We start from the raw sequence: 72,089 nt of genomic DNA, 5'->3' as shown, positions 1-72,089 counted from the left end.
GTAAAAATTGAATTAAATGTAGGTTAATAGACATTAACCTCTAAACACAAAGATAATTGATAGAAAAAATAAAGAGAACATGGTATATCTTTTGTTTCCAATGTTTATAATATTTATGCTCTAAAAATCTAGATTCAATCATCTTTTTTATGTAAATGTTTTTTTATTTATATATGACCAGGGTGCATTACAATTCTTATTACATATATACAGCACAGCTGGCTCCATTCCCTGGGGCTCCAGGTGAGGCAGAACTGTGTGGTAGAGGGAGCAGCTCACATGATAATCAGGAAGGAGAGAGAGAGAGAGATCGAGAGATCTGCTTACCAAATACAAATATATACTCTGAAGCAACACCCCCAAAGACCCAACTCTTCCAGCCACAATCCACCTGCCCCCAGTTAACACTCAGTTAATCCCATTAGGAGATTCACTAATTGGATTAAGGCTTTCACAAAATGCTTAAAAATTAACCAAACAAATAATAGCTACAATGATGGTTAAAGATGCACAGAGGCCAAATATAAAATCTCCTAGTTCTAATGCTGTAATAATTCAAACAACCCAATAAATAATTTAATGTTGGATTAAAACCAGAAATGTAGAATCTATATCCATGATACATACTGGCATGAATGAATGAATGAATGAACAAATGTAATTTAGGAAAATGGGCAAATTGTCCACACAAAAGAATTTCAAGTAATTTATGCAGATACTCTCTTTTAAAAAAGTGGAGCAAAGCCCCGCCCCCCTTAAAATGTGGATCGATTATAGAGGATTCCTTCTGAAGAGAACAATATGAAAAGCAAGATGAGAAGAGTAACTTTTAAGCACAGAAACCTGAAAAACTCTACTTCTGTCATGTAATCAAGTCAATATCAACAGTGGTAAATCATATTGATAGCATGTACCTATGACATCATGTATTGAGAATGGCATTTTATCTACATGATTAAAGCATTTTTCTTCCCCCAAAACTCCTAATTAAAATGTAAACATGAGAAAAGAGTGTATGTATTTGTGTGTGTGTGTGTGTGTGTGTGTGTGTGTGTATAAAATAATTGGGAATAGTTAAAAGATACCTCATCATTATTCATTATGATTATCAACTCAATCAAAAACAAGGAAAATCTGACACACTGTCACAGATTATAGGGGTAGAAAGGGATATGATGATTCAATGTGATGTGACATCCTAGAAGGAGTTATCCTAGGGAAGAAAAGAACACTGAGTAAAAAACAAGAAAGTCTGAAATAAGGTCTGGACTTGAGATATTAATTGACACATTTCTGTGTTAAAGAAGAAAACTTGGAAATTTTTAAATATTTTGAGAGATCTAAATGAAAGTTTAACTTAATAATATTTCTGAAATTCTGCAAAAACAGTGCTTAGAAAGTTAGGGAATTAAAAGCATAACTTAAAAATAAGAAAGAACTTAAGAAACTAAAAAAAAAGAGAGTGAGTTGAATTTAAAGTAAGCAGAAGGAAAGAAATAATAAAAATTAAAGCAGAAATCAATGATAATTAACAATAGAAAATTGATAGAGAAAATTAAAAAATCAAAGCTGGAATTTTAAAATAATGGTCAACAAAATCAATAACCTTCTAATCAGGTTAACTGAGAGAATAGGAGAGAGAACAAAATTACTAATGTGAGACATAGAAGAGAGGGTATCAGTATAGAGTTCAATAGACATAAAAGAATAACAAAAGAAAATTATTAATAACTATATGCTCACAAATTTGATAGCATTGATGAAAACAATCAAATTCCTTGAAGATATAACCCACTGGAATTCACACAGAAAAATAAATGCTCTACATAGGTCTACATGTTTAAAGAAATTAAATCAATAAAGAATAAGTTTCCATAACAGAAAACACGAAACCAAGATAGATTTACTAGTAAATTCTACCAAATGCATAAGAAAGAAATTATACCAACTCTCCACAATCTCTTTTCAGAAAACAGAAGCAGAACGAATACTTCCTAACTCATTCTATGAGACCAGCATTTTCCTAATGCCAAAATCAAATAGAGATATTTCATGGGGAAACAAACAAACAAACAAAAAAACCTAAAGATCATTATCTTTTATGATACAGATGCAAAAACATTTTTAAAAAACAGAAAATTGAACCCAATAATATATATAAAAGAATATTTCATGACAACCAAGTGGGTTTTATCCCAGTTATGCAAGTTCAACACTTAAAAATCAACTGATGTAACTTACATGATCATAGTTATATCAATAGAAAAAAGCACTTGAGAAAAACTGACTCATCCGAACTTTAAAAACCTAGGAATAGAACTTCCTGAAGCTGATAGAAAACTATTATAAAAAACTTTCTGCTAACATCATACTCAATGATCAGAAACTCAGAACTTTTCCATGAAGATCAGGAACAACGTGTTAAAACTATAGACAAATTAAATCTAGTAGAATTTACTCAAGCAAAGAATGATTCATGAATTGGACAACATCATCAGTAGAGATTCAGAGAGATCCACCCAGAAAAGTAGTCAGACAGAATTCATAGACGTGGGCAGGGGTTGTGATTCAGTGGTAGACTGTTTGCCTAGCACACATGAGGAAGTGGGCTCAATCCCCAGCACCACATGAAAATCTAAATAAACAAAATAAAGATATTGTGTTCATCTACAACTAAAAAAAAATTACAGAAACTATTTGATTGGTTGCAGCATATACAGTATTTGGGTAAAGACTGAAGGAATTTGCCTTCTAGGGACATAGTCTGGTCAATTTTCAAACTGTGATGGGCTGAAACTTGACTGCTATGATTGAGAGACTCAGCTATGTGTTACAGAAGATATTACTAATTAGATTGCAACTTGTTTACATCCTATGTTGGTGGCAGTTCACTATGTAAGAATTTGAAGTATGGAGATTTAGGCTGAATTTAAATTAATGTCTGGTACGGCTCAGATATGGAATGGCTCCTAAAAGCTAATGCATTGAGAGGCCTGATCCATAGTGGAGCAAGACTTAGAGTTGGAGCCTTAGACAGTGATTGGATCATGAGGGCTGTGACCTCCCTGGTGGATTAATTCATTAATAGATGAATGAACTAGTGGGAGGTGGGATCTAGTTGGAGAGTCAGTCACTGGGGGGCCTGCCCTGGAAGGACTGATCATGTGATCTGGCCCCTTCACCCGTCCTCTGTTTCTTGATTGGCACAAACTGAGCAGTCTTCCACCGCCACACCCTTCTGCCATGATGTTCTGCTCTTCTTTGTTTTCATGACTCCTTCCCTCCCTCCTTCCTTTCTCTCTCTCCCTTCCTTTCTTCCTTTCCATATCAGGAATTGAACCCAAGGGCACTTAACCACTGAGGCACATCCCCTCAGCCCTTTTCATTTTTTGAGATAAGGTCTCATTAAGTTGCTGAGGCTGGCTTCAAACCTGAAATCCTCCAGCCTCAGCCTCCTGAGCTGTTGGGATGACCGTCATGTGCCATCATGCCTGACTGCCACGATATTCTGCCTGGCCTCAGGTCCCATCAAATGCAGCCAGCTGACCATGAATGACACCTCTGAAACCATAAGACAAAATAAACTTTTCTCTCCTTTATGTTGTTCTTGTCAGTTATTTTAGTCCCATTGATGAAAGCTGATTAACACAACACCCAGGAAATATAAATACTTAGGTGCATATTCTAAAATTTATGTGAGAAAAACTACCAAAATGTGACAAAATAAATCCATGAAGAAATTTAAAAATGCAGATATATTCCATGTTCATAATAAGAAGACTCAATATTATTAAGATGCTGATTTTCCCCCACTTGATTCACTGATTTAATGAGATTTCAATAAAAATTATAAATTTAGGTTGTGGAAATCAATACAATGACTTTAAAGTTTTTAATGGGGAGGGAAAAGACCCAGAATGGACAACTCAATATTTTAAGGAGAACAAAATTGGTGGACTATCATTACCAACTTCAAGACTTTAATTATAAAGTTGTGGTAACCAACATGGTAGAGTGAAATGAGATGTCAAGCCATGAAAAGACATACAGGAAACTTAAATTCATATTACTAGGTGATAGTAATCAGTCTAAAAATGCTATGTATTATATGATTGCAACTATCTGATATTTGGGGGAAGACAAAGTTTATGGTAACATTAAAAATCATCAGTGATTGTGAGAGGTTCTAGGGGAAGGAAGGGTGAATGGATCAATTACAGGGGATTTTAAGATAGTGAAATTACTCTATATGGGACTATAAGCATGAATAGAAGTTATAATATGTTTGATCAAGCCTGTATAATGTGCAACACCAACAGTGAACCCCAATGTAAATTCATGACTTTGGGGTGAGAACAATGAGCTCATGTAGTATCACCAATTGTAAGAAATATGCCACCCTGGTAGGAGTTGTTGAAAATGAAGCTGTGAGTGTGTGAGGTAGGAGGTATGTGGAAAATTTCTGTACCTTCTACCCAATTTTGCTGTGTACCTTAAATTACTCTAAAAAATAAGATTTTTCAAAACTCCAGTGTTTCTATTGCCATCAGAAGCCAGTGGTTGCCAAATGTGCTCCGGCAACTCATTGACTCATTCTGAAGTTGCTTTAGTAAGAGCTTATTTAATTCATTTGACAGTCCATCCATTATATATCATGAAAATCTATGTGCTCTGTAAATAAGACCTTCTGCAATCAATAAAAAGGCACACGTAACACTAGACTCTTAGTAGAGCCTAATTTAAATTTAATGGAAAAAGTTCACAAATACATTGAAGAAAAATGAAAAATAACTTTTTCAAAAAAACTTTTGAAAAATAAAGTTCTTCTGCCTTTAAAGTAATACACAGTACAATAAAAATTAGCTTCACATGTACACACATGAATAGAAATCAATATTTCTGTTAAGTATAGCAGAAATCTTTATATTCTGACATTTTAACTGAAAAAGAATAGAGCACTCTTCTTGTAAAAGAACCTTAAAGAAGTGGAATGAAATGTAATTATAACTTACCAACAGCATTGAAATTTATTAAAATACATTTTTATAAGAAGGCAAGAAATGGTTTAAAATAGAAAAGATCTTAGATGCTTAAGCTTTACTATGAAATGAAGTATACAATTTGGGCATTTTTGAATAATTATGTGATAGATTTCTTTTGTATTGGACAATGACTTTAAAAGGTAAAAAAAAATTAAATAGTAATCCACAAAATACTTGTTCCAGGTATCATATTTGCCTTCAGTTAAATTATATAAACCAGAAACTCTGAAGCATAAAATTAAAATCAAGTAGAACATTTTGAAATTTCATGCAGTAGGCCTTCACATCATTTGCTACTACCATAGTCATCTTTTCATAATTTATCTGAAACTATGGACATTCAGTAGCAATAATAACTTCTTAATGGTTTAGGTAATAGCATTGCACAAAATATTGGGTGATATCAAGGAGTTTGTAAAAATTTAAAAATGGCTCCATTTCACAAATGGAAGCATCCCTGCAATTCATCAAATATGTTAAAGGATACATGTGTCTTAAACACAATCGCCTGACACACTACCAATTAGTATTGGTGGGAGCATGCCTGTTACATTCTGTTCCACCTACATTTTGTTCTAAGAACATTCAAAGATACAGATGAATTGAAAGAATACTGGGCTAGGATTGTGGCTCAGTGCTTGCCTAGCATGTGTGAGGCATTGCGGTTAATTCTCAACACTGCATATAAATAAATAAAATAAAGGTCCATTGACAAATAAAAAATATGTAAAAAAATACTTAATTAAGTATCTGGTTATTTTACCCAACTATTTATTATAAGAAAATTTAAAGATATAGATCAATTGAAAGAACTCATTAAATTTTAAAATTAACCACTCTAGTAATGGCATAGTGGTATCTCATTGAAGTTTTAGTTTGTATTCCTCAAATGATAAGTTAAGCAGAGCATTTTTCATGATATTATTATATTTGCATTCCTAGTTTTTCTTTTTTTAATATTTGTTTTTTAGTTCTCGGTGGACACAACATCTTTCTTTTATTTTTATGTGGTGCTGAGGATCCAACTCAGCGCCCCGCTACCACTTGAGCCACATCCCCAGCACCTCTAATTTTTCTTTGATGAAATTTTTCTTCAAGTATTTTGCCAATTTGCCAATTTAAAAATATTTTTTCATTGAAATTTTAGTGAAACAACTGTAGAATCACATGCAGTTATAAGAAACAATACAGGGAAATCTATGTCACAATTTTCCAGTTTACTTCTATGATAGTACCTCCTGGGACACTGACTTTGACAGAATCTACTCATCTTAATCAGATTTCAGATTTACCCACTCCTACTTGTACTCATTTGTGTGCATTTACCAGCAGAACCAAGACAATCGAAGACAGGTTCCTTACACCCAAGGACTCCTCAAGTTACCTTTTTAACAATACCCACCTTTCCTCAGCCTACAAATCCCAGCCCCCATCTCTGGTAACATCTATTCTTCTCTCCATTTCGAAAACGTTGTTATTGAAAATGGGATAGAGTTAAATAATACTTTAACCCATAAACTGGATGTTTCCTACATGTAATTTCCCAATAATTCATGCAATCTATTGCATATTTTAGTGATTTGTCTTGTTTTGTTTTTCATTATGGTATTAATGTGCCACAGTTTGTTTATACGTTTGGCTATTGAAAGAAATATGGGGTATTTATAGTTTAGAGTTGTTACACATAGCTAGTATGAAAATTCTTATCTAGACTTCATATAAAAGTTTTCTGTGCAATAGATACCAAGAGTGCAAATGCGTGGATGTAAAATAATTACATATGAGTCTTATATGAGACTGCCATCTATTTTCCAAGATGAATCTAACATTTCACAACAAATTTGGAAATTTTACATTTTATAGTTTGGCCACTGTATGATAGTGTGTGAGGTCTAATGTTTCCACAGTCTTGCAGGATTTGTTGTAACAGTATTTTTTAGACATTCTGTTGGCTGTGTGGTTTGAATTTGCATTTCCCTAATGGCAAGTGACGCTGAACATCTCTTCATGTGCTTACTTGCAGGCATATAACCTTTCAACGAAATGTCCTTCATGCTTTTGGCCTCTTTCCAGTTCTGTGTATTTTTAGTATTGAGCTTTGTTTTTAATACATTCTACAAACTGGTCATTAGATGGATGTGATTTGCGAATATTCTTTCCCAGTCTGTAGGTTGATTTCTCACCCTATAACACAGTCTTCCATGGGAAAAAAACAAATTGTTTGTTCTCATTTGGTGAAGCCCAACTTACTTACTGTGGTCCATGTTTTGATGTCAAATCTAAGAACTATTTGTTTAGTTTTGTATCTTGGAGATTTTCTTATATGCATAATAAAAATTTCCAGAGATTTTTCAGTTTTATATTAGACATTTTAATTGTCTACTAGAGAAAACATTAAAAAAAATATAGGAAAAGAAAAGATGTTGGCAAAATAATGAAATAGGTAATTTCAAATTCCTGTCATGGCACATACTATTTCAAAAACAAGAAGAAATTATCAGAAAAAAATTATCAGAACTCTAGAAAACAAAAGCTAACAATAACCAAGTACATGCTGTATAGAGAAATATTCGCAATTTTTGATTTTTTTTGTAATATCCACTTTTTTATTATTCATTATATAGTAGTACAACTTTTACATGCTATTGAAGACAAGTTATATTATTTCAAGCTAGATTGTTACAAATTTAGGATGTTAATTGTTATTCCCAGAAAACCACCAAGAAAATAACTAAAATATATATACAGAAAGAGGAGTCAAAATGCTAACCTAGAAAAAGTAAAGAAAAAAGAAAGCAGGTATGGAGAAACTGAGGATGAGACAAGACTTAAGTGAAAAATAAGTTCAGGTTGGGCATCAGTAATCCAAAAGTCCAAAGTTCAAAGTGGTCCAAAAACTAAAACTTTTTGAGTGCCAACATAATGCCCAAGTGGAAAATTCCACACCACAAAATTTTGTTTTACAAATGAAATTATTGAAATACCATATACAATACCTTCAGGCTATGTGAGGGGGAAAGTGTAGATGATATATAAATAATTTTATGTTTAGACTTAGGTTCCATTCCCAAGATGTCTCATGATGTATATGAAAATATCCCAAAATCCAAAAGAAAAAAATCGAAATTCAAACCACCTCGACTCCCAAACTTTTCAGATAAGGGACCTTTCCTCTTTTACAATAGGGCAAAGGTAAGCCCTCCTCATCCCTTATATGCAACACATAAATAGATTCAACTTAACTAAAATACAGAGATCAGCAGGGTGGACTTTTTGAAAGCATGATCCAATAAAACGCTATCTATAGCAGACACAATTGAGACCCAAAGTCATGAGTAATTTGAAAGACAAAGGATGGAAGAAGGGCTGAAGTTGTGGCTCACGGTAGAGCACTTGTCTCCCATGTGTGAGGCACTGGGTTGGATCCTCAGCACCACATAAATAAATAAAATAAAAAAATCGTGCCCATCTACAACTAAAAATGTCTTAAAACCACCACCACAACAAATAAACAAACAAAGGATGGAAGAAGTTGTTGTAACCATGCATGTGGAAATAAAGGAGAGATGGGGGGTGGGTACACTGTCACACAAAATAGACCTTAAGTCAAAAACTAGTATAAGGGTCAAAAGGACTTAAAATATTGTCAATTGCCAAGAAAATATAAAAGTTATTAGCATGTATCTGGGCACAGTGGTGCATGCCTGTCATCCCAGTGACTCCAGAGGCTGAGGCAGGAGGATCAGAAGTTCAAGGCCAGCCTCAGCAACTTAAGGAGGACCTAAGAAGCTTAGCAAGGCCCTGTCTCAAAATAAATAATAATAATAATAATAATAATAATAATAAAAAGTTCTAGAGATGTCCCTCAGTTGTTAAACACCCATGGCTTCAAATTCCACTACCAAGAAAAACAAAGACAGAAAACAGAAGGGTAACAAGCACATACATGCCAAAAAAACAGCATTTCAAATTATAAACAGAAAACATCAATGCAACAGAAGGGAGAAATAAAACAATGTAGACTTTAATAGCCCTTTATCAATAATGAGTATAATAGTAAGATTAATAAAGAGAACTTAAACACCAACATATACAAATTTGACCAAAAAGAGACTATGTAGAACTTCCACCCAACAACAGCAGAACACACGTTGTTCTCAAGAGCTAATATCTCTCTCTCTCTCTCTCTCTCTCTCTCTCTCTCTCTCTCTCCTATACCTTTGTTAATTTTCGTTTGATTGCTTGCTTCAGCTTTTAACATTCAAATAAATCTCTGACAAAACATTAGATGAAAATAATTTAAAATTACAGAAACATCCATAATGAATCATAGTATTGAAAAATAGGTTGGAAGAGAGAAAATCTAATTTCCAGGTTTGTCACATTCTAATCATCATCAACTGCCCAATTTTAAAAAAATTTTAATTTATATATGACAATGGAATGCATTACAATTCTTATTACACATATAGAACACAATTTTTCATATCTCTGGTTGTATACATAGTATATTCACACCAATTCCCGTCTTCATACCTGCACTTTGGATAATGATGTCCATCACATTCCACCATCATTTATAACCCCACGCCCCCTTCCTTCACCTCCCACCCCTCTGCCCTATATAGAGTTTGTCTATTCCTCCCATGCTCCTGCTCCCTACCCCACTAAGAGTCAGCTCCTTATATCAGAGAAAAAATTCAGCATTTGGTTGTTTGGGATTGGCTAAATTCACTTACGCATGATCTTCTCTAACTCCATCCATTTACCTGCAAATGCCATGATTTTATTCTCTTTTATTGCTGAGTCATATTCCATTGTGTATAGATGCCACATTTTTTATCCCTTCATCTATTGAAGGCCATCTAGGTTGGCTCCACAGTTTTGCTATTGTGAATTGTGCTGCTCTAAACATTGATGTGGCTGTGTCCCTATAGTGTGCTGTTTTTAAGTCTTTGGGGCTCAGACCGAGGAGAGGAACATCAGGGTCAAATGGTGGTTCCATTCCCAATTTCAACTACCATTATTTTTGACAAAAGGTCACATGCATACAACGAAACAGGAAATTGTGGTTTATTTGAAGAAAAAATACAAACTGACAAAAAAATGCCCTTGAAGAATTTGTGATATCTGCACTACTAGATAAGGGCTTTTAAAAGCTGTCTTAAATTTTCTCAGAGTTAAAGGAAAACATAGACAAAGAATGAAAGGAAACTGGAAAAATTATACTCAGGAAAAATGAAAATACCATCAGGTACAGAAATTATAAAAGGAACTAAACTAAAATATGAAGGTAAAAAGTATTATAATTAAAATAAAAAAATCACTAGAGAGGTTCAATAGCAGATTTAAATAGAAGAATCAATAAATTTGAAGATGAAAAATTAAATTACAAAGTCTGAAAAAATACATATAAAAATAATTAATAAAAGTAAACAGAGCTTAAGGAACCTGTCTGACACCATCAAGTGAACTAACATATGCACTGTGTAAATCCCAGAAGAGGAAGAGAGAGGCAAAGAACCAGAAAAATCATTGGAATAAATACTGCCCAAAACATCTCAAATTTGATGATTAAACAAAAATATACTCATTAAAGAGGCTCAATGGACACCGAATAGTTTAAACTCAGAGAGACCAACACCAAGACATACTATAAATAACTCTGTTGAAAACCAAAGACAAAATCTTGAAAGCAACAAGAAGCAACAGCTTATCAGGCACAAGGGAACTACATTTAGTTTATTTGTTGATTTCTCAGCTGAAAATGTGGAGACTAACAAGCATTTCAATGATATGTTTAAAGGGCTGAAAGAAAAAATGATCACTCTATATCCTGCAAATCATCTTGAGCAATGATAGAAAAATTAAAATATTTCTAGGTAAACCAAAGCCAAAGAAATCCACTACAAAGAGATGCCCGTGAACATCCTGAAGAAACAATACAGGCTAGAATTTAAAGATATAAAGATCTCTGTCAATAACAACCACATTGGTAAATAGGTACATTATTGTGATTTTGTTTTATAGCTCCCCTATTTGTGTTCTACCGTATTTAAAGGACAAATATATATATAAATAATTACAGATCTTTGTTATTGGGCACACAATGTGTAATCATTTAATTTGTGATATAGTAACATAAATGAGAAAGAAAAGCTCATTGGTACCAACTGAAGTTGTTACCAATCAAAATTAGATAATTAGGACTTACGGGTATTGTGTTATTCCCAAGATGATCACAAAGTGAATAACATCTATTAGTCTGCTCAGGAAGACATAGCATAGACTGGCTGGCTTAAATAACAGAGTTATATTTCTTTTCACAGTTCTGGATATTGAAATTCTAATGCCAAGGTGCCAGTAGTTTTGATTTCTGGTGAGTCTCTCTCTCTCTCTGTATTGCAGATGTTTGCTTTCTTACTTTGCTCTCCCATCTTTTTCTCTGTGTGTATGCAGAGGAACAGAGAGTTCTGGTTCCTCCTACTTTTCTTCATAAGAACAATGGACCTGACATAATAGGATCCCACTGTATGACTTTATTTAATTTTAATTACCACCATAAAAGTTCTGCTTCGAAGTACAGTTACATTGGTTGTTGGGGCTGCATCTAAAGATGGGCACAATTCAATCCATAACATTCCATTCTCTGCCCAAACCCAGACAAATGCAGGCCTTTCTCACATTCTCCCTAGTCCAATACTCCCAAAGACTTTATGCTTGCCAACCTTAATTTTAAATCCAAAGTCTTATTAGTAGTGATGTGATCAGGTGTGAGCAGGACTTGGAGTATAATGCATCTCAAAAATTCCTTTCCATTTGCAGAACTGTGAAAACAAACAACATCTGTATTTTAAAATACAATGGTAGGACAAACAGAGGGTAGGCATTTCCATTTCAAAAAGAAGAAATTGGAATGAGGAGAGGGTAACAGGTCCCAAGCAAATTCAAAATCTAGCAAGGCCAATTTCACTAGCTCTAAGGATTACAAATAATCCTCTTTGATTTGATGCTGAGCCCTTTAGGAGTGGCCACATTGGCTCCCATGGCCAGAGGTGCTTCACTGGAAGCACTTTTATTATATTTATTTACTTATTTATTTTTTGGGTACCAAGGATTGAACTCAGGAGCGCTTGACCACTGAGCCACATCCCCAACCCTATTTTGTATTTTTTTAGAGACAGGGTCTCACTGAGTTGCTTAGTGCCTCGATTTTGCTAAGGCTGGCTTTGAACTCATGATCCTCCTGCCTCAGCCTCCTGAGCCGCTGAGATTACAGGCATGTGCCGCTGTGCCTGGCTTAGAAGCACTTTTAATTTTCATATGTCTGTCAACATTTTATTATTTGATGACAGATGCATTCTTAAAACTAAAAGAATCCTTTTCTACTGCTTTTTTTTAAACAAAGTTCTTTCCAGAATTAGTTTTAATGTCCATCTTTCTACCAAAACTCACTGAGGCACTATATAATATTTGTAGATACATCTCTAAATTCTTCCCGAGTTTACCTATTTTATACTTCCAACACTATTTCACCATTTTCAGCTCACTGTTACAGCAGAAACTCACATGCTAGTCCAGAAGTCTGTATTATTCAGACTGTGCTACAATAAAAGAACCATAGACTAGATGACTTAGACAATAAACACCAATTTTCCTCAGTTCTGAAGGCTGGAAATCCAAGATCAGGGTGACAGAGGTTTGGTTCTGAGTGAGGCCTCTCTTCCTGGTTAGTATGCAGCTGCCTTTTCACTGCGCCCTCATAGGGTCTCTGTGTATATGGGGGTGGGAGAGTGGAGGGGAGGGGAGTTCTGGTGTCTCTTCCCCTAGCCCTACTAGAAATGGGTACCACCTGTGTGACCTCATTTAACCTTACCTGTTTCATCACTACCTCCACAATTACATTGCAAGTTAGATCTTTAACATCTGAATAGGGCGGGGGGGGGGGGGCAGTAGGAAACACTTTACCACAAAAAAGTCCACTAAAGAATACAGGGCAGTAATGGAGGAAATGAAGGGGGAAATGACAAGAATATAGAAAACACGGGTCCAAATGTCAGAAGCAAATCCTTTTCTATTAGTGATTACTTTAAAGGTAAATTGATTAAAGTATCCAAACAAAAAGGGCAGAGATTGCTAGATTAGATTAAAAACAATATTGCTCCTCTGAGTGGTGGTTGCTAAGGGCTGAGAGGAATGAGGGGGTAACGAGAGCTGCCTACTATGGAGGAGGTTCACTTCAGAGTATCTTGGACATAAATACAATTGGTTGCTACACCACACTGTAGATGCACTAAATACCACTGATTGCTCACTTTATAGTGGTTAATTTTATGTTATGTGATTTTTTACCCCATGAAGTTAGTTTTAGAGCAACAAAGCCATTATTCAAATATCAAAGAGTAGATAAATGAAATAAGTCTTTGGAAGAATATAACAGGATCTGACACCAAGCGTTCCCATTGTCCAAATGACTCCATAATGAACCAACAGAAAAGTGTGACCAATTCCCAATTGAGAATATAATAACAAGGAATTTGACACAGTTGGCACTATAGGTAGACAAGGATATTAAAGCATTAAATATTCTTGATTACGTGAGAAAAAAAAATGTCAGGCTGAATGAAAGAATAGAAAATTTAGCAGAGAGAACATTTTATAAGGAAAAGATACAAATTCCACAACCCATAAATACAAAATACAAAATTTGTATTGAATGGGGTAGTGGCAAAATAGTGATGACAGAAAAAAAGAGTGAATTTAAAGATAGATCAGTAAAAATTGTCCAGTCAAAAAACCATAAATATAAAAGATTGAAAACGAAAACATAAACTCAAAAATCATCAAGAACATGGAAAAAGGACTCAAGAAAATCGAAATTGAATTCTCAATGATATATTTCATTGTGATATAATGAGAATAGCATATATATTCTATTCTAAACACCAGAATAGCATATATATATATATATACATATATATGTATATACATATATATAATTTTAAAACCAAGAGCTGGAAGAAACATGTAAAAGTCATAACTTGTGTCCACAAAAAATACTTGTTCACAGAAGCTTTATGCATAATCATTTAAATCTGAAAAGAATTCAAGAGCCCATTAGTTGGAGCTAAAATAACCAATCATGGTATATTCACACAATGAAATATGACAGCAAAAAGGAACAATTATCTACCCACTTAACAACCTGGAAAATTCTCAAAATTATTATGCTAAGTGCAAATATGTACTGTATCATTCCATTTCATGGAGTTTGAGCACAAGCAAAATTAATAAAATAAAAATCCAAACACCATTTTTTTTCCTGAGGGAATAAAGGTGAGGATTGGCTCAGAATATAAGGAAAGTTCTGGGGCAAGAGTAATGCTTTATATTTTGGTCAGGATTTGAGTTACTCTGATGTTTGCATTTATCAATTCATGTAATATCTTCATCTTAAGATTCCTGATTTTTTAATATAAATTCTGATTTAACAGAAAAATACCATGCATATATAAGAACTTTAGCTAATTATATACTTGCTGAAGTATTTAAGGGGAATTGCATTTATGCCATTTACTCTGAAATGCATTGAGTAAATGATATTAATTAATAAATGGAATGAAATATGGGCAGATAGTTATGGGATTTAAAAAAAATGTGAAAGATTGAATCTAGGTAGTGTGTATACAGGTGTGAGCTTTGATACATTTCAACCTTGATATTTGTTTGAATATTTGCATAAAAAATGTTAGAAAAATGTCCAAAAGGAAAAATAATTTATACAATTATCAAGAACAATAGTAATGACACCACTACTGGAGAGAAATCATTGAACTTAAAATACATTATTTTTCACTGTTACAATTTGTAGATCTCAATGGGGGTATACAGCTGAACAGTTGCTATATAACTGCTTGTTTTAAAAGTTTGAAGATTTAGTCATCATATGCCATTCATCATAAAGATAGAAGGAAAAAAATAGTATATGCTGGGCAATTGCATTTAAATCAAAATGATTTGTATGCTAGTGAATAATTCTAATGTTATTGTCAGAACATGAGGTCTAGTATAGTACGTTAAGATCTGAGTAACAGATTCTTTTCCAAAACAACAACAAAACAGTTTTTCTCCATCTTCCTTACCAATTTTCTTTTCATTTACAACTTTGCTTTTTTTCCTTCAACTTTTTTATGATAATTATTGCAAAATTAATATAAAATATAAAGATTTTAAATAAAAACTATGTACAATTTAGGAATAGAGAAATAACAAACTGAGCGTAGGGCCAGGCAGAGTGGCGCACACCTGTAATCCCAGTAATTTGGGAGGCTGAGGCAGGAGGATTGCAAGTTGGAGGCCAGCCTCAGCAATTTAGTGAGGGCTGTTTTTTGCTGCTCTAACCAGAAAACCTGACAAGAACTTTAGAGGAAGAAAAGTTTATTTGGAGGCTCATGATTTCAGAGATCTTAGTTCCTAGATGGCTGGCTCCATTGTTCTAGGCCTAACGTGTGGCAATGTCTTGGCTGGGCACAAGAATCACGAGCCACCACACACCTTGTAGATTCAAACAGCAATTCTTTTTTTTTTTTTTTTTTTTTTTTTAGAGAGAGTGAGAGAGGAGAGAGAGAGAGAGAGAGAGAGAGAGAGAGAGAGAATTTTTAATATTTATTTTTTTTACTTCTTGGCAGACACAACATCGTTGTTTGTATGTGGTGCTGAGGATCGAACCCGGGTTGCACGCATGCCAGGCGGGCGCACTACCGCTTGAGCCACATCCCCAGCCCCAAACAGCAATTCTTTATTCCCGAACTCACACCGGCCTCTACACACGTTCTGGGGAAATCCCAGTTCTGCTGCCGCCCAATTCACCTACTCCACAAGGCTTTTTTCCAATATCCCATTTGAATCTCAGGAGAACTCAACGGGAACAAGCAGCAGGAACACCCTAATCCCCGCAGCAATAATCCTCAACCTCCAACTTCCCTAAAACCCCTATTGTCTTAAACCGGGAACGCCCTAAACCCAAGGACCGGGATACTTCCTCAAACCTGATCAGCTCTAAACCCGGATCCGCCTGGGTCCTTGAGCAAGGTCACCTGACATGCAATGTCAACAGCGAAATCCATTTAACATGGGGTACGCTAGCAAGGAAATTTTGATGCATCATTCCTACTTGGCAATGGCCCTCAGCAAACGTGAAGGTAGAACATCACAGTGGAAGAGCCTAGTGTAGGAAAGCAGGTCAGGACATCAGACTTGGGAAGCAGAGAGAGAGAACTCTCAGCATCCCAACAAAATAGAAACTCCAAATATACCCTGCCCCATGACCTACCCCCTTCATCTACATCCTACTACCTATACTCACCACCACTGGGATAGTCCCTAACAAGGGATTAACACATTGATTGGATTAAGGCTCTCACAACCCAGTCATTTTACCGCTAAAGTTTCTTGCATTGTTTCACACATGAGCTCGTGGAGAACAACACGTATCTAAACCATAACAACTTAGCAACTTAGATGCCCGTCTCAAAACAAAACAAAAATAAAGAGCTAGGGATGGAGTTCAGTGGTAAAACACCACTAGGTTCAAACTCTACTACCAAAAAAATAAAGAAAAGAAAAGAAAAAACAGTGCTGAAGCTTAGATTACACAATTTTTAAAAGTCATTTATTTGGGTTGCAAGAGATCTGTCACCAAAGGATTGTGTGACCTATAAAAATTAATGCAAATTAAACCCCCAATAACGTATATGTACATCACCACTAAAATGGCCACTTCTGCTTCTTCTGTTTTTTACCACAGCTTTTGATTGAATGATTTATCATATATTTACATATTTTAAAAAAAAAATTTAGTTGTAGGTGGACACGTAGTTTTATTTATTTATATGTGGTGCTGAGGATCGAATCCAGGCCTCACATGTGCTGGGTGAGCGTTCTACCACTGAGCTACAACCCAGCCCTATGTTTGCATTTTGAATCTCTCTCTTCTCTCCTTCTTTCTCTCTCTCTCTCTTTTCTCTTCCTCTCTCTTTTTCTCTCTCTCACCTTGGGGAAAATAAAGCAGTTTGATGTACTAAGTTTCTGATTAGTTATGTTCCAGGACTGGTGCTGAGTGTTGAGTACATAAGGATGAATGGAACATGGCTTTCCTGTTTTCAGAGTTCACAGGATAACAGAGAAACAGACAAGCAATCTACAGAAAATTGATACCTCACAGCAGCCCCAGAGAGGAACACATTACCCAGTCAGTGCATCAACCAGGATCTTTGAAGGTTCTCTCCAATACATATCTGTGAGGATTATAAAAACATGAAAAAAGGTTAACTTCACATGAGGTGGCACAGAAAAAAAAAAAAAAAAGGTGTTCCTCCAAGGGAACTGGGAACAGTTGGCAAGGACAGAGTGTCAAGCAGAGGCAGGAGGAGAGGCTGAGAAATAAGCAGCTCCGAGTCTCTTCCACATGAATCTCTATGCAATATCACTGCCACATCCATCTCCCAGCCCTACCTACAAGGGCACCCACTGAAGTTAGTTTGTGATTAGTTAAAATGACCTTAGTCTGTGATATGGTATACAGAATGTATAAACCCCCAAACACTCTGATGTTATTTTTAGCAAAGTGTTTCTTTGTGGGCAGGGACATTTGTCCAGCACACCAGCTGTGTAATAAGCTACCATCACAGGCTGGAACATCAGCAGCTTCAACAATGAATCCAAGCAACAATAAACAGAGGGAGGAGACAGGAGCAACAACTGCTAACCATGTACTACTGAGCACCACTAGGAAAACATCCATTGCATTTGGTGTTTTAAAATAATGTACAGATATTTCTTGACTTATAATGGGGTTATGTCCTAATAAATCCATTGTGAGTTGAAAACAACATATTAAAAATGTTAAGAGAGAGAAGATGGGAGGGGAGGGGAGGGAGATAGTAGAGGATAGGAAAGGTAGCAGAATACAATAGTTACTAATAGGGCATTATGTAAAAATGTGGATGTGTAACCAATGTGATTCTGCAATATTTGTAATGTTTTGAACAACCAATAAAAAAAATGTTAAGAATGCATTTAGTACACTGTGTGCTGAACATCATAGCTTAGCCTAAACTAACTTAAATGTCTCAAAACACAGCAGCCAACACTTGGGCAAAATCATCTAACATGAAGCCTATTTTATGATGATAAGTGTTGAGTATCTCATGCAATTTTTTGAGTACTATACAGAACAGAATAGAACACAGGTTGTTTACCCTCATGGTCAGGTGAACTGATCAAAGAGCTGTGTCTCCCTGGCACTGCCCAGGACCAAGAGAGGGTACTCTACCACTTTTCAAAGTGGATGAAATTACCACTTTCATACCCTTATAAAGTTTTACAAATCGTAAGTCAAAGCATTGTCAATCTGGGCCTACCTATATAAACTTCAGTGAATCCTCACATTGCTATGAGATCAACAATCACCTTGTACATTTTTTATTTCTACTTAGAAAATTACAGCTTAAAGAAGACAGAATATCGGGGCTGGGGTTGTAGCTCAGTGATAGAGCGCTTGCCTTGCACATGTAAGTTTTACTCGCACTGGGTTTGATCCTTAGCAACACATAAGAATAAATAAATGAATAAATAAAGATATTGTGTCCATCTACAATTAAAAAATTTAAAAACAAAAAAAAGACAGAATATTTGGGTGAAGATTCCATAACTAATCACTATGAGCTAAAATTACTCTGCTTTGACTTCAAAGTTCTTTCTACTCTGAAATGCAGTAGAATCCCCCCAAACCAGCTATCATCAGGGTCACTGGGAAATTTTGAAGGAAAAACATATTCCCAAATGTTTGCTTGAGATTAATCAGAATTCTGTTAAATTCTGTAGGGCCTCAAGATCTGCAATTTTGAAAGCATGGTATAATACCAATGATCTCCCCAGTTTGAAAAATGACCAATCAATTATAATTGAAGTAGAACATAACTGATTCAAAATTATAAAAGGTTCAAGTTAAAATTGTATGGGGAAACTTGGACACTATGAAGGGTAAATGACTTAAGGAAAAGTGGGTCCTCAAAACAGTATGTATTTTGATTTATATTGAAGTTATTTTCAAAATGTATACACTAAGTTATGACCTTCTTCAAGTTATGACCAATGTTTGGGAAGAAAATTGTTGCTGATGCTGCAACGGATTTGATGTGGTGTAGCAAGATCATAGACTTTAAGCTCACCAAGGACAGGAATCTTATGTGTATATATACCTAGTTCCTATTATGATTCTTGATACACAGTCAGTCCTCCCATATATTTGTTGAATATTTCCCACCTCCAGGAAGAATAGCTCAGTTTAATTAAGACCTGTTGTCTCTGCTTCCCCTAAAACAGCATTTATAATAGTATATTGGAACAAAGCTTTTGCTTGTTTCTTCTTTCTTTTCAAGGATGATAAGTTGCTAAGGGCAAAGGCTATATATCACCCTCTACATGTATTCTCAGTACTTAGATCAGTGCTTGGAACATAAAAGGCACTTAGGAAATGAGCGTGAATAAGTGATTTGTAAATGCAAAAACCTGCTATTTATCCCCTAAGACTGGAATTGATCTCCTACTGACTTCTATTTCCCTAACTACTATCATGATTACATATCCTCAGGAGAGTAGAAGAGAAAGAGGTGCATGTTCAAGACAAGAAAAATGGTGTCTGGGAGGGGACACCCTGGGACATAAATGCACATGCAGGATCATCTGTGTGTCAGACACAGGAGCTCACAGGACTGGGCAGATGAGGAAATGTCTCCCCAGAACTAGACTCAATACATCAGAAGTTGTCATTTTCAATTGGTGTTTTTCATCAGGAAGGACAGCGGCTCTGCAGGCCAGATTTTTTTTTGGCCATGTTCAAGGTCACTGTCCCCATTCAGATCTGGCACTGAGTCTAGAGTCTGGCATGCCCAGCTTCTCAAAGTGGATTAGGTCCCCCCTTCCCTCCCTTCCCTAGAGCGTGAGCACTGGCTGTACTCTGGATTCTCATACCTAAATGCCTGATGATGTTCTCTGAGGACAGGCACCTCTTCAGTCCCTCTTTGCACCTGAGTCATACTCCCTGACCTTAGCTCCATGCTCTACTTCAAGCTGTGCAGTCGCCCAAGCCTGTCCTGCTATAACCGTAAGCTTTGTATCATCACCATCTTTCAGTACATTCTGGAAGGAACAATATAAACAAACACATGGCCAAAGTCCAGAATCAGAAATTGATTATAACTGTTAAAAACAAAACAATGAATGAATAAATTAGTCTATTTTAAAATATGTGAGTAATTATATGATATTCCATCTCTGTCTTCCCTTTGTTAGATCTCTAAAATATCTTAAATTTTTTTGCCCATCCTGTATACAAATGGGATTATCTTGAAAGGCTAGGTCTTCCAGAAAAGCATTTAGCTAATCACAAAATCCAGTTGATATCACTGTCTACACAGGCCTTCTGCCCTGTTTTAAACTCGCTCAACTCAAAGAAGGCTGCTAGCTGCAGTGATCATTTACACAGAGAACAAAGGAAAAAGATAATTACATAAATTTGAAAGATCATTTCTAAATCCAGTGTAAAACCATGGAAGATTAGTCTGAAATTTAGCCTAGAGGGAGGTGGACAATAGCCAAGATGTATTCTTACTCATTCTATCAGTTATTTAATGTGCACATTTCACTCTTTAATAAACTGTCATAGTGGAATATGGAAAGAAGTGAGAAATTGGCCCCAGGGATTGTAACTTTGTGGCTTGTGGCTCTTTTATATTACTCTCTCTTCCATACCCTTTTTCCTTAAAAAATATATATAAAATATATACACACATGCATATATAAAATATATATATTTTACACACACATGTACACATATATAAAAATATATATATTTTACACACATATACACATATATAAGAATATATGTGTGTGTGTGTATATATATATATATACATACCTACCTACCTAGACATATAAATACATCTATAGATATGCATTTATATTGATGAATATGTAACTAATCTAGGTAAAAAACACAGAAGCAGGTATATAGAGAGATATATTGTAAAGTAATACAGTAAACAGGATGTTTTAGCAGGCAAGCACATAGCTGGCTCTGTAAGGAGAGATATCCTGTCCAGCTTGTGGGTAATTTCCTATTTATCAATAACTCCTAGAGTTTTTCATTGTAACTTATTTTTAAGAGAAGGGGTAGGAATGTTTAAAAAAAAAAAGGACCACTTCCCAAATCTTTCTGAAGTGTCTACTTGGGGACTCCATCAGAAGGAATGCTGTGGTCAGCCTCCACAGAGGCCCACCAGAAGCAGGGTTGTGTGTGTGTGTGTGTGTGTGTGTGTGTGTGTGTGTGTGATGTGGGGTAGGTGTAGGGCGCTGGGAGGGGTGGGCCTTCATCGAGAAGCCTCGGGGAACAGCTCCTGGCCACTGGGGGTCTGGGAAGCCCAGAATCTGAGCCTCCTCTGGGACCCTCTTTCCTGTCTCAGGGCTGAGCTTCAGGTCCCCTCTGGGGAAGTTCCATCAGGAAGGATCTTAGGGAGCCACACTCTCTTTTCTTGGGCAGTGGCAGTGACTTGCCTGGGAGGTAGGGAGACCACAGCCCACCCTGGTGGCCCGGAATCCAGCCTGGGTCCCCGCCCCGGTCCCCAGCACACGCCCAGCACCACTCTCCTCTGACGTCCGCCTCTGAGGTCTGAGCTCGCCCGCGCTGCCGCCCCGATCCAGGGGACTCTTCCCGAAACCCGAGTCGACCGCCACCTCGCCGCGCGACGCGCTCCGCGGCGCCCACACCTGTCGACTCTGCGCGCCCAGGTCCTGGAGACGGAGGGGAGGAACCGCCTGCACCGGCTGACCCCGGTCGCCTGGCCCTGCCCCGCAGCAGGCACCCTGACCGGCGCCCTCCCGTCCTCGCGCACCTCGCGCACCTCGCGCACGGCTGGGGGCGGCGGCTGGGGGCGGCGGCGGCGGAGCGCGTCCCGGCGCCGCGGGGACTCCAGGTAGGAGCGCGGCCAGCCTCCCTCCCGGAGCCTGGGGCTGCTCCCTCGGGGCTCGGCGAGCGCCGGCTCCCGCCGTGTTAGAGCCCAGGGAGGTGGCTCTTGGGTCTCTCGGTGGAGATGCCGGGCAGCTCCGCTCTCGGGCACTTGTGGCTCTCCAGGTGCGGGCTGCCGAGTCTGGGTGCCAGGTACCGGCCGAGGGGTCCAGAAAGGGGAGCGGGGGCCAGGGGAGCCCCAATCGGCCGCTGGAGGAAGAGCTTGCCCACTGGGTGGCTGACCACGGCGCAGCCCACCCGGTCCGCCGGGCTTCTTTGGCCTCCTTTGGATGGCCGGGGGTTACTAGTTTTGCCCCAGGTCTCGTCACCCACCTGCCGCTTGTGTGCCCAGATATCTGAGTTTCCACCAGAAACTTCTGTGTGCGCATCGGGGTGCAGGTAACAGCCCTGGCTATGAGACTAACAAAACACCAGAGAACAAGAATGCCAGACCGCTACGGATTTAGCACTTGACATCTGCCTTTTAAGAGTTTTGCGTTTTAATACCCTGGACCCTCTGCTCTGAGTTTAGGCAACACATTTTTAAATCATTTTCTTATAGATACCACTAATGGGGATGTGTGAAATGAAGGAAGAACAATGGAAGGTAAAGAGGCGGAACCCTTTAAACAACAAGTACATATTTAGTTGACACAATAAATTGACCCATAGGAACTTGTTGAAAAGGTGGAGTTGATGCATTTTTAAATAGATTTTCCTAAAGTTTGTCCCCCGCCCCTCCCCATGTCAGATTACTTTTGGAGGCATTTCCTGAAATCTTTTCAAAGAACTGGTAGAAGAATGAACGAATTTTTTAAAATTCTTGGTATATTGCTTGATGATACACTAATGTTACTAATAATTCTAGTACAGTAACTTAGTTTTAAAAGGCAAATGCAATCACAATTTTTGGAAATGATTTCTTGACAGAATTACTGAGTTAAGATTCAAGGTCAATGTTAAATTGAAAAAAAAAAATTATGAAACACGAAGTGTTTATGGTTCTATTTGTTAAGCAATATTTCCTTATTTATTTATTTATTTTTGTTTCTTGAAAAGTCAGGACATCATTAAACTGTTAAATAGAGATAGGATAATATAGTGGACACTTGTTGGCCATGGCCAATTTCACACGTGACTTCAGTGTACTCTTTCTTTAAATGGCACAGGTTGGCTCAGGAGCCAGCTGGCTTCTCCTGGCTGCCTGTGTAGGCACAGTGCTAGGCTGCTATTTCTTAATGCATTACTGTATTTTCTCCACAAGTCTTAATGAAGTAGCCAACTGCGGAAGAATCTGGACCCTCAGTTAAAAATGGCTTTCCACGTGGAAGGACTGATAGCTATCATCATATTCTACCTTCTCATTTTGCTGGTTGGAATATGGGCTGCATGGAGGACCAAAAACAGTGGCAGCGCAGAAGAACGCAGCGAAGCCATAATAGTTGGTGGGCGAGACATTGGCTTGTTAGTTGGTGGATTTACCATGACAGGTAGGTTCCAGTTCCAGTTCCTGCTTGCTTGGTGCAGTTCATCCTTGCTTGGCTTCTCTGAATATACATTATGTGGTCTCAGAGTGTCATTGCAAACATTGCTCTTTGTCCTTTGGGGATTCTTTAGGTTTGCTGGTTATATATTTTGAAAATAATGAATATCTGCTTGAAAACAAAATGGTTTCAACTCAGTAGTTCTTGCATAAAATGATTTTATAATAAATCAATGAATCTAATACCAACGAAAAAAAGTCTGGGCTTTCTGTTCTGTTTAGTGGGTGGAAAGAGTAAAGACAAAGAAGTGGAGGAATGAAAACATGCCCTAGTCTTACAAGTCATGCATTTGTAAATTAATACGATAGTGTTTCAGTGTGTCCAGTAATGCATGCAGGAAGTTGTGACTCTGAGTTATCTTAAATGACAAATGTCAGTGAATACTAACTAGTGATGGTTTTTAGCCTAAATAAATCCATTTGGAGGCAATACAATAGCAAACTGATTGATCCCCTGCTTGGAAACCTAATTTTCCTATTTAGTAATTAATTTCCTTACAGGAAGACAATATTATGACTCCACAACAATGAAAAAGGAATTTCCAGGAAACTTGATAAAAAGGGGAAAAGCCAGGGTGTGTCCTTTCTGGAATCCCCTAGCTACCATCTGTAGCCCTCTTCCTTTCAAGCCTTCTTTGTATTAGGAGGGGCTGGTATTCTGTCTGTCTTTGCTTTGCCCAGAGGTGGTTTTGTATGTGGGACAATTTCTTTCTTTTTATAGTCATCTTATTCATTGAAAATAATTCTGAAAAACAACAACTTAAAATTACACTTTCACTGATAACACATCTTATGTGAGTCTTAGTAAACATTTAAACATTAGCAATATAATCTATATTAACAGGGACTCTGAGTTCTCATTAGAAAAATAACCCATTGGAAATCATATCTGAATGATGTCCAGTTTCAATCCTGAAGTGCAATTTAAAAATGATTCACCCTGTATATCAAATAGTTTACCAAAGCACTGTAAAGACAGTTCTGAAAGTCTTGACTTTGTAATCTACAATGTTCTATATACACACTAGATTTTACCTTCCAAGCATTTACAGTCTCTTTGTTTAACTCTTCACCAACTATAGACGGATTCATTTGTTCTTTGTAATAGCCTTGTGAAAGGGCTGTGGGGTTAAGTGAAGATCCAGGTTACCTTGTTAACCAGGACCAGGGCCAGGCCCAAACCCAGGTCTTCTGATGGCCATGCCCCAGGCCCTTAGTACTATACCACATGAGCTCATGAACTGGCCTCACTCTATTTCTTTATAAAGCTACTTATTTTGCAAATGCCACTAAAGTAATACATGAACTGCTGTATATCAAAGTGTTTTACTCATTGCAAATTGTTATTTGCAATAATAATAATAATACTGTCCTATTACTCTAGTTTAATATTCTATTTAATATGGTCATAAAGAAATTTCAGGATTTGTTCCTTTACCATATTGAATGATTTTTTTTCACTGTAATACTTTATGAAACTATATAGAATATATTCAAATAACACTATTTCTTATGAAGTGTCATGGTCTAGCTTGGTTTGTGAAGTTCTCTCTCTCTCTCTCTCTCTCTCTCTCTCTCTCTGTCAGAAGATCCTTAATTAATATTACCATTCACTTAAAATCTGAACCATGTTATTTAAACCTTATCAGATTCACTTACTTATATATATTTCATTTACTTGTATATTTCAAAAACTGTTGATTCTTTAAAAATACAGACAGTTTTAAAATGTTCAAGTCCTCACTCATGAATTTAATATAAAATATACAGCCATGGACAATAAATTATAGCATAGAAAGGACAAGATTGATTAAAAAAATGAAGAGAATTAGCTTAATCATAGTAAGTAATGGAGTCTTCGCTTCTATATTATAATAGGGACAATTGTTCAACACCATTTTTTTTTTGGACAAAGGACAGGAGAGCTACACAATAAAAAATAACCATGAATTAGCTTTGTGCTTGTAAGATCATCTGATTATTAATTTTATGAAGCAAAATAGTGCTGGCCTGTTAGCAGCTCCAGGTACCTAGCAGGAAGACCAAGTCTCAGGTTCTGTGTCTGTGAGAATTCTTTCTTCTATCCCTTTTCCATTCTCAGTGTGTGTGTATCAAGTGGGGATTCTTTCTACAATTTCAGCAGGATTTAGATTGAGAAAAGCAAATGATGGTGTTTGTTACTTATTAACACCAGATGTAAAAGCTGCTATGAAGATGGGAGTGTTTGATAAATACAAATCTTGTCCACATCAAGATTTTGTATATAAACTTTCCATTAAATGTACTTAAAATTACTCTGCAGGAATGTCTTTTCATATTAATCTTTTAAAAATCAATTAAACCCCAAGACACAATCTCTTCTTTGCTTTGTGTTAGATTAAAAGCCAGATAAATTCTGGCATGAAAGCAACAGAAGCACTTATCTGTCAAGTACTTATGTATCAAATACACATCATTATTTTACATATACTCTATGAGAGTTTAGAAAATTCCTTAAAGTCAAATTTTATTCTCTATGTGATGATTCAGCCTAAAATTCAGTGTCATATCTGATAAGCTTTTTTTTAACAGCCTTTGACACTCAGAATTTTATATACATTTTACATAAATAGCATTTTGAATATTTTGACTGTATTTTTGAAGAATATAAGCTGCAGAAATGTAGTGTCCCTTTAACCTCAGTTTTTCAACAAGGATCAAATTCTTCATTATCTTTTTTAAAGAAAGCAGTAGCTTATAGATCATGATTGGCCCAAACTCATTTTAACAAAAACTTGCTTTCTTTGGTTCCTTGACCTCCTTCTTTCAGCTATTATTCTATAGAAATTTCATATATCTGAAGAAAACATATGTCACAGAATTCCTCAGTCTGGAGTAGCCATATTAAATGACCCCATGGGACTAGTGGCCTGGTGCTGAACAATCAGACCTAGAGTACGACATGTAAGACAATGTCATATGTCATGACCTCTCTTTTCATTCTATTTCAGCCACGTGGGTTGGAGGAGGGTATATCAATGGGACAGCTGAAGCAGTTTATGTACCAGATTATGGTTTAGCTTGGGCTCAGGCACCAATTGGATATTCACTTAGTCTGGTTTTAGGTAAGTGGAAGGTTAAATCTCCTTGACTCATTCAGTAAAGCCTAAAGAATAAAAGTCTAAATAACAAGTGGGTTAGCAAATCAAACAGTGGGAATAACTATTGTGGAAAAATGTCACCAGATAGTTCTAAGTAGGTGTTACAAGAAATTGATATGCAACAGAATAATAATGCTTAGGTAATCTCTTTATTATGGAACATGTAAATAACAAAAAAAACAACCTTTGATCTTATAACTTTTAAAACAGTGAATTTCTTAGCATAATCATATTTTATTCTTTCAAAAATATTATGGACATGTCATTAAAAATGAATCAACTTTATTGTACCTGACACTTTTTTGTAAATTAAACTTATAAAAGGCCAAGAATATTATATAAAATGATTCCTCTTTTCTTTCTTATTTTTTTCCCTTCAATTTGTTCTTTTGGACCTTGTGTTTTTTCTAAATGTACTGAGTGATACAAATGCACCAAGCCATCTCAGTGAACACTATCCTACTCCATATATTTAAATTTCATATGCCTCAATTATAACATCTTGTTGTCCATTGGATACATCTATTAAATGAACTAAGGAATTTATATTAGGTTGCTGAATGCTTCTTGGTAATGCACTCACAGTATATTTCAGACTAGTTCCTCAATATATACAGTGTTCTAAAACATTCATTTCCCTTAAGAAATCATAGCATAGTAAAAAGCTGGCAAAGACTATTATATTATGAATTTTTAATGTTCTCATAAACACTCATGCAATTTTTTTAGGTGGTCTGTTCTTTGCAAAACCCATGCGTTCCAAGGGATATGTGACCATGCTAGACCCATTTCAGCAGATCTATGGAAAGCGCATGGGTGGGCTCCTATTCATCCCTGCGCTAATGGGAGAAATGTTCTGGGCTGCAGCAATTTTCTCTGCACTAGGTAAGCACCAACGGATCATTGTTCTACCTTCATTTCTAGTTTCCTGAACATCAGACCAACAACTTACTTTCTTCAGTCTTGGTGTCTTAGAAATTATTAAAATCATATCCTAAGTCATATTTATACTTACAAAAACTTAACTGAAGTTCTACATTTACTTGCAGTATTGTTGTAGAGATTACGTCCCATCTCAAGTGCATTTGTTTTAAACTTGAATTACATAATTAGAGCAATCACTATGAGTTACTTTATAGGGATTCAGGGTTGCTTTTGTAAGTTGTATATGATTTTGAACAAAACATCATTTATTAAGCAAAACTAAGAGTGCTATTTAGGGTTGAGTGTGTAGCCCAGTGGTAGAGTGCTTGCACAGCATGTGTGAGGCCCTGAGTTCAAGCCCTAGCACCACCAGAAACAAAACAAATATTTACTGGGTGCAGTGGTGCCTGCCTATACTCTCAGTGGCTTGGGAGGATGAGGCAGGAGGAGTGCAAGTTAAAAGCCAGCTTCAGCAATTTATCAAGGCCCTATGTAAGTTAGTGAGATCCTGTCGCAAAATAAAAAGTTTTAAAATAAGGGCAGGGGGCACTAGGAATAGGTCTCAGTAGTTAAGTGGTACAAAAGAAAGAAAAAGAAAAAAAAAAAAAACTACTGTCCATGAGCCAGGTTTAGGGAGAATACCTTTGATGAATACATTTAAATCAGTGAGTTCCATTTTCATTTTTCTCTAGAAGTCTCATTTATGTGAACTGAGAACTTTTTAATCTTTCCTGTTTTTTTTCTTCTGATAACTGCCTTGTTAATTGATATAAAGCATAGGCAAGACTATCTAAATTCCTCAAGGAATAGTACCACATCATTTTTAAAGCATTAATATTTCTAGAGATATTGACTTTTTGCATAAAATATACCTAATCAAAAACAAATATATAACCAATGTGAGTCTCGACTGTAAATAATACTCCCAAAGAAGTATTTCCCGCCTTCTCATGATGACACGTCATGTAAGCGCAATCGCCTAACTGGAGATATTTCAATAAAATGATATTTGTAAAAAGCACAACGCTGTGGTTTATTAGTGGAAAAATTTAAGTGTGGTAGAATGTAGCTTGGACTTCCCTGCCAGGTTAAATGTCTTCTTAATGAATAATGAAAAGCTTCCCCACCCCTGACTTCCTCTTCACCTTCAAAGACCTACAGGGGAACTAACTGGGCCAACTGATCATGATTGAGAGACTGAGGCTGCTGAAGCAGCTAGGAGATGTAGTTCCCACACTAAGGTACACACACCTCACCTGCTGCAGACCTACCTTCATCCTGCTGGCTAGACATCTCAGCTCTAAGACTCATCCTTAATTGCTTGCACTCCTACCTGGTTCCTCCATCAACCACCCCCCACTCCACCCCTACCTCCATCCACCTTTGCCTCTTCCCTGCCATAAGCCAGGCCACTCCCAGCCTCCCTTACCTGTATTAATGCAGCCAACTCCACATTTGCAGGTCTGCCCTACGGTGGGCGCCACATGGCAGCCAGACTCATCCTTCTAAATTCTAACCTCATATTCTAATCTCATCATGTCCCCTTTCTTGCTTAAAACCAAACTTTTGAACAGGGCCCTTAACTATGGCCTGAGTCTTCTCTCCTCTGATTATCCCCTGCACCCCACTTGCCCTCTATCTTCTGTCTGAATTGTGGTTCTCTATTGCTTCTTACTGATACTGTGCAAGCACAGGTGTCCCTGCTTTGGATTCCTTTCTCCTCTTTTTTTTCTCTCTCACCATTTGCCTCCCTAATTACCAAGCACCCTGGCACTTACAGGGAGCAGTGCTCCAAACTTGCTAGGAGCCTTCCCTGTGGGCTTTCGTAGGCACCTGCAATTTTTCCTCATTGGGCTTATCGTCTCCCTTTGTATGATAATTTGCCTGTTCACTTCATGCCCAACTTTTTACTGTACACAATGGATAATCAATTTCTTTAGGGCAGGAATCGTGTCCCGTGAATAACTATAATCCTATCACAAAGAAATTAATAAATAGTTTTGAGCTATACTTTTTTTGACAAAAGAAGATGAATATTGCTTTTTTTCCCCCTCCCCAATGTAATTCCATTATGTCTTAAATTATTGGGTTGTGTACACATTTAGGGAGATAGATGCTGAGTTTAGACTCAGTAGAGTCTAACTTATGACCCAAGATCAACTAATGCTAAGAACTTGTACTTGGCCTTTGGATTTTCAGTTTCCTTGCGAGATTTAGAAAACAAAAAATTTCAGAGGAACCATGGGAGATCTTCAGGCTCATCTGATCAAGAGCGAATGTGTACCATCCCACGGAGTGCTGAGGTCCTTCTTGACCATCAGCAGAGTTGGAAGGTTGGAAGGTCCTCAGCTTTCTTCAATGGACTATGTCAGTGTTTGCCTTCTGGGCATGCATTCGTCTAGATGTAATTTCCCATGTTTTCTTACAAATGGAAATACTACCAAACTTTAAGGGGTTAGAACAAAAGTAAGATAAATTTCCTCCTATTTTGTATGTTCTAGAATATAAATCCATCTTCTAGTTTTTATTATTATGATTCCATATGGCCTTCTTTTTCTCCCTTTCTCCCAAACTCCCATTAACATTATTTTCTTGGTCTCTGTAGAAACAAAGTTACTTGATGTGGAAAGAAGAGAATTTGATGGTTATAATATACAGTAATAACTCATGGGAAAATGTCATACTGCCCTGGTGCAAGATAATAACACTCCCCAATCGTTGCTAAGCTTATACCCTAATGAAATCATGTGTAAAAATGCACCTCTCTTCCCACCTTGCTCTCATTAGCTGAGAAGCAATGGGAGTTTATTTGTCATTGGTTTCAATACTAGAAAATTTTGGTTTTAAGAACAAACTACCTGCTGGGTATTTAAAAAGGAGTGGGCTAAATATCTAACAGAATACAACATGTTCACTCTAACTGAATAAAGATCAACTTATATAACAGTCCTGAAAGAGGAAAAGAATTAATGAGCTAATATTTCCAAAGTATTTTAGAAATAGAAAGCATAGTGGCAAAACTCAGAACTTTATTACAATTAGTTTCTGTTGGATATATGTGTCTGTGTATGTATTTCAGTATATTCAGTAAAGCATGCTTCTTTTTCATGTTAACACATGCATATATGAAATAATATATATTATCGCTTTTGCTTGAAATCTGTGTTGTGGCAGAATGTGTACTTTTAAACTATCACCCATATTCTTCAAAAATAATAGCGTGAGTAAGGCAGAGCTAGTGTTTATAAGAAAAAACTTGGGATACTTAAGAATAGACAAGTGTAAGATTTATTATCACCTCACTGTGCATATGCATGGTTTACTGCGGAAATATAGGAGAATCTTTTTTTTTTAATGATTATAATGAACACTTATGTAAAGATAGGGTTCTGCAGACCAAATAACTTTTAAATTGTATGTTTCAAGTATAACCAATTTCATGAAAATACTTTGAAGACAACTACATTCACAGATGTCAGCTGTGTGATTCTATCTTTGCCCATTCTTCCCTCTCTCTCTTTTTCTTCTTCCCCCTGAATAACCTCTTTTGGATTTGGTTCAAGGTAGAATTTATCCTTCTTGTATTTTGTCCCTTGCTCCTGAGGCAAGATTCAAGATCTCATGGCCAAGTTCACTGCCCTCTTAACCTGAAACACCCTGTCATCATAAAGGTTCTCAGGAAGCCTTCTTGTGGCTTCCTAAGACATCTACATCCTGATATATCATCCCACATTGATAAATCCTGCAGTTTATTGAGTTGGCTTCATGAATCCTGCAGAAATCTCATGCCAGTTTTGATTACTATGCAGCTACTGGCCTAATACTGATAGAACAGGTATGCTTGCCGTCTTGACCTGAGAGCAAAGTTATACCAACTATATTTGGTATAAATGGGCAACACCTTATACCTTTTAAATGTATACTTCTACTGCAGATGGCTCAAATTAAGAGATTTTTTTTTCATAACTTTATTCACAGTATATTTATTTTCATATCTACATAAGTAGACTATATTTCTCAGTAGATCTATTAGAATAACTTTGTTTTATTCACTACCATTGATATAATTTTTCAGAAAATATTTTAGATAAAAAACTTAACCCAATCTTAACAGTAATAAACAGGAAGGTAACTTCTCTCAGATCACTAACTTACAACCAAATGATGACATCCACAGGATTGCAAATCTCAGTCCAGTGATTTTTATTCTATAATTGAACCTCTCATATTATGGGGTGATAACATACATGTTATTAAAGTGGAGAACCACGCCCAAAGAGGAATGGCAAAGAATGGCAACTATCAAGAATAGGATTTCAGGGGGAGATAACCTCTTAAATATCTATACAGTCATAACTCAGATAATTACCTAAAGTCACTTGTAAATAATTAACCGCTCTCCTCTGTCTTTTATCCTACAACTCCTTAGTAGATGTTTCTTTTAATTGATTTTTTATCCAGGAGGATAATGTTATATTATTATCATGGCCAAAATAAATACAAAAAATATTTTGTATTGATATCTTGGGTCAAAATACTTCGAATTATTCTTTAGGATGATGGATTTTCATCCATGTAGATTGTAAATATTGTTATGCCAATTAAGGAGGAGGAGGAGAAGAAGGAGATTGTGAGGCATCTGGCTACAATTGATGGTGTAAAAAAATCACAGATCTCTTTCATGTCTGCTAGCATACCTATAATTGCCATTTATAATAAGATAAAATATAAACTATATAGTTTTGAAAAAAATGGAAAAGCAATTAATGAGTTATGAAGCAGCAAGTGAGTTAAGAAAGCCATTAGTCCAAGAAATGGGCCAACCTTCCACACCATTAAATTGTCACTGGAAACACAGGCATCGAAAAACACGATAAACAGCTTGTAAAGTAAAAGAAACATAAACTTGAATTCTAAGAATATAAAATCTGATGATGGAAATGACCTAAAAATATGATATTCATCATTAGTGTTCTTCATTATATCAATATCTCAGGAGTAGAAGTTGTATGTCCCACCAGCAAAATAAAATAAAATGATCCTTCATGACCTTGAGGGAGAAAAAGTTGAAAGATAAGTTTTAATAATTATATAATTTTCTTCTACAAATTTGTCTTAATTGTTGGCACCTCGGAGGGTTCGCCAGCTATAACAGGAAAGCAGAGGGCAAACTAAATGTAAAAGAGCCAATGAATAATCATTGTAAAACTGGAAATGACTGATCAAATTGCTCAGAAAGCCTTATTTTCCTTATGGATATGAGTAAATATATTGCATATAATTAAGTCAGAATTTCAGAGGGTGAAATTGTGAATTCATGGAATGGAATTGAATGTCTCAATGTCTTGTTCAGGGTGTTCAGTGATGGTAAGTTTTGGGTGTCTCTCATGTATCTGAATATATATAAAAAGAGATATATAGTCAGTTTGATAACATACAAAGGTCTCAATATAAAATTCACTTTAACCAAGGTTATCCAGTACACTGTGTACGACACAGGGAAACAGCTGCTGTAACAGAACTCACAGGATGGCCTTGCCAGAAAGCAGAACTCACCCCAGACCATGACCAGCGCTCTCACTTCTTTTTGTTGTCCCCACAGGAGCCACCATCAGCGTGATCATCGACGTTGATGTGCATGCCTCGGTCATTGTGTCGGCCCTCATTGCCACTCTGTACACCCTGGTGGGTGGTCTCTACTCTGTGGCCTACACAGACGTTGTTCAGCTCTTTTGCATTTTTGTAGGACTGGTAAGTGGAGCCTTCCTCAGATTTGCCTCCTGTCTTCCTCAGTCTTCCTCCTCCTCCTCTTTCTCTTTCTTAACGAAAGATAATGTGGTGTTTTATACCAACTCAGCAAAGGAATTAATGTTTTCCATAATGAGTGATACATAGTAAGTTGTACACTATTTGAAATTTTGTATTTTTCTATGAATTGATTAGATGGAAACTGTAGTTACTTCGTTAGAGGTGGACAGAAAAAATGTGTGCTATGACTAATTCTCAGAAAGATCTAGGTCTTTGTTTTCTTCATGGCTAGATTTGATGGAAACTTATGTGTGGCACCCTTTGAGAACTGATGATATCACTCTTTCTCCACAGGTCAGAAAACTAAAACTTTGATAGTAACCCACACAAGTTTCTTCCCTGTCCTTGTGTTCATTTATCTATGAGACTGTTTATCAATTAGACTCTTCATAGGACATGGAAATTCTATTGAAAACCTTTTTTTGTTAGAAAAATATCCCATTGGAAAAACTGTAGATTTCAAATTATAATGGTTAATATCTGAGGTCAAAGAAAGGGCTTAGTTATATAAGGAATTATCTGTATTATTTATTGTCCTTAAGTCATGGATTAAATTAGGTAATATAGGTTTGTTGCATTAAGAAAGAGTACTATATAATTATGAAATACAAATACTATTCGTCTTATATTAAAAGCATCTCTGCACATTTTAGATGCATTCTAGTCAATGTTGATTCTTTGCAATTACATCCTAAAACAGGGAGATTATAATTATGCACATAATAATATCCATCACCTAAGACATGTCAAAAGAAAAATAAAGGAAATGGTGTGGCCACTCTTCAAGGTGTCACTGTGGGTTCACATACATGATCTCATCAAACACATACATTATGTCAGCTACAGACCCTGCAGGGACAGAGCCCTGTTCAAAGGCCATAGACAGAGCCAGCCAATGCTGAAGATGAATCATTTTCTGAAAGAGAGTCAAAGCACTCTTCATTCTCCTCAGCTTTCTTTATTTTTCTTATGATAAAAAGCTTTTCGCTCTATTTTACTTTTTATTCTAGACAGAGATGAAGAATGAATCCCATTCCTATTTTTTCAATTTTCTAGCATTTGTAATAATATTCTAGAGGAAAATTTAAAAGAATTAACCAAAATTAGATTTACAGTTTAACCCTAAATTTATATACCCTAGCAAAGATTATATTTCCTCTTTTTCTCCTAGACATTTTATTTGCATTTTGTAGAATGTAATTCAGTCATATTTTAATTGAATTTGAGAGTATTTAATTTACTCAATAACTTTCACTTTTTTATTTTTAAATTGCCAAAATCAAGTTGACAGTGCAGAAATTCTGATTTGTACTTAACATCATCATAAACTTTATGAAACAGAGAAAACAGAAGTAAATCTTCTTTCACTGTGTAGGAAGCGAGGTTCGTTTGGCAATGGCAGCTCTCATAACTGATGCACTTGTTATTCCAAGAGACACAGCCCCAGGGGATAAGTCTATTCATCAGTGATATATGTGATTTCTCATTGCATTGCATGAGATCAGAACTTAAAATACACAGGTACATAAACCAAGTAAGCAGGTGTAAAGATGGTAGGTCAAATATATGTAGGGATATATGTCAGAATGTTTTTTTGACTACAAAATGTAACTAAATTGATAAGAAATTGAAGATAAGAATTGTTAAGAAATCACTATTGAATTAACTGAATAAGACTAAATAAGCTTTAATTGCTGTTCATGATACGTAATTAATTAGTCAACTTATAACTCAAACCATCTTTTCTTTGCAGTTTCTCTAATTCTTTGGACTTTATCATCACCCTGGCAGCTCCAAAGTTGTAAATTTCAGGTTTCTTTTTCAGATTCCTCTGACCTCCCTGTTGACCTCTTCTGACCTTTCTCTGTTGACTCTTCATTTTCCTGTTCAGTGCCAGTATCTTTCCATTCCTAATGCCACTGCTTTATCCAAGGGCCACTGAAACCATCTATGGCCCTTCCATACTACTACATTCTTCTAAGTTTGTTTTTAATATTTATGGTGTTAAAATTTAGAGGAAATTTCACTGACTTTTTAAAAAAAAAAAATCCAAAGAAATCCTTCTAGCCAGGCACTGTGGCACATGTCTGTCATCCCAGTGACCAGGGGTGAGGCGGGACCATTGCAAATTTGAGGCCATTCTCAGCAACTTAGTATGACTCTCTGTCTCAAAATAACATTAAAAAAAAGGGGAAAAAAAAAGAAAACAGGGTTGGAGATGTAGTTCAGAGGTAGAGCACCCTTAGATTAACTTTTTTGGGGTGTGGGTGCCAGGGTGAACCTACGGGTGAGTACTCAACCGCTGAGCCACATACCCAACCCTTTTTAAAAGGTATTTTATCTAGAGACAATCTCACTAAGTTGCTTAGTGGCTTGCTAAGTTGCTGAGTCTGGCTTTGAACTCGCAATCTTCTTGCCTCAGCCTCCTGAGCCTCTGGTAATACAGCCTGCAGACACCATGCTGGGCCTCTGGGTCCAATTCTTGGTACCACATAAAATGCATGCAAATCCCTTGAGTTCCCACTTGCATACAAAGCAAAATATAAATATTTTGGTTTGCAATTCAAGGTTCTCTCCATGTCTATCTTTATTACTCCCATTTCCCTAAGCTACTCCCATGCCAGCAAACTTTGTCACCCAACAGATGTGGGCATATGCACACAAACACAAAACATCAAACTTATACTGTTAGTCTTCTACTTTCAATGGCTCAACTTGGAAACTTGGTGTTTTGTTTTGTTTTTGTTTTACTTTATTAGGGTGTAAAACTGAAGCATGTTCAGTCAAAACCACAATTTTAATTTTGATTTTGGATCTTTTCATGGGCTACCTAGACACAGTGAGCACGGTCTTTTCTCTAGTGGCAGTAGCCATGGCTCCTGGTCAGTCACATAATCATATGGGGAAACAACTGGCACTCCACAGTGCACAATGTGGCTGAGCTATGGTGCTTGGTAGGTTGGGTGGATTTAACGCAGCTTTGCAATTTTTTCAACTTATGATGTGTCTGTTGTTGTGTGACCCCGTGGTAAGTCCAGAAGTGTACGTTTTCTTCCACTCTTTGCTTTGCTTCCTCCAGATGGTCTCCTCCTTTGATTTCTTTTTCTTTTACCTATAAGTATTGGGCCCATTCTTCAACACTTGTTTTACCAACAAATTTCTCACTTAAACCTTTCCATGTCACCTTAATGGGTGGATATCTTTCCCTAATTCACATAAAACATAAAAGTGTGTGTGTGTGTGTGTGTCTGTTATGTCTTATATGTAGTATTTTCTTCTCAAAGTTTTCAGGTGACTGCTTCTATAGTTTATATGATACGGCATAATCAAGCAGAAGTAGATAATGTGTTATTTTAGGTTTACTAAATCTGTATTCCATGATGTCCCACAGAGAACATAGTTTCATGTTCTTCTTTGAATAGGGGAACTACTGAGCCACGCCATGTACAAGAAAAATAAACTAGGTGTATCAATTTTGCGATATATTAATCAAGTTTAAAATCACAGACTAAAACTCCAATGCTGCTCTTTGTTCCAGTGGATCAGTGTCCCCTTTGCCCTGTTACATCCTGCCGTCTCTGACATTGGGTTTACTGCTGTACACGCCAAATACCAGGAGCCCTGGCTGGGGACCATTGAGTCCTATGAAATCTACACGTGGCTTGATAGTTTTCTGTTGTTGGTAAGTGATGCTCTGGCCTGAGGAACGTCGTCTAATTGTCAATCAAAGGCATTTTCAAGATTTTCGTATTTATCCTTAAATATTTACCTGCTGGTGCATGGCCTTCTCTGTATAAGTACCACATACTGATTTTACCACTAAAGCTCCATCATGCCCATTTCTGAGCTCATCTCCAAAGTGCATTCATAGATTGCTCATACACACCGTAAGCAAGGATGTGTTATGTCATTTAATTAAAGCCCAATATCACATTTAGCTGTCAGGTAAAAACGAGTATAAACAAAATTCTGACATTCTCCCTGACATTCCGCTATATTCTCTATGCTCTTGGGCACTTTGCAAAACAGTGTAATGCATTGACTCTTGCAGTAGAATGGAAATTACGGAGCAGGAACCATGCCCTTTTCAAGTTTGTGTCATACGACCACTACATGTCTGGTGCAGGGTTAGAGTCTATAAATATTTATTGGGTTATATTGATTCAGATTTCATTTCCTACTTTCAGAATCTTAATCATTTTTTGATAAAATTTTTTATGGTTCAAATTTGGGATGAGAACCAACTGAGGTCTTCTGGATAGTTTTAAGGCAACTTAAATCAGTAAATTTAGGAAAAACAAGGATTGTCTTGTCTAATTACTAAGGAAGACAAATTAAAGAAATTTTCCACAATCAAAAATATGCGATAATGTTGTCTTAGTTCTCTTGGGCTACTATAATCAAGTATCATAAAATGAGTGACTTAGAAACAACAGAAATGTATTTCTCACAATTCTGGAGGCTGGCAATTGCAAGATCAAAGGGCTGGCCAATTTAGTGTCTGATGGAGACTGTACTTTCAGAAAACTTGTTGTTGTGTTCTCACAGAGTAGGAGGCATTCATGAGGGCTTTACCTATGACCTATTCAATTCCCAGGGCTTTACCTAGGACTAAATCCCTGTCTAGTACCTAATTTCATCACCTTGGAGATTAGGATTTCAATAAACACATGGACAATAACAAACTTCATATTACAACCAACATAATCACAGCAGCTGAGATTCCTGGCCCTACTTCTGACTATTCTAAATGCAATTCTTGTAAACCTCTTGTTTAAAAATATTAGTAAATGTGAAATCCCTTCGATTCACTCTGAATCTTTGGGGTTCTCATGCAGATTCTGGGTGGAATCCCGTGGCAGGCGTACTTCCAGAGAGTCCTCTCTTCGTCCTCAGCCACCTACGCTCAAGTGCTGTCCTTCTTGGCAGCTTTTGGGTGCCTGGTGATGGCTCTGCCAGCCATCCTCATTGGGGCCATTGGCGCATCAACAGGTAAATCTCTGGGAGCTTCACCATCGTTGTCACTTAATTTGCCAGTTCCACCACCGGTTGCCTTCCCTGTTTTACTTCTCTCTTACCCCCACATAGCAAATGCCTCTTCATTCATGGTTCCTTATGTGCCTTGTATAGCATTCAGCAAATTGCATTATAGTTCAGCGATCTCCACGTTTTTTGATTGCTTACTCCATTGGCAAACATTCATAAGTACACCTCCTCCCCCATTTTGCTATATTATCAATTGTATCCACTTCCGTCCCCAGTGGTTCTCAACCATGGTGCACAGTGACCTCACCTGAGGAGTGGAGAGGGACTTTCTACAACACATCTACCCCTGGCCTACTCCACAGGGTGTTTAATAATCAAAGATAGAGCCAAACACTAGTGTGTGTGTGTGTGTGTGTGTGTGTGTGTGTGTGTGTGTGTTTAATAGCCCCCTCTGGTGAGTCAAAGCTAAGCCAAAGTTGAGAGGCACCAGCTTAAGAAAAATTCACCTGTCTTCATGACTACCCACAGACCACTCTGAACTTCAGAGTCTACCTCTATGATTTCAATAGTTTGTTCAAGGTTTTTTTTTTCCCCCCCTTGGAGAAATAAGTGAGTATGTGTATGGATGAAGATAAGCTAAGAAACTAAATGGTAAAAGAGAAAGGGAGAGAGAGAGAGAGAGAACACAATAAGAAATGTTTTTTTTTCCCCCTGTTAGCCGTTATGTGAAACACTTTTAAATTCTCACCTTTAATTTAAACTTAATTGCTCCTCATCCTTATGTTCCTTATATGGTGGAAAAGAAAGGCAAGCTCCTTTGGGCCTCTTTCATAAGCATATTGATCACATGCAGGAAGGCTCTGCCTTCATGACCCACTCTTCCGTCAAGGTCCTGTCATACCTAATTTCAACTCTTTGGGATTAAAAATGAAGTAAACTAGGAGGGCATAAACTTCAGACCTTAACTAACATAATGATAGCAATGGAAATTTTTGGCATGTTCAGTGTTTTACATATTTTAGAGTCAGACTTCTGACTATTCTAAATGTGATTGCAATACAACTCTTAAGAGCATTTAAAACACATCACATTAACGAAATTCAAAAGAGTAACCTAAGTAGAGAAAAATAAAACAGTTAAAAAACAATTTTTCTTTTATCTCATTGTATTTTTTTAAACATGACCCAGGGTGATGCTCACATGGTGACTCTGACTTTTAATTCAAGAGCTATTTATTGGATTATTTAGTTTTTGAAAGAGCAGTCATGGTTCGTAGAATACTCTTTTCATTCCAGTTGTTGGTTCATGATATAAATGAACATTCAAAAAGATAAAAAAGATGTTCAGTGTCTGGCTTTTGGGGGGGTGGAAAATTAAAAAAAAAAACAGGATTTATTTCACAAGCAGAAGAGAGATCTGGAGATTATTTGGAGGGTGGTAGGGAAACAGACTGATTAAAACAGAATGAAGGCATTTTTCTTTTGGATTGAGTGTAACTTAGCAGTTGTTTCTGGCATCGTGTCATCTCTGTTAAGTCTTTAGAGTTGGCCTCGTCGTTTCAGCATGGCTTTACTGTTGATCATGATGGAAAATGGGGAAAGGAAAAGTAGCAGGATCCAGAGGAAACCACCCTGTCACTCTGACATCAAGGAAGTTCAGCAAATAAAAAAGGAATTATATTAATATGTGTTTACAGGTTCCTCATGTTCTTCAACACAGTAAGCAATAAAGAAGCTACATATTCTAAGATAAACATATGCTTCAGTCCTCTTACCTTAATTCAAAAACCTTACTTCAAAATCCTTCTGAAAAATCTCAGTTTTATGAGTATAATTTTCATTCAGTAAAGATGGTTCAGTTCTTAATCTAGCAAGTCTCCTGCTTCTTGTAAGTAAAATTCTACACAAGATTAAATGAAATTAGAAAAATTGTGCCAAGATAGCTCCTAAATCAAGCTTTTCTACAGGAAAAATGAGAGGTAACAACAGCCATGCTGTAGTCTCTTGCACACCGATAACTAGGCCTAAGGAAGTGGTCCAGAGAAAATTCTGTGGTTCCGTCTAAGAGCATTTGTTTTCTATGATTCTATGTAATATAATGCCACATTGCAGAAAAGGAGTATGTATGTCGTCATCATATTCTAAGCAGGTGTTATGGATGAGACTGACGGTCATCAGTACCTTTAGAGGTCAGAACATGTAAGACATTTCCACATGGCCATCACATGGACTTGCCTCTTACGCAGGCTAACCTATGTGATGCTCAGTGGTTTCAGAACTACCTAGTAAACAGCATGACCCAGATGGGTAGAGGAGATATGCCTCTTGGTTGTCACGCTTGTGGTTTCTACCCAACAGACTGGAACCAGACTGCATATGGGCTTCCAGATCCCAAGACGAATGAAGAAGCAGACATGATCTTACCGATTGTTTTGCAGTATCTCTGCCCTGTGTACATTTCTTTCTTTGGCCTTGGTGCTGTGTCTGCTGCTGTTATGTCTTCAGCTGATTCTTCCATCTTGTCAGCAAGTTCAATGTTTGCTCGGAACATCTACCAGCTTTCCTTCAGACAAAATGTAAGAACACTTTTTTTTAAAATTTGTAATTTATTATTATTGTTGCTATTTCTGCTGTCATTGTACTTAATGTTTTTGTAGAATATGTATGCTTATAGATTCCTTATATTCAACCTGTGCTGTAACTGAGCAGTAAAAAAGCTACATATTCTAAGACAAACCTGAACTTCAAGTTATCTTACCCTATCAAGTTCAGATTCAGCATCCCTAATCCAAAACGTGAAATTTGAAATGCTCCAGAATCCGAAACTTTTTGATAACTGATATGTTATTACAAGCAAGAAATTTCACACTATGAAACTTTTATACTCAAAATTATTAAAAATTCTGCATGTCAGTCTATGTACATAAGGTGTATATGAAACCTAAATTAATTTCTTTTTTAAACTTGAGCCCCATCCCAAAAATCTTTCACTATATAAGCGGATATTCCAAAATCCAAAAATATATGAAATCCATTGCTAATACTAGGCATTTTAGATAAGGAATGCTTAATCTGTATATATGTGTTCATATCCTATATTAATTCCATTTTCTGTAATTCTATATTCTGTAAACTTTGATTAGGCATACTAGTTTAAATGACACTGAGCTTACATGTGCTGAAAATGCATGTTAACAATACATTTTATTATTCATGTTTTTTTAAATATTTATTTTTTAGTTGTACAAAACACCTTTATTTTGTTTATTTATTTTTATGTGGTGCTGAGGATCGAACCCAGGGCTTCACATGTGCTAGACGAGTGCTCTACCGCTGAGCCACAACCCCAGCCCTATCATTCATGTTATACTTAAAGGAACAAATCAATATAACTATTTTCCAAGATATTTCATCATGTTGCCATAATTAAATTTCTTGTCTTCTGACAAAAGATTACTGCATCTTAAAATATCTTAGCAAACCATTTAGTCTGATTAAGCACAGTAGGAGACAGAAAAACACTGGTAGAAGCAGGACACTCTAAGTTATTTTATGCATATTTGTGTAAACTCTGAACTGCTCTTCATTTAGACTCCCAAGTCTACCTTAGTCATAAAATATCCCCTCGATTTAATTTTCTTTACTGAATCAAGTGGTTGTAGAACAGAAGGCTTTTGGAGTCCCTGAGGGACCAAGAACACCTCTGGAGGGAGAGCCTTTCTTCGCTACGGAGCTTGGTCTCTTTGTGTTTTTAGGTCATCCTTACAAAGTAGTCCCAGTGGTTTTAGCAAGAAAATGTCATGGAAAAGCCCTTTTGTGTGGCACCAGAAGGTGGTTAGTCTTATATACGGTAGTATTCCTACAAGGAGAGGAAGTAAGGACAGTCACAGCTCTCTCGGTGCCACATGAAGACTATTCATGAATACATACAAGCAAAATTCTCCCTTGCCCCGTTATCCCTGGATGATGTCACATTAGCTCATCTCCTTCCCCTGCACCTTCAGGCACAGGATGTGGTGATCTAGCTTCATGCATATGGTACCCAGAAGCCCCACTCCACCAACCACCTGGGAGGTCATCAAGATTGTGAGCTTCAGGTGTCGTAGGTTAGGTTGGGTTTGCCCACAGAGAAAATCGTTTGCCCTGGGGGATTCTTTAGACGAGTTGTAAAGGGTAAATAAAGATGCATCCGGATCTTCACCCACATGAGTCCACATATTGGTGCCAGGCTGACCCTCGTCAATTTCTTACAGGCATCGGACAAGGAAATTGTTTGGGTCATGCGAATCACTGTGTTTGTGTTTGGAGCGTCTGCAACAGCCATGGCCCTGCTGACGAAGACCGTGTATGGGCTCTGGTACCTGAGCTCTGACCTTGTCTACATCATCATCTTCCCACAGCTGCTCTGTGTGCTCTTCGTCAAGGGGACCAACACGTACGGGGCCGTGGCAGGTTACGTCTCTGGGCTTTTCCTGAGAATCACTGGAGGGGAGCCCTACTTGTACCTGCAGCCCTTGATCTTCTACCCTGGTTATTACTCTGATAAGAACGGTATCTATAACCAGAGATTCCCATTTAAGACTCTTGCCATGGTCACCTCATTCCTAGCTAACATCGGTATCTCTTATCTAACCAAATACCTATTTGAAAGTGGAACCTTGCCACCCAAATTAGATGTATTTGATGCTGTTGTTGCAAGGCACAGTGAAGAAAACATGGATAAGACAATTCTGGTCAAAAATGAAAATATTAAATTGAATGAACTTGCACCTGTGAAGCCTCGACAGAGCGTAACTCTCAGCTCCACTTTCACCAATAAAGAGGCCCTTCTTGACATCGACTCCAGTCCAGAAGGCTCTGGGACTGAAGATAATCTACAATGACACCATCTAAATAAAATACTGCTTTTGCAAACAGAGCACTCTTGTAGGATAGTCCTGGAAAGATGGTTCATGGCACATATAATACATATTAAAATTATAAACAACGTTCAAGAGAACAAAATCCTTGCCAAAAAAATATGAATATGTATTAAAGGAGGGATTCAGGAAAAGTCATGTGCAATTGCACAAATACAGACTAAGCTAGAAGGAAGCAGCTATGAATTTTATTTTATTTTTTAATTTCATTTTATTTCTCATCCATAGTAGTTTCTATTTTGACACTAGATACTTTTGTTAAGAATATAAAAATGAAAATGCCCCAAAGAAAAGATGGCCCAATTATTTATCATTTTTATGGAAAAACAGTGTGCAGATGAAAGAGCCTAAGAAAGGAAATTGGATGATTTTGATCCAAACTTTGTTAATGCACTTTTTAATGACCAATGTTAATGCACTGGTGAGTCAGATTGTCAGACTGAGGCTCAGAATAACTCACAGCTACTCTGATGAATGATGTAATGAGTTAACCAGTTGATTTTTCTTGATATGATGATTAACCCCTTCTTTCGTGGTCTGAACTGAAACATCTGCTGAATATGCAATCTCCACACACCCCCCTCTAGTGCAGGGGATCCAATCCAACATCTTGAGCATCTAGGCAAGTTCTCTGCTGCTAAGCTACACACTCAGCCCTGTAATCTGTCATTCTTTGACTAATGGCATGTATTTTTCTGAGCACAGGCAAAGCAAACACACAAAAATTATTTCATAGTGGCACTTTTTTTTATGTGCAAGATGATAGAAAAGAGAGATAATTTTGGAAAAAGAACACTGGGATCCTTTGAGTACATCCATAACTAACATGTGTGTAGATAATAATACCTGGAGCATAGCAAAATTATTAGGCGAATTTACAGCAATAAATCAAGAAGGACATTAAACAAAAAGTGATATGAAGAGATAAAAGATACATTTTTATCTTCAACTGAAGTATATACAGTTTTGTTGCATGATAAAAGAAATAGTATTTTGGGTAACTATTCAAATCAGGATTGGAAGTGAAAATGGGCCATGGGTAAGGAGCAGTAGCTACGCAATACCATTATGGTCGATGAGAGACAGACTACTAGATTAACATGTATTAATAGAAGTTCCCAAAGCACCTCCTCATAGTAAAATTGGAAAAACAAATCACACTTATTGTTTTATGTTCATGAATGGGGTGACCTAGTATTAAGGATCTGCTCTGTGGCACTTTTTTGCATAAGCCAGGTTTAGATATTGGACGGAAATTTTATATTGAATTTTAAAATGTGACCAAAAGTGGAAAGTAAAAATAAGTTCTAAAAGGAAGAAGCCATCAATTTTAACACTTGATGTGTACATAGTTTTCATGAGGTCAGTCATTATTATTTTACTCCTTTTCTGGAGTTAAAATACATATATATATCTATATATATAATGGTTTTTATCCATTATAGAATTATAAATTCTTTGACCACCAATCATACATTATTGAAATAACTGGAGCTGTATTGACAAAATCAGAGTAAATTTATGAGCTGAAAAATATTCTGGGAATTCTATTCAATAAAGAAAGCTAGTCTGAATTTTGAAACAGAAGCACTTTTTTCAAAAAACATTCCTTTTTGTGATTCATAAGCAAAATGCTATTAACTCCATGTCTGGCATTAAGTCTATACAATTTGTTCCTGACCCTAGAATTTTATTTTAAGATTTCAATTAGAATTATCTCAAAACAAATATTTTCTTAATTATAAAAACAAGTTAAATTCCCAAGGTAGTTTGTTAAATGTGAAATGAAATCATTTTACATATTGTCATATCCTATATATTTACAGTGCTTTATTGAAACATGATGATAAATATGACAATGCGTTCAAATTTTTTTATTGAAAACCATATATACCTAAATGAAAATAATTTTTTATTCATATATTTTTTGAGGATCTACTCAGTACTGTGGAGTACTTGTGAGGGGTATACTTTTGGAAACTGAGTACAGGAATCCAAGATACTGAGACATGATTGAGAAGAGAGCCAGGGAAAGGAAATTGATTAGAGAAAAAACAGATAAAAACATATGACATGTAAAAGTATTGACTAATGGGGACTACAGATCCTGGGAAACTGGTATTCCACATGTACCATGCACCCAAATAGCAACTCTGTCCATTCCATCACTGAAACATGCGTCTCAGCTCTCTGGGGCACAGGTATACACTATTAGCATCAGGAAGCACATCATCTGCACTGTAGCCTTCAACAGGAGGGTATACTCTCCACAGACATTGTTTTCAACAATTTTCTTGAGTAACAATTGTTCTAACAACCATATTTAAGTTCTGTGAAAAAATAATTAAAATTAATAGTAAAATTTCTTCCCATTTAATTCATTTTGTAAAAATAGAAAGATACAGGGAAATACAAGGTTTAACCTGTCCAACTATTAAAACCAGTTAAGTAATTTAAGTTAAAAGATAATGGACTTTCATTTAACCCATTATTTCCCATCTGTTCTCAAACTAGGTATATAAAAACGAATGTATTTTCAGATTTATAAATGCACTAAATATTAGCAAGTGATTTTTAAAGTGCCAAAATGTCAAAAGGAATGAAACAATCTCAAGATCCTTATTTATCTGCACATTCAGGCATAAACTCCCCTTCAATTTCCAAGGAAGATGGAGGAGACTGGCTCTGTTTTGTCATCATGGGTAGATGGTGTTGAATTTTTCCAGCCTCATTCAATGTACCTTCAAACTTCATCCTCAATGAAAATAACCCAGAACATTTTAGACACCGTCTATATTAACCTTTGGAGGCAATACCTATGGCTAAAGCATTAGAATAAAACACATTTTCATATTTTGCACTGATTGTAACATGTTTCTTGGGTAATTTTAATGCTTTTTCCCCAACCCACATTCAAAACATCAAGCTTGTTGCTGGACTGATATATAAAAAACAAGCTTTCAAATACTCAGTGTCAAAAATTAAACTTCATTGCTACACTTACAAATAATGAATTTTATGTGAATATCAAATGAATGTAAGCTTGAAACAATTAAATTTGATGTAATGGCTATTGGCTTTTTTATTTGAAAATAATGAATTAGCAATATATTTTAAACATGAATTATGAATTTTTCCTTTTTAGCTTTCAAAAAAATTACCCTGGTATAATATATAATTTATTATGTTTGCTATAATGTATAATTTATTATAAGTTTGCTACTGAACAGACAGATGCATATAATGGTCCTAAATCGTATATTTTTGTCTGTCAAAATATTATATAAAGTTATGCTTAAAATAAGATTTGCAACTTACATGTAAATGTTTTAAATGTAAACATATTGTATTAAATTGTGCTGGTGCAATTCAGGATATCATTGTCCAGGTTTGGCTTTTTGGGGACCTCTCTTAAAATACATATAAATGGTGCTTGAAGATAGTCATGTAATGGAATTGAAATGAACCATCTCATTTCTGAGGATAAGCAAATGCTAAATGGAAATAGCACACCTTGCATAGATCTTAGGCCAATATACAGTATCATATCTCCTAACAAGTTGTAAATTTTCTTTCATTCAAAAGCTGTTCTACCACTATGCACAACTTTCTTTGAATCAAAGAAATTGGCACACAAAATATCTATTGTATTAACAAAAAGAAGATGTAAATCTTAAAAACCAAATAGCTGTCTGATAGTGTGGATGTAGTACATAAAGCCAGTTACTAAGTGATGAACTGTTCCTAATTATGCTATAAATATGCATTGCATATCACTTATATAACTCTTCAAGGGTGTTTTTAAAAATGAATATACTCTCAAGAGAACTTCGAAGTCTTATGCCTTTATCAAAACCATTAGTGTCTTTGAGTGGCAGGACCAGAATGAGCTTAAGGAGGAACAAAGGAAAGAATAAGTAGTTACAGGAGGGAAACATCACACTCACTTGTCTGTCATTGTGGACATTCTTCCACGTGTCCAGAGTCAGCATGCATCTTTGCTTTATCACAAATCTATGCTATAGGGGGGAATTATTAGGACCCAGGAAAGAGAAAGTATCAATATCAACACTGGAGATAGTGTATGTTAAACATCATGGGAGAGAGTTTGAATTTGATCATTAGCACTTTCCTAAGATAGACATTCTTGAAAGAGACCCAGGGAGCCCCAGAAAAATGATGATGATTTTTCCATTTAAATGATGATGAAAAACAATGATGATTTATAGCATTTAAAATACAACTATCTGAGGAAAACCCCCCAAAGAGTGAAAATAGTCATGTTGGATTATTTAAGTTCTCTAAAATCAAGAAGTATGAGGTAATTCTGTTTTGAATTTTGGTTGGTAAATTATAGTTACCTATTTAGAAGAGGTACTCACGATGTATTTTTGGAAGCAAAACAGTGTTGATTTATCAATTTATGATTTAGAAGCAGTTAAACGAAACACGCAAGCCAGGTAGGATTTAAATCTAATGGTTGAACAGTCGGTGGTCTTGAAAGGGATCATGGTGAACAGCCCCCAACTGTCCTGTGAAGGCATCTGGAGCAGGCAAACACCAAAAGATTGAGGAATCATTTCTGAGCCTTAATATGAAGGGAGATTCCTGGGAGAATAATTGAAATACTCAGGATATCACTTTTATCTTTAAGGCTTCTGATTTAGACTGTCAGAGTCTCTCATATTTTCAGATTTCGATTATCTTCTTATTTGGAAGCCATTCAAAGAATTGCAGCACGATTTTATAACAGTAGTCAAGAATAGAGCTATAAAGAAAGACACATATGGCCTCCATAGTTGTATGCTCTTAGCTAAGTCACATAACCTCTGTGGACCTTAATTTCCCATACGGGAATGGCAAGTACCTGTCATTAGTTAAGTTATATGAGGCATTCAAAGTAGTGTGGTAGAAAACACTTAAAATGTGTAGAGATGTAGAATAATAAATACAGCTCTCCAACTGGGAAAATTGTGGAAAAAACATTTGTAGCTATTTGGGAAATCATTTTGATTTTGAACCTTGTCTTTTATCCAACTATTTATCAGCCTAGATTTACATTAAACAGGAAGAAAATGGAGTCACTTTTTAAAGCACATTAATGGATAGATCATATTTATTTTACTTGTTTTTTTTAAACATTTGTATTAGTTGTTAATGAATTATTTTATTTTATTTTATTTCTTGGTATGTGGTGCTGAGGATCTAACCCAGTGCCTCACATATGCTAGGCAAGCATTATACCACTGAGCCACAATCCTAGCCCTTTAATTTTTTTTTTTTTTTTAGGACATGATTTAACAGAATTCTCATGCTGTGTGTGCACCCAATTTGTGCTCCATTGTGACTTAGGCAAAGTTTACATCTTAATTTACATTGGATTTTAGAGCAATACCACCTTCCAAGAGTTCTTTGGAAGAAGAGTGAGAAGTAGAGGAAATCCATTGGAGATTTGCAAGTTTAGAAAAGTCAGTGAAAATTTCTTTACTTTAGTTGTCATGTGTATTTCTGATCTTTTCCTTAAAAAACATAAAATAATGCAAAAAATTTTTAAAAAGGTGTAAAAATAACAAGAGATCCAAGAGTAATTTTCTAAATTTGAGAACTAGCCAAATGATCCTTTAAAGTTCATAAACCTGTGTGTTCTGGGTGGGGTGGGAAATCAGTACTGAGCCAATCAAGATTTATATGAAATTTAAAAACACGAAGGTCAAGAAGTATTGCAAACCATATTACTCTATATAGGTTGAAATGTCCCAGGCATTGATGGCCATCGGCATAGAATGTAAGCTATGACTTAAGTGCAGGGAACAATGTGGGCTGAACCTATGAAAAGCCATTGCAGTACCAAACACATTTGTTCCTGTTCACAGAGCTCAAACACACACAATGGACATTGCATGATCTGCTTTTTGTGCGTCAACAGCAAGTCCAAATTTAGCCCTTAAAAAAAATAATCTAACCTACATAGGCTTCTATTTTATACCAATTCCCTTTTCATTTCATTTTAGACAACAAAATTTCCATTAAATAAAAATATATTTAGCAAATACTTTCCATATTTCATTTTTTTCAGAGAAAACCACAAAGACCTAGAAAGTAGGTTTTTGAAATTAAGATATAAAAATGTAACATAAATAAAAACACTTTTCCACCTAATTTTTTAGACCTCTTATATATAAACATTCTGATATTAGTTTCTGAGAAGTGTGGCTAAAAATAGAAAAACAACACTGAAAATAAACAAAATTTAATAATTTCTACAAAATGAAATCTTAGGTAAAAGTAAGTTTTCAGCATTCACACTGCTGTCCCTTCCGAGTGAACTGTGGAGAGTCCTCTGGCTTACTCCTTAGGTTTTGGGAGATGCTGCATTCAGTCCTGGTTTCTCTCTCTTGTTCGATCTTGAGTGAGTTCATGAATGTTTCTTGGTCTCAAATCATTCTCTGTAAATTATACAAACTTCTGTAAATGATCTTTAAGGCAGCTCTCTGGTTTGAAACTTAACACCTGCATTGCTCACATCTGCCCTCCAGGTCACTCCCGGCACATTTCGTTACTCCTACTGGAACAAATTGAATTATTTCAAGGTCTCAAATTTAGTGTTCATTGCAACTTGAAGTATTCCCACACTCATACCATTGGCATTCCCAGGTGATTACTGATACCACCTCCCTTAGGTAACTATCCACTTTCTCCTCCCAAGAGATAAAGTGGATGCATTTTTATAATTAGAAAAATAACAGTCATCCACCCCCTCCACATCCCACTTTCTTATCATCTGAGATGGATAATCTACCTGTATTTGTGTGTTCAGACTATCTCGTGATGATAACAATATACAGTTAAGGCTTGCTATAAAATAAACTTCTCACCTTATCTAGCTACTTGGCAAAAATATCAGGCATGGAACAAATCCAAAATCCCCAACAAGTGCCCCCTTGAAACTTTTGACCTATCTTTTCCCACTCTAGAGCATCTGCCTCTCAGCCTATGTGGAGTTGTCTAAAATCCATAAACCCTTGAAATACTGTGTTATTTTCTATATGTGTTTCCTCCGTTTGTTTATTATTCAACAGTTTTTTATTGTACTCCTGCCATATGCTGTTTTAGAACTTGAAGATACACATAGAAGTAAAAATGTCAAGGTCCTTTTGTTTAAGCAGTTTGCATTACACTTAGGAGCGGGAATGAGTGCTAAGGGGAGAAAGAGTAACAAGGTAACTAACAAATGAAGAGAACAAATAGGGTGTAATGGCTGGAGAGATGGAGGAAGGGCACTTTAAATTGCGCAAGCAGGGTAGGCCTCCAGAAAGAACTGGCTTAAAATGAAATTTGAATGAACAGAGACAGTCTGCAAGTGTAGAGAAGGATGGATCAGGTGGGAGAATAGGAAGAGGACCATCCCTCAGAAAGAAAATGGAAAGTCATTCCAAACCATTGTTCCTTTTTACCAGTGTGCTGCCATCTGGGGGCCGACCCCTGGATTCTGAGTACATGCATGTTCTGACAAGCTTCTTACTGTAGTTTGAGTCACCATACCTTATCCCAATCTTTCTAAATTGAACCTCTAGTTATAATCAACATACAGTATCCTCCCAAGATTTCCTTTATCCTCCCTCTTCTTCTGTCATACTGACATCCTAGTCTTCGCTGCTTCAAACACCAGGTGGAGAAAGTTGAGAAAATGCATGAAATTGAATGTATGGAAATACAGAACTGAGTAAAGAGCAAGAAAATGAAAGCAGGATACTGATTGGGAAACAACTATAAAAAGAGACCAAAGGACAGAACAAGGACTGAACTAGGGCAGTGGCCATCAGCATGTACAGGATAGAATGAATCGGAGAGAGAAGCAGCAGATTCGCTAGAAGCTTCAGCAGGCAAACTCCAAGATTTAAACCTATTAGGGTGTGAGCGCAATAATGCGCAAGAGAAAGCCAGGAGGAGCTTGTATGGGAGAGTGATTAATTACTTTCCTATATACAGTTTTGCCTCAGTATCCACTCGGGGATTGGTTCCAGCATCCCCTCCCCCACTACCCTATGCATACCAAGACCCATGATGCTCCAGTCCTTTATATATAATGGCATGGTATTTACATATAGCATACTACACATACACACATCCTCCCTTATGATTTAAATCATTTCCTGCTTAGTTGCAATGTAATTGGTGTGAAAATAGTTGTTGTACTGTGTTGTTTATGGAATAATGACAAGAAAAATTCTGTACATGTTTAGCACAGACACAATTTTTTTCTGCATAGTTGGTTGAATTCATGGTTGTGGAATTGGCAGATAGGAGAGCTAACTATATTCAATTTCAGCTGTTTATACAAATTCTGTGTAATGGAATATACACAAAGGACTTAAAAACAGAACATTACAGGGACACAGCCATATCAATGTTTATAGCAGCACAGTTCACAATAGCTAAATTGTGGAACCAACCCAGATGCCCTTCAATACATGAATAGATAGGGAAACTTTGGTATATATACACAATGGAACATTACTCAGCATTAAAAGAGAATAAAATCATGGCATTTGCAGATAAGTGGATGGAGTTGGAGAATATAATGCTAAGTGAAGTAAGCCAATCCAATATGAGGATGCTGACTCATAATGGCATAATGGTGATAGGCAGAGGGAGCATGGGAGGAATGGAGGAACTCAAATAGGGCAAAAGGGAGGGAGGGAAAGGGAGAGGGCAGGGGGATAGGAATGAGTTAGACATCATTACCCTAAGTACATGTATGAATACACAAATGGTGTGAACATACTTTGTCTACAACCAATGTCATGAAAAATTGTGCTCTGTATGTTTAATATGAAATGAATTGCATCCTGCCATCCTGTATAACAAATTAGAATGAATAAATAATTTATTAAAGACAAAAAATTATAAATAAATAATTTAATAAAGATTAAAAGTTTAGATTCTAAAAACAAATACCAAATGTCTTCTTTGATATAATGAGAGCAACTATGAACAGAGCAGGGAGGAAGAGCAGGAAGAAAAGATTAACATTAAACAGAGACATGAGATGGGAGGGAAAGGGAGAGAAAAGGAAATTGCATGGAAATGAAGGGAGACCCTCATTGCTATACAAAATTACACATAAGAGGTTGTGAGGGGAATGGGAAAATAAACAAGGAGATAAAAGAATTATAGTAGATGGGGTAGAGAGAGAAGATGGGAGGGAAGGGGAGGGGGGATAGTAGAGGATAGGAAAGGTATCAGAATACAAAAGTTACTAATAGGGCATTATGTAAAATTGTGGATGTGTAACCGACGTGATTCTGCAATCTGCATTTGGGGTAAAAATTGGGAGTTCATAATCCACTTGAATCTAATGTATGAAATATGATATGTCAAGAGCTTTGTAATGTTGTGAAAAACCAATAAAAAAATCCATGTTAAAAAAAGTTTAGATTCTGTGCTTATGGAATGAATGAGTCTTTCACCAAGAATACTGGTTCTTAATCCTGGATGTACATTAGAGACAGCCAGGAAGATTTTGCAATACATTGGGCTAATTGATTCAGAATCTCTGGAAGCAGTGCTTAGCATCACTATTTTTCAAAACTTTCTTCGCATCATTCTAATATGTAACTAAGATTAAGAATAACTGGAAATTGATGGAATATAAGGAAGAACGGGCTATCAAAACCTGGAAATTAAAGGGTAGCTGATTTTTTTTTTAAGGAATTGCAAAGCTACTTTTAATAATTCAGGGTCTGCCCCACAGGAATAAAAATCACGGAATGGCTAATCCCCCTCACACTCAGGAGTGGCTCAGGGGGACAGAGGCTACCTGAGGGTAAGGAAGCACAAAAGGGACTCGGGGCACAGGGGATACCATTGGTGCGGGGACCTTTGAGCACTACAGGAGCAAACACAAGCATGGTGGAGCTGGCCCCCCAGGCACACAGGCAAAGCTACTTGGGTTCCTCCTTCTTCTCATTTGTCTTTTTCCGCTAATGTTGCCTGATCTCTGAATCCCCCTGTTTCAGGGTAACACCCAATAGCCCGTCATCTTGGCACTTTCTTTTAACCGAGTTGCTCTGCTTTTTCATATTCTTTCGGCAGGTGGGCAAGTCTACGCTGGTTACTGCGGGTCCTGGTGACAGCAGCCGTAGCTGATTCTTTCTATATTTGACCTACAGAATTATAGATTCCAATATAATTTCACCTAGCAAGGAAAATAGACATTGAAAAAAATGATCTTAAGAGGGAGAAGTGCTATGAAAGGGAGAATGGGTACATGTGGAAATGAATAAAAAGGGAAAAAATCCAGTTTGTGAGGTCAGGAAAGGGTAGTTACCCTTATTGCTTAACACATTCAAATGATAAAGTTTCATGCACACAATAATCAATAGTTAACTGTCTTCAGACCACCCAGTAATTACCAAATCCAACTAAAGTAAATCAGGACTCCGTAGGGGAAATGGCTGTTTCCACTCTGTGGCAAGAGTTGTCAAGAGGAGCCGGGGACTTTTCATACTAGAGGCCAAACTGCTGAGATTTTGTCAACAGACAGTAGAGCCAGTGAGTGAGATGTGCCTTGTGGAGTGTCTCCTGCCCTCCACCTAGGAAGCACCAGGCAGCCAGTTACGATGTCCTCTGTCCTACAGGCAGCACTCACAGGGCAGCTAGGGGAAGAGCTCTCTGCCCACTCCAGCCTGGCATCTCCACTCTTGCAGGAGTTAGCTGCACCAGCTGCAGAAGCGCATACTCTAGGCACACATGTGGCACTTACTGATAGAGATCAGGTAGGAGCCCCAGCTGTACCCACCAAATAAAGCAGCCCAGAGCAGTGCTGCAGCAATTAAACACTAAATTGTCATTGAAATCACAGCCAGGGCAAGAGCTAAGCTCTAAACCCAGACAAGGCATCTACCTGCTAAAATAGATCAAAATGGGACACAGAGACTGAAAGCACAATGTTCAAACTGTCCAGGATCCCTTGAAAACTCACCTGTCATGCGGAGAGCCAGGAGAATAACAACTAGAATGAGAAGACAAGCCAACAGTCTGATGAATGAGATGTTGGAATTACCTGACAAGGAATTTTACGCAGCCATCCTAAAAGGCTTCCACGTGCAAAGACAAAATATTCTTGGGGGAAAAAAATTTGGAAAATATGCCCAAAGACATAGAAGATATTGAAAAGAACTTAACAGCCATTATAGAGCTAAAATTACAACAAAAATGCAAAGACTAGATGGACCCAACAGCAGAATGAATAATGCAGAAAAAAGAATCAGTGAACTTAAAGATAGAACATTAGAAATGGACAGAACTATGAAACAGAAAAAATGGATAGAAAAATAAAGAAACAGAGTATGAAACCTGAGGGACAATAATCCATAGATCCAGCACTCAGTCAGTAGAGCCTAGAAGGGGAGGAGAGAATACGATAATAAAAAGTACTCAAAGAAATAACAATTAAAAATTTCCTAAACAGATTAAGAAGTTAAGCAAATCACTCAAAGAAGCAAATAAACTCAAGGAAGCTGATGCCAAGACTCATCATTTTGAAACTTCTAAAAACAGAAGACACCAAACAGCTCTTAAGCATGCCCAGGGAGAAATGGCATATGACTGTAAGAGAACTTGAGTTCAAATAACAGTAGATTTATCATCTGAAGGCACAAAGGCAGGAAGAAGCGACATGACCTGTCTCAAGCACAGAAGGGAAAACACTGTCAACCACAAATTGTATTACCTGGTGAAATAGCCTTCAGAAATGAAGGGGAAATAAAAGCATTCTCAGATAAAGGACCATTCCTTTGATTATCAAAGCAATAATCACCACACCATTTGGCGTAGTGCCCACTGTGTAAGGGAAATACATGGGGTAATTACATCTTTTAAATGGAGAGGACGAAGGGACCCAAATAGAAGCAAACTTTCTACACCTATTCACTCGAAGAGGTAAAACACCGATACCAGCATACTGTGATGCCAGTATTCATACATGTATTGCAAGACCTACAATGCCACTTAAAACACTATAGAAAGTAATATAATCAAAGACACTCTAAGTAAATAAAAAAAGAACTCTAAAAAATGTTCAAGTGATCCACAGGAGGGCAGAGACTCTAAGAGAGTTAAAACAATCTAGATGAAGAAGAGAGTGAAAGCGCTCACCGGTGTGCCTTTACTGATGGCACAAAAAAAACTTGGGGTGACAGATCTGTTCTGTACTTTAATTGTGGTGGAGGTTATACAAACAAACACACTTGATATAGCTGCACAGAACTACCGGGAAATGAAATTTCCTTGGAGAATATAACCTGGAGAGTGCTCCTCGATTTCTGACACTACACACCATAACCTACTCTGTGGCCATTTTTTTTTAGTTATTTGATTTGATTCAGAAGTATAATAAAACTTCTCTTATGTCCCTGAGGATGCTAAATGACTACAGCCAGTACTGGAACTCTCGCTATGTTCAAGGGTGTCAGCAACATAAAGGAACATCATCTTTCTTCTTCTTCTTCTTCTTTATTTCAGAAGTATTGAAGCCACAGGACTCCAACACATCTCTAAGTCTTGAAAGCCAAGACACACAGGGCTATCTGAATTTTGGTTAAAATTAGTACCCACATTAATTACCATTCCAAGGAGACTCAGATGTTGCCAAAGATAGCTGACTCCTTCCCTGTTATAAAAAAAAAAAAAGAAAAATTATTTTTGCTCATCTATGGGATGTACAATGCCCAGGAATACTGTGTCTGTATAGCATCTCCATACCTTTATGTAAGCCAAGTTCCCTTGATTGCCATTTGATCTTCTGGCTTATTACAATAATGGTGTCCCTCATCATCTGATAATTGAGCATCTCCAGGGACACTATTATTTTGGGGTCTATGCATCTTAACTGATTGTCAGCCCCTTCCAATAACTGCCTTACCTATGGGGGAAAGCATCACTTGAATTTCTTAGTGATTCTGCAGACCCTCTTACTAGCACATTCTTTATAGTTCTGGTCAAGAGTAGATCCTCTGGACCTTCTCATGAAACATTGTTATTATGATGAAGCTTTTCTAGGGATTTTAGGCTTTTCCAGGAATATTTTAACATATTCACTCCAGAAAGCCTATTCCCCAAATTTTTTAACTTCCTCCCTTACTATCTAAGATGACAATTTTGACATTTCAACTCCATTGAGCTAAGTCAAAACATTTCTATGTTTATAGGAATGATTCTAATAGCAAGTTCACACCATTTCCTGGGTGAACTTGTTATCAAAATGTGAAGTCCCATATCTCAGGGCTTTGCCTCAAGGAGGCATGAAGACCAAATAAACAAGATGTCCACCATCTCCTGCCATCAGCCACTCCAGTGCTGACACAGTAGCAAGTGACTGAAGTGGCCACTTTGTAGAGATGGAGGCTATGGACAGGACCAGTAACAGGGGATCCCTATTAGAATGGCTCATCTACACACCACTGCCCAAGCATCTGATCTGCCGCTAACAGAGAATAATCCTGAGTCCTGATATAGCATCATTCCTGGAGGAAACCAACAAGCCACCCTGTGGCAAGTCAATTCCATTGGCTCCTTCCATTCTGGAAGAGCAAGAAATCCATTCTGACAAGAATAGATACATACCCTGGTTATGTTTTGACTTTCTTGATAGCATCACTATGCAAGGCCTCACAGAGCATCGAGATACCAAGGCATGATCCCTTATAAGTTTACATCAAACCACCAGGGCACTCACTGTACAGCAAAAAAGATATCGGAGTGGGCCTATGACCATAGGATTCTTTGGTCTATAGTGTTGCATCCAGACACTGACTGCCTGTTGTATTAGAAATTGGCTTCTAGAGGGATAACAGATGCATTGCTTCCGAGGTACCACCTTACAATGATAGGGTCCCATCCTGCAGAACAGAGGTATACAGCTTAGACAATAACTCTATATGGTACTATGCTTCCAATGGGAAAAAATAAACGGAGCCTGGTGACCAAGGGGATGGCCCTTTCAGCCATCTCCCCTACTGGCTCAGTGACAATTTGTGTTCCTCATTCCTGTAGCTCTGAGTTCCACAGAATCGGGGACTTTAACTCCCCAAGAAGGAATATTTCCGTCAGTGCATACAGTGAGAATCCTATTGAACAAAATGCCAAGTTGCATTTTATTAAGACTCCCCAAAATTTCCTCTCAAAATTTCTGATCAGCTTGCCTATTCTTCCTGATGTAGAAAAAAAAATCAGTCACCTCTGTTTTCCTCAATCCTGAGTCTTTTACCCTGTATATTGGGTGAACAAAGCAAAGCTGGCAAACTCACAAAAAAGTCATTTTAGAGTTTATGAAAGGGAGAAGCTAAATATACTTCAATTATTCTCCAAGTGTAATATCCCAATACCATAGGTGTGACTGCCAAATACAAATGTTAACAAAAAGTGAACACGCTTTTAATTTTCCAGGCAACAGGTGTGATTCATCCAAGGCAAACCACTGACATCATCTGCATGGTAAAGGACTCCATATGTCTGTATTAATCCTTCCTGGTCAATTCATGAGCAGCCTTCATGAATGACCAAGTGAGCTCATCCATGATTAATGTGGACATTCCTGGTTTGGTCTCTTGCCTGTGGAAAATCCCATCGGTTTCACACTGTTTCAGACACATTTTACTAAGGACTTAAAATAATTCAGGAGAAGTGTCATAATCCATGAATCTTATAAATATGTCAGAAGTTGAGTTGAATAGAAAGGTGGAAGTAAATATAGGATTCCCTGCCTTTGCCTTTTTAATTGCTTATTAGAGATATTTCTGCTAATCTGTGGTAATTAGCAGCAAAACCAAATAATCTGCCATTCTGAATCTCAATTATAAACAGAAGCCAACCCATACACCCTAAGAACATTGTTTTGCTCACGTTAATTTAGTTGTGAGAAAACTTTAAAATGCCTAGCGACTTGTGGACCTCAGATTTCTTTCCTTAATGGGATATTAGTAAGTTCATGGGATGGAATCATAGTTACATGTACCATCCAACCAGTATATGCCATGTGTCATTGGCCAAGGGAAAGGGCCCCTGAGGCTAGTAGGCATGCTTCTGGATTGGTAAGAGAGCAAGTCATTTGATTTTATGAGTTTGGGCAACATATTTATTGGGTAGTCATAAAAATGAAAGATCAAGCAATAGTAACAGTTCCAATTATATTTATTGTAAAGTGGAGGATTTCTTTTAAAAAAGCACAATATAAAAATTTCCAATTTTTATTCACTGAATTGCTTGAATTTATTCACTGAATTGCTTCAAAGATTTTGCATATATTCAATTATGACTTTAGAACCATAGGTGATTTTTTTTAAGAGAGAGAGAATTGTAACAGTTATTTTTCAGTTTTCGGTGGACACAACATCTTTGTTTGTATGTGGTGCTGAGGATGGAACCCGGGCCGCACGCATGCCAGGCGAGCGCGCTACCGCTTGAGCAACATCCCCAGCCCAGAAACATAGGTGATTTTTTATATACACACCTATGTTTGCTTAAAAATATTCATTCAAAAACAATAAGTATAATTTTAGCAACAAATTTGTATTATTGAAAGAAAGAAAAGGCATCTAATTAAAAAAAATCATCATTCAAATAATGTCTTAAAATAAGATAGCAAATTAGTTTTCTTTTTTAAAATATTTTGTGAAATATAAGGGCTAAAACTTGCTAGAAGATATTGTGAATTCTATACTAGTTAAGGGGACTCTTACACTTCCCATCTATTGGTAGGCCAGGGGACTTTACATAATTATCCTATTCATAAATTTAGCATGTAATACCATTCAAGGAGATAAGGATTTGAAGGTTTGTAAGTGTCCTTCCTTAAAAACATTTTGTTAGTCAATCTGTTACTTATCCTGAGAACTCAAGGTTACATTTTGAAATTATTTCCCTTACTGTAATGATTCAGTGATCTCCTTCACCCAGTGTAAGTGTATAACTCAATAGTTTTTTTTAGTATATTTACAGAATTGTTCATCATCACAATATAATTTTAGAACATTTCTATCAACCTAAACATCAATTTTACCCAGCTTCAAGTCTCCTTCATTACAAACTCCAGCACCAGAAAACCACCAATCTACTTTCTGAGGTACCTTTGCCTACCTGCACATTTTCATAAAAATGAAATTGTACAGTTCTTTCTTATGTGAGTGCTAAGATATTATTATTTATGGTTGATGTATATTGTGCTTTTATATATGAAATAATTTATAGTAAATAAATACATATGAGATTTAAAGTAAAAACATCAATACAAACAAAAAATGCATGTTCTCTTATAAGTTGAAATTTGGAATCTTTAATGAATTTTTGGTGAATTAAAAAATTTTTTCAAAATTTCCCTTAATTATACCTGTTTGTACTGAAATGCACTGTGTGCAAAATAATCCACAGCTTATTTGTTTTGCTTTCTATAAAATGTGGTATTGTAAAGATCAATTAAAATATCAGAATTAAGGGGTTTTGCAAACTATAAATAATCACATAATAAAAAGCTCTTTTATTACTTCTCCATTTTTTTTCCTTTATGAAAAATGTACTCCAAACTAGGAAGTTGTAATAAACTGATTAAGAGCAAATCAAAAACCAGGAGCTGACAGTAGAAGAGTATCTTTTTGTTTTACAAGAACAGTAACTCAGGGGACTAAAAAGACCCATGAAAGGTTTGCCCTACAAATCACAACATTTGAATGATGAGATACAGGAAGCATTTTTGAAAAACCAGCTTCTACCTCAGAGCAAAGCCTGTCCAAGGAAGGGACATGGCCTTACTCCTTGGAAAGACCCACAGAGCACTCCTAGGCACATAACCACCCTGCTGAGTTGTTTATCTACAAATAACAGGAGAGATCTGCTGCACCAGGAGTCCCTGACTCAGTCAGGCTAGGTGGGGACCCATAGCAACCCCCTAGCAGCCACCAATCAGCATGAGACAGGGAAATACCTGGGATGCCAGATGACCCCCCCCCCAGTGGTTTATGGTGGTTGATAACAAGTTGGGAAACCATGTAGTTCAGCACGTACACCCCTCGTGGCTTAAACCAATCAGTTCAAATGAATCCCCCTTTTGTACTGACCAATCACCCCTACCCAACTTGTTCCCGCCAGTGAATGTGCTAATCATGTTTTAGAGTTGTTGTTCGATTTTCCCGCGGTGTGTGAGGATTTGCTAAGAGATGCTATGATGTATGTGAAGTCCCTGCCTTCCCCAAAGAGTGTATAAAACTGCTGCAAACCCTGGGCTTGGGGCCTCTCAGCGTCACCAGTTGCTGTGTGCACACGGAGGACCGAGCTAGCTCACAATAAACACCTCTTTGCTGCTTACATAGATCCTGGGTCTCTGGTGGTCTTTTGGGGGTCCCGAATTCGAGCATAACATTTTATCTAATTGAGTTTTGAATCTGACAACATTATATTCTAGATTAATAACTTTTCTTTTCACTCGTGAATCTCATGAACACACATTTGAAAGCACACAAAAGAGGACAAAAAAGAAAAAGAAAATGGAGGGAGACGTCATGGAAAAGCGATGCTCTATTCAGCACCTGAGAGGCACATCTTTGGGGGGAGAATGGCAGCGGGACCACATGTGGGTCTGGCTCTTATATGGCCTTAGCAGAGCCCGGTCCTGGGAGGAGCTAGTTAATTTTGGCTGGCCTCTTGGCCATGGCAGGGCCCTGTAATGAGAGAAGTTTAGGGTGGGGCCAGAGAACAGGTAGGTGACCATATTCTTCAACATTAGTCCTATGCTCACTGTATAAAAATATTCTAGTCTTGCTCCTGGGGTCTAGGAATGTGAATATTTAACAATTATTTCTGGTGATTCTGGTTATTAGGAGAGTTTGAAAGATGATACCCAGTCCTGTTTATGAGGCAATTTTACTGACTTTGGAAAAAAGTCATTCTAATTGCAATATTCTGTGGGGACAAGTGCATGGAGTACTGCATGCATGGCATAGTTAAGGGTGTCTGAGCGGCCTTGCTCTGTGGCTCCCTCCTAGATGGGTCGCTGCAAGGACAGTTAGCAGAAATTGCATTGGTGGCTGCCTGAGTACATAAACATGAAAACTGTGCAATAAAATCAGACCTGCTTCCTGCTTGGTCTCCAGAGGTCTTGAATAGCAACTCCACAGCCATACTCTCCTCTACCTTGTTCCTTGGACCTCCTCTGTGGATGAGAGCGAGCCCACACAATATTCAATGCATTATCATTTATAAAAAAGAAAGTATACATGTATGTGTGTGTGTGTGTGTGTGTGTGTGTGTCTTTACATATATATAAAATATGTATGCTCTCTATATATGTACAAATATATAAATGTATAGTTAGTGTGTGTGTGTGTGTGTGTGTGTGTGTGTGCGCGCACATAGTACACATATATGTCCTGTCTCATGTCTGGGATACTAGTTTTATAGAGGAATATTCTCCTTACTTAATCTAAAGCATTTCATACAATGGTTTCTCAGGAAATTCTAAAGTAAAAACCCAATTCTAATGTAAAAACCTAAAATCTAATGTAAAATATTTCCTAAAAAATTCTAATGTAAAAACCCAGAGGCCCAGTTCACTCTGCAGAGTTCATAAATAAGTGCCTCCTACTGTTGCCCAGGCATCAGGATTTATTGATCTCAAATATTTTCACTAACATAGACAACTACCTTTGTGAAACCTGTAGAATAAATTATAAAATACCCCTTAACCGGCCCACTGAGTCTTCGAGAATTTGAAAAGACTTTCTTTTATTTGGGAGAAACCATCATCAATGAAGTGTAAATATAGTTCTTTATTTAAATCATAGTGTAGATACATTTTCTTTTCTTCAAGCTACGTGAGTGACAGAGAGTGACTCCGGGTGAATTTTGAGTGACAGGTTTGCTCTTGTAATATACAAACTCTTGTGGAATATTTTACAAGTCCCTCCTGTTGGACAGAGAGAAGTGTGAAAAGGAGTGAAACACAGCACACGGCCATCAATCTCCAAATTGAAGGCAAGGTCACTGGTACTAACATCACACACAGGGAACCGACACATCACACCAAACACTCTCTAACAACGCTTTCCTGTTCATCATGTTGATATGGAAATTTTAAAAAAAAGTTACAATGAATGCAGCATTGAAAGAGTTTTTCAAAATACACTTGGGAGGCCATCAAGATGCAGGATTTATTTAGGATTCCAGATGTTAGGTAGGTTAGTTAGCCATGAACAGATGTGGAGGGGGGAGGGCAATGATGGAAGAAAATGAAGGAAAGAGATTAGGCATATGCATAAGGAAAAATTCAGGAGTTATAAATAAAACTGCAACCAGAAAACATTTGGGGAGGGAAACCTGGAATGCGCAATCTTCCCAAAGCCCCCCCCCCCCATAGATAATTCTAACCCCTCAAGGGAAATTGCTGTTTTCACACCATGTGTCATCATTGCTAATAACCAAATTGCCAGGGCCCTTTCATACAACCCAAACTATGTCACAACCAGATGCTCTGGCAACCTAAAATGAAAAGTTTCTTCAGTGGCATTGAAACTAATTAATGGAGCAGGAAAATTGAAGGAGATTCGATCTTCTTACTTCAATTTTCTTACTTCAATTAGGAGCACACCTGTTAATTCCAGTGGCTCCTGAGGATGAGACAGGAGGATCACATGTTCAAAACCAGCCCCAGCAATTTAGTGAGGCCCTAAGCAACTCTGTCTCAAAATATAAATTAAAAAGTTCTAGGAATGTGGCTCAGCGGTGAAGTGTCCATGGGTTTTATCCCCAGTTAAAAATAAATATATTAAAAATAAACAACCAAAAAAAAAAAAAAACTTCCAACTGGGTGAGCACTGGTTCATTCATACAATTTCTACATATGTAACCTTCACTTCTCATTCTATTAAACTTTTACTTGCTACTCTGTGTTTCCCTTGAATTCACTCTAGTGAGATAAAAAAAAAAAAAAAAAAAAAATGGGTGTCTAAGGACCACAGCAGCTGCCTGGACTCCCAGACCTTGCTTTGTGACACAGCTGCTGCCTAAAAATATGAACTCTGGTCACCTTCATCCTTCGAATGCAGTTATCTAGAACAGAGAGCTACAATGTGTCCAGAGACTCAAGAGGTTATTAGACTGTTTCACTAACTGTCTACATTCCTTCCTTTATCTTTGATTGGCCACATAGTTCCTGCACCTACTAGCAATTTTAACACAAGTTTCCCCACAAAAGAATTTTCACTGCCTTTGCACTTCATTCAATATAAGTTCCTGTCTTTTTCAGAACGCTGATTCAGAGCTTTCTGAAGCTTTGTGAGTCTTTCTACATTTGTAGTTTCTGAGTTTGGATTGACCCAGATGGATATCAAGGACATTAAGCATAGTACTGTAACTGAAAGCTCAGTCCTGTCCCTCATGCCAATTCAATAAAGAGGACATGGTTTTGAAAAAAAAAAAAAAAGGAAAAAGAAGTTTCATTGCTTTGCTAGCAAAGGAAGAAACACAGAGGACACCTGTCTCAGAGGCTGTGATTCTGCCCAACGGGAGGAAAGGGGATTTTAAAGGATCTATTCAAAGGCTACATTCCAAGTGTGCCCTAACAGGGGGTCCCAGGCTGCCCTGACAGTAATTTAGGATTCACTTGTTAATTTGGGAGATATTCACTTCCTAGATCCTCTGGCAGACACCTCCTTCCTGTGGAATGCAGATAACTCAAAGTAATCTCCCCACCCCAAGTTAGGGAGGGGAAGAGGCTGGCTGTAGAGGCAAAGAAAAATGTGTACCTTTAAAAAAAAATAGCCTCAAAAGGTGAAGTGGACCACTGTTACAGTACCTTGGTTTATAGACCACTCTTATTAGGGTACACTATGAATACTTTGAATTTTATCTTTTATTTTTCATTGTTTTTTACTTTACTTCTTATTATAATTTTTTTATGTTGGATAAAGATGAAACTAATCAAGTTTTATAAACCTTGCAAAATACTGGATCTTGGAAAATCAGCTATAATAGACTTATACATCTATTTTAAATCTTAATTTATATGTTTTGAATTTTAAAAGCAGTTTTTTCTTCTTCCTTTTTTGTGCACAGAGTGGAATGGTCTGGGTGATGAACGCTGGAGTGGTTCTACCACTCAAATCCTGATGTGAGGACTTGCTCAGAGTTTCCAGTTACTTCCCTGCTTTGAGCTTCATTTCTACCTGTATCAAATAAGCATTCAGAAATACTTGGAATACTGCCTGGCCCATTGCAGGCTCTACTTGTTCTATTCTTTAATTTTCATTACATCTATATATATATACAAAAAGATGTCCTTGGAATTGAAGTGGCACCCCCTTTCTCCACAGAAAAGCCCTCTTCACCATGGCTGATTTTAGGACTGTCAGCAAAAGAGTCCATTGTAGATAAACTTCCTATTTTCATGTCACCCTGCTTACTTGGCCACTGGCTGAGAAGATACCAGCACTCCAGTGCTAGACACCCCCTTACTAATTTTTCACAAACGTATTGAAAGGATAAAGAAATTGAAATGTAACGGATAAGGTTTGTAAAGTTTTTAAGTTGCATTCAGAACCTGAAATTCATGTGGCAGTAAAACAATTCCTGGAACTGCCCATTAGATGTGTGTGGAAATCTCCCCTGACCACCTAGTTGCTCAACGAGAACAACCCCCTTTCCTCAGAAACCGTGCAGTCCCGCACATACACACCTCAGGGCTTAAACCAATCAGTTTAAATATATACCCATCTTAGTACTGACCAATCACCCCCACCCGATCTGTTCCCGCCAGTGAATGTGCTAATCATGTTTTAGAGTTGTTATTTGATTTTCCCGAGGTATGTGATGATTTGCTAAAGGATGCTACGATGTATGTAAAGTCCCTGCCCCCTCCAAAGAATGTATATAAGCTCTGCGCAAGTTGTTCCCGGGGCTCTTGGTTCTTTGCTCCTCTGAAGTGAGCTCTGAGCCCCAGCATGCTGGACCCCCAATAAACCCTTTGCTGTTGCATGAGACAGTCTCTTGGTGGTCTTTTCCTCCGACGTTTGCCCGACCTTTACAAAATGCTGGGGAAAACAAGTATTTCAGATATTGGATTTTTTTTTTTTTGAGATTTTGGAATATTTGCATATAGATAATAAAATCTCTTGGCAATGGGACCCAAGTTTAAACAGGAAATTCATTTATGTTTCATATGCGTCTTATACCCAGAGAAGGTAATTTCATACAATATTTTTAGTGCACCTGCAGTTTGATCAACCTTTCACATGAAGCCAGGTGTGGGATTTTGTACTCAACTCTCATGTCAGCAGTTTTGAATTTTGGAACATATATTTGGGATATTCAAATTAGGGATGTCCAACATCTGCATAGAATTTAATTTAGCTAATACTTGTTTGAAATATGTAAGCACATATTTTTAAGTAACTACAGATAGATATCATTTTTGAGTCAGAATGTAAGCCTGCCCTCTTGTCTTCCCTTCCCCAAGCCTCTAGCATCTGTTTCCATCACCAGAAGCTTATCAAAGTTCCCAAATAAGCCTGTCAGGATTTGGTGACCTACACTCAATGCTAGATGGGCCTGCAGCACACACTTTGGTTGAAAAAATAAATAAAAGTTTGACTCTTTAGTTAAATCTTCAGAAAATATTACAGTTTTCCGCTGGCCAGCTCTTTAAATTAAATCACATGCAATACTGAATTAGGATGCTAACAGACATCAGCACTTTGGTCTTAAAAAACCTTAACTTAGATATCTGTTTCTTCTCAGAACGTTTTTGTTTCATTTACAGAGTGGAAAAAGTTGTGTAAGTAATCATTTTTGACACACACAAATTGTGAGGTTTTTTTTTGTAAATCTATTAACCTTTCCGATTGTAAATAATCTTAATTTTCAGCCCTCTATCAATTTTCTACTATATTAAAATCTCACTCTTTTGGCAGGTAATATTTACTATAAAAATTGCACACAAAAGCCCTTCCTGGTAGAATTGCAACCACAAACCATAGAAACAAATTTTTTTATGAGTTTAAATATATTAACATTTCAATATATGTGTATGAATTTGTTACCCTTCTTATTTTCTCAGTAATGTGAAAAGATAAAGCTACAGATACATACCTATAATTATGTAAATATACATATACATATATAGACTCTGATTGACTATAAATCAAAATGAAGGTTATGACAATATTTTTTTCACAAAAGCAATTTACTAAAAAATTGAAACATTCGTCTAAGTGAGGAAATATTAGGGCTATAGCTGCTTCTGTGGCCCATTGCGCCATGATGTTAATTTTGTATGTATTTTTTTTGACACTGTGCACATTTCAGAAAAATTGAAGTAAATTTTCTGCTGAAACTTCTAGTGCATGGTTTTCTGGGGTTCTAATACAAATGTGCCTGCTTCAGATCCTACTCTTCTGTAGTGTGCAGCCCGGACACTTGGAGGAGGCAGGGAACACTAACCCCAAATTAAATTCCAAACCCTTTTTTGAGACAGTGGAGTAAATGTCTTCCACTTTCAAGTATTTCCTGAACTATAGTGCTTTGTGGATTCAGACCTCTATGGATTGTGCACACAGAGCTCATATCCTCCATCTCTGCATCTACTTATTAAAGGACACATTCACCAAACTTGGTGTGGAGATTACAAAAATCAGACAAGGCTAAACAAGACTAGGAGTTTGGCTAAATAGGAGCTGCTTAATTTACATATTTAGCATAGAATGGCAGAGACAGAAAAAACGTTCCTTGGGGGACTTTGGAAGAGCAAATCTTTCATCAACTCATCACTTCCAGAGGCTGAACACAAGCCTAGGAACAGACAAATGACAGAGACATTTATAGGTAGAACTATTATGGGCATGGCCCTCTTCCTGTGTAACTCCCTAGGACAGGGCCCAAAATCCTTTTGCAACTGCTCTCCAGGATGTAGGTATAGCAGGGGAGAGAGCAGGATTAAATGAAGCTAAGTCTGCCTTCCCAAAAGCAACATCTGATATTAAAGAAACCTAAGATAGAGAAAGCAATTTGGTCAAGGGAAGAAGTCAGCCTTCTTTATTGGAATACATTCCTTCAGGTCAGTTAAAAGAATGGATCTCTTAAAAATGTAATTTCTTCTGCAGGACATATATTATGACAGTTCTATTATGACAGTTTACACACACACACACACACACACACACACACACACACCACACACTTTTTTGGATAGGCATGAAGATCTGTGCCTATGTAAATATACTCCAGGCTCCAGGCTGCTCTCATAATTTGCTGGTGCTGAGGATTGTCTTTCAGGATGCATGTTAATTATATTTGGTATTTGCTTATCCCAGATGTAATGGACAGAATGAGAAGAAACAGATTGTTGTTGTTGCTGATGTTGTTTTATTTTCTGCTCCACAGACCATATAATCAGTATATAAAATAGAAAGCAAAATTATGATACATAAATGCTAGCTGTAGGCCTAAGGAATGGTTTTCTCTGGAAATAAAACTGTAAAAATAAGACTATTTTATTTATGGAAAAAATATTATTTACATCGTAGAATATAATGTAGAAATTGATTACATTTTATGGATGTTATTTTAGTTCATGAGAGCTTGCACAATGTTTGCAATCTCCAAGTAGAGTAACACTTCCCAGACAGATGGCAAGGAAGGCGGGGGCGGGGGGGGGGGGTGGCATTTAGAAAGTCAAATTGGTCATGTGCTGTTTCAGTAAAGGCCTAGGTTAAAAAAGATACTTAAAGTTCTGGGCCATTATAAATTTGGTAGGTAGCCAAGGGTATACGAATTTAGAGTTGAAAATGTTAGCTAAAACAAAGGCCTAAACTGGCACGTTAGGGAAAGTTTAAGAGGCTGTTGATAAAGACATTACTGAATGAAGAGAAGTTATAAAAAGTTTTGTCAATTATAGCAAAAAGAACAGGGGTTAATAATAGGAAGAGTTTTGATCTTCAAAGAAAGAATATTAATTTCTCTGATTTTATCACATGCAATATATATTAATGTATTATAATCAAGGTATATTATCAATAAATATTAATGTCTACTAAACTATCAAATTACATCTCACAAATTTGCACAATTATTCCGTCAATGAAAAATAAAACAAAACACTCAATAATATTTCAAAGTGGCAATGAATAGTAAAGAAAAAAAAGAAAAAAAATTTTCAATTGTGTTCTCTATGTCCCATAACATAAGATGAGAGTTTAATAGGGAGATAGGGATGTTACAACCTAGGAAACTGAAAAAGAGTGTAGGGTCTTTAAAGAAGAATCAGGGTTCATTTTCCAAAACTGTAAAATATTACACTGGACTCTGAGGGAAAATAAAGTAACTTTAAAAGACACAAAGTAGGGGGAAAAATATGGCAAAGGAATTACGAAGTACCAGAGAATGAGATTTAAGATCTGAGAATTTTACCCAAGTTGAAATGATTATGTCTGGGAGCCTTTGCCCCCAGGAAGAGAGACATGGTTGTATTCCATATCTGTAGGAGGAGAAGTCTGTCTCCCAGCTCTCCCCAGGAAAGAGGTGTGTGCTCCCCCAAATCTGGAAAACATTGGACTTTTGTAGTTATGATATTAGACAAGGATTTACTTAGGGAGATATTATTATATATATTGGTAATTTGCAAAATATGTGGGGCAGCCACAGATGACCAGTGCTCACACAATCTTTGTTACTCACTTCATAACTACTGAATTGGATATGAACAAGCACAGTAACTTCAATGAGAAGTCCATCTAATGACATCTGCCAGCCAGGCAACGTGGGCTGTCACCCACACAGCTATAATCAGACCTGGGGCGGACCAAGGCCAAAGTGAAGCTGGACGTGCTATAAACCCATCTTAAAAAGAGTTTGCACTTTCATAAGAATAAGTTGGATTATCATCACTAGAATCTGAACCTGTAGTTGTCAATGAAGAATGTGCACAATAATCACTACTTACAGAAATTATGTAAAGAAAACAGATCAGCTTCTGTGAGAAGACAACTTGGTATTGTGTTAGTACACTTATAATTATATAACCTCTTGTCTTTGAGACTGTGCTACAGCACAGTTATTTTGGGGTCCATGATGGAATTGCAGCATTTCATGTCAGGTAAGAGGTCACTTATGCAGAGGAGTAGTTCCGAATGGAAAGAAAACCAGGATAGATGAAAAACCAGTCCCCACCTCAGAACAAAGCCTGTCCAAGGAAGGGGGCGTGACCCTTGTCCTTGGAAAGACCCACAGAGCACTCCTAGGCACATAACCACCTGCTGAGTTGTTTATCTACAAATAACAGGAGAGATCTGCTGCCCCAGGTGTCCCTGACTCAGTCAGGCTAGGTGGGGACCCTAGCAACCCCCTAGCAGCCACCAATCAGCATGAGACAGGGAAAATACCTGGGATGCCAGGTGACCCCCCCAGTAGGTTAGGTGGTTGATAACATGTTGGGAAACCATGTAGTTCAGCACGTACACCCCTCTTGGTTTAAACCAATCAGTTCAAACGGATCCCCCTCTTGCACTAACCAATCACCCCTACCCAACTTGTTCCCGCCAGTGAATGTGCTAATCATGTTTTAGAGTTGTTGTTTGATTTTCCCACCGTGTGTGATGATTTGCTAAGAGATGCTATGATGTATGTGGGGGTCCCTGTGTTCCCCCCAAAAATGTATGAAACTGCTGCAATCCCTGGGCTCGGGGCCTCTCAGCATCACCAGTTGCTGTGTGCGCATGGAGGACCGAGCTAGCTCGCAATAAACACCTCTTTTCTGCTTACATCGATCTTGGTCTCTGGTGGTCTTTGGGGGGTCCCGAATTCAAGCATAACACTTCCTCAGCCCCCTGGTCCTACTTTTAACCTTACTCACAGACAGACACTGGTGCTGCCTACAGAAATCTCTTTATGAGTTAAAATCTCACCACCCTGATAAATCCCAATGTGACTAAAGTTTTTCTCAATCAGTACACAGGTAATCAATGTCAATAAAATCAGTCTCCCTTGCTCTCGGTTAGCACTCGATAACATGAATCAGAACCTTGGGAGTTTGAGCAGGTTACTGTGGACTTGACCTCCCCCACCTCCTCAGGGTTACTAAGCAGAAATCTCCCACATGCAGACACAGAGAAGCCCTCTGGAATCCCAGTTCTCAAAGCTACTTGTGCCATTTACTGTGTGACAAAAAGGTCCCAGTGACACAGATGCTACCAGTTTTCTAGAGGGAAAATATGGGGGGATTAGAATTGTGTAAGTCCAGAGACCTTGCCCCTATTTTATGCCCATGAGTTTTTCAAGAATAAGCTGGCTTTCCAAATAGTATATCTTAGAAAGCCCTGAGATCTGAGCTGAAGATCACCAAACAAGAGTGGCATCTGTAGGGACAGGATATGCCTTTGAATTGAGGCCACTTCAGGAGAAGCAGCATCCCAGTGACCAATGAGACCCACGTGCTGAGGCAGGTATGGAGAAAAATCTTTTCAAGGCAGATGAAACACCATGCCTGAATATAAATAAGGTGGTAGGTGTTGCAATTCCTGCACTTTATGCAGATCCCTAGGCAATCATCATGAACATACAAGTTTGAGCAGTAGCTCTCTAACCCGGTGGTGCTCAAACTTGGCTACACATTGAAATAAATGAGGAAGATTTTTTGACAAAAATCTCAGTCTGGAACTCCATCCCCAGAGATGGAGTTAACTCATTGTTCTGGGACACTGAGTGAGCGCTGTGATCTCTCAAAGCTCCCCAGTTGGTTCTAATGTGCAGCCAGTTTGAGAGCTGTGCCCCAGACAGGTGACCCTTTCTACAAAAGAGCCAGTGAGAAAAAGCACGTGGTGGGGGCTGTAATATTTGCAGATTCAAGTAGACAGGTAGGTGGATGGTGCTGCGTTAGTCAATGTTAGATTTCTGTGACTAAAATGCTCCGTAAGACGGACTTAAAGGACAAGATATTTATCTTGGCTCATGGTTTCAGGGGTTTAGTCCATGATGGGCTGAGTCCACTGCTTTGGGCCCAAGATGAAGTAGAACACCATAGTGAAAGGGCTGGTGGAGATGGGCTACTCTATTCATGGTGGCCAGGAAGTAGAGAAAAAGGAGAAAGATGAACCTTCCCAGGGTACACCCCTAGGGATCTCTTCCCTTCAGCCTTGCCCCACCTGCCTACAGTTAACATCAGTTAGTCCATTCCAACTAGAATTGAACTGATTGGGTATAGCTCTCCTAAGTCAATCATTTTACCTCAATATTTCTGCATTTACATGGGAATTTTGGGGAGACACTTTGTATCAAAGTCATAACAGATGAGATTCCTATATTCTGGAAGTAAGGGTGAGGGACCCAGGCTCAGGTACACACAAAAAAATTTAACTACTGGTAGATGATCAAGGAAGCCACAGAGTACACAGAGTAGATAAAAAATGTATAAGGTGGATGGGCAAAGAACAAGACAGAATCTTAGTAAGTAGGATAGTATTATAGGTCAGAGAAGAAGTCTATTCAGTTCTGCCATGTCTCAGGTTTAGAAAACACAAATCTGTTCCAATGGGAAGGATGTACTAGGCAGCAACTTGTGCATAATGCAAATTTTGTGTTTCTTACATATGATTTTGTCTACTAGAAACACTAGATGAATACTGGAAAT

At 37.2% G+C, this 72,089-nt stretch overlaps 1 protein-coding gene across 1 annotated transcript; it reads left to right on the top strand.

Annotated features, from left to right (window-relative positions):
• Positions 1–23,419: 23,419 nt before the first annotated feature.
• Positions 23,420–43,390, top strand: SLC5A7 (solute carrier family 5 member 7; the record flags this gene model as incomplete). The annotated part of the gene is made up of 8 exons (XM_081265377.1): positions 23,420–23,597; positions 26,641–26,754; positions 27,520–27,675; positions 33,317–33,465; positions 37,061–37,204; positions 38,361–38,514; positions 40,866–41,083; positions 42,761–43,390. The coding sequence occupies 8 exons, from the start codon at positions 23,420–23,422 to the stop codon at positions 43,388–43,390; spliced, it is 1,743 nt and encodes a 580-aa protein (XP_081121503.1).
• Between the last annotated feature and the right edge of the window lie 28,699 nt (positions 43,391–72,089).

The sequence above is a fragment of the Spermophilus citellus genome, assembly GCF_964194105.1.
Source record: "Spermophilus citellus genome assembly, chromosome: 13".
Classification (NCBI taxonomy): domain Eukaryota; kingdom Metazoa; phylum Chordata; class Mammalia; order Rodentia; family Sciuridae; genus Spermophilus; species Spermophilus citellus.
Note: the sequence above shows the minus strand (reverse complement) of the source record. Positions and strands in the feature narration are given on the sequence as shown.